Source organism: Ailuropoda melanoleuca, chromosome 2, assembly GCF_002007445.2.
Source record: "Ailuropoda melanoleuca isolate Jingjing chromosome 2, ASM200744v2, whole genome shotgun sequence".
Classification (NCBI taxonomy): Eukaryota; Metazoa; Chordata; class Mammalia; order Carnivora; family Ursidae; genus Ailuropoda; species Ailuropoda melanoleuca.
In genome coordinates, this window is record NC_048219.1 from 3,587,577 (window position 1) to 3,659,018 (window position 71,442).

General features: G+C 41.0%; 3 protein-coding genes and 1 long non-coding RNA gene across 16 annotated transcripts in view; 1 reads left to right on the forward strand and 3 right to left on the reverse strand.

The window, feature by feature from the left end:
• Positions 1-5,525: 5,525 nt before the first annotated feature.
• On the reverse strand, positions 5,526-39,647 carry HNRNPR (heterogeneous nuclear ribonucleoprotein R). 5 transcript variants are annotated; one of them, XM_034646253.1, is made up of 11 exons: positions 39,492-39,645; positions 36,120-36,285; positions 33,750-33,868; positions 33,008-33,115; positions 30,376-30,489; positions 20,483-20,659; positions 18,713-18,848; positions 15,844-16,058; positions 11,385-11,534; positions 9,173-9,294; positions 5,526-9,036 (listed from the first exon to the last, which is right to left on the reverse strand). In XM_034646253.1, exons 2-11 carry the CDS (start codon positions 36,274-36,276, stop codon positions 8,424-8,426), a joined length of 1,911 nt encoding a protein of 636 aa, XP_034502144.1. In that variant the 5' UTR covers positions 36,277-36,285; positions 39,492-39,645; the 3' UTR covers positions 5,526-8,423. The 5 variants fall into 5 exon arrangements, with proteins under 5 accessions (XP_034502144.1, XP_019658105.1, XP_019658112.1 ...); XM_019802546.2 differs by having other exon boundaries at positions 36,120-36,288; XM_019802553.2 differs by having other exon boundaries at positions 15,844-16,049; positions 36,120-36,288; positions 39,492-39,644.
• A 7,677-nt stretch (positions 39,648-47,324) lies between these two features.
• Positions 47,325-61,978, reverse strand: ZNF436 (zinc finger protein 436). 7 transcript variants are annotated; one of them, XR_002143254.2, is made up of 4 exons: positions 60,099-60,525; positions 59,198-59,324; positions 55,185-56,713; positions 47,325-47,345 (listed from the first exon to the last, which is right to left on the reverse strand). XR_002143254.2 is itself a non-coding variant. In XM_011228367.3 (4 exons), exons 2-4 carry the CDS (start codon positions 60,129-60,131, stop codon positions 55,461-55,463), a joined length of 1,413 nt encoding a protein of 470 aa, XP_011226669.1. In that variant the 5' UTR covers positions 60,132-60,191; positions 61,486-61,978; the 3' UTR covers positions 51,155-55,460. The 7 variants fall into 7 exon arrangements, 6 of the variants coding, with proteins under 6 accessions (XP_011226669.1, XP_019658126.1, XP_019658123.1 ...); XM_011228367.3 differs by lacking the exon at positions 47,325-47,345 and adding an exon at positions 61,486-61,978 and having other exon boundaries at positions 51,155-56,713; positions 60,099-60,191; XM_019802567.2 differs by lacking the exon at positions 47,325-47,345 and adding an exon at positions 60,594-61,005 and having other exon boundaries at positions 51,155-56,713; positions 60,099-60,191.
• Positions 61,979-63,325: 1,347 nt separating this feature from the next.
• On the forward strand, positions 63,326-69,876 carry LOC117796794. Its single transcript, XR_004621461.1, has 3 exons — positions 63,326-64,364; positions 69,005-69,210; positions 69,623-69,876. It is a non-coding gene; the product is annotated as an uncharacterized LOC117796794 (long non-coding RNA).
• Positions 69,877-70,059: 183 nt separating this feature from the next.
• TCEA3 (transcription elongation factor A3) overlaps positions 70,060-71,442 on the reverse strand; it is a 37,466-nt gene continuing 36,083 nt past the window's right edge. The window contains exon 11 of one of the 3 annotated variants that reach the window (XM_034646329.1): positions 70,060-70,179. In XM_034646329.1, coding sequence (XP_034502220.1) covers positions 70,171-70,179 — 9 coding nt within the window. In that variant the 3' untranslated portion in view covers positions 70,060-70,170. The remainder of the gene's footprint in view (positions 70,180-71,442) is intronic. The other 2 variants (XM_034646335.1, XM_034646322.1) reach the window with 2 other exon arrangements.

The following is a 71,442-nucleotide window of genomic DNA, read 5'->3' on the forward strand; positions in this document are numbered from 1 at the left end:
CTATGAAGGTCTACTCTGAATCCCCCAGGGAGTGTAAAGATAATCTATCACTCAAAGTGCAGCCAGGGACAGTGGCATCACCGAAAAGCATGTTAGAAATGCAAATTCTTGCCCCATCTCAAATCCAGGGACAGTGGCATCACCAAGAAGCATGTTAGAAATGCAAATTCTTGCCCCATCTCAAATCCATGGACTTAATAATCTGCATTTAAAAAAAATCCCCAGGGATTTCCACCCACACTGAAGTTTGAGAAATACTGCTGAATGATGAATTGTGACCTAAACAGTTTTTAACTAGGAAATTAAAATAATCATCAGAAGTTCTTTCAAAATCATTTTTGACAAATGCAACAAATGGTCTCATTTACCTTTTTTTCCCACATTTCTGGAAAGTCAAACAGAAACGACATTACAACTAACAAACTTACATTACTCTTAAAAGGTTGTAATAACAATATTAATAATTGGTATTAGTTTTTTAGACAGATCAAATTTCTCCACACCAACTCTATATAAATATGATTAATCTGGTAAGGTTCTGCTTCTTAACAGGAAGCATGGGAAGTTTCAATTAAGACCAGCCAATGCTAAACATGGACCATCTAACCAAAAATATTTAGTTATATCATAACTTGTCAGAAGTATACAAGTTGCTCTGACCACACCAATTCAGCAAAATATATAAACCTCTTTATAATCAATAGGTTCAAATGAAAACAATTTGTTTTGATAATATTTTGATCAACATAAACCATAAACATTTCAAAATAGTGATTTGGCTGATAAAAACAGTAATGGCTTTTTAAAACATATGAACCACTGTTTGAGCTACTTAAAAACCCAGACAACTGAAATTTGCAGTTTTAGAGGATTCCTGACTGAAGTATTCAAAGCATAGGCATGTCTTTGTCTCCAAGTTCTATTAAAAAGTGCTTGATATAGTATATGAGGTCTTCAATAATGCAATATTTTCATATTTAAGGAAATATTTTCCTTTTTACATATCTGAAAACTGAGGTTAGGGTTAGGGTTAGGGTTAAGGAGCTCCTGCCCGAACTCCCAATGTTACTATCCTTGACAATACTGATCCTCACCCTTTACTCTTTTGGAAAATAATTTTAAAGTGATCAAACCTCATGTTATTTTAAAGGCATGACTTGAGTTGTACAATTTGATGACTAACGTAACCTCCTGCTCTTGTAATAAATGGATAGCTGGGCTTAAAAATCATCTTTTGGGAATTTTAAGTAAATAGTTGAATAAAGCACTACTCTTGCTTATTAATTTTTTTCTGCATACTAGTTTTTGAGCAAATGCCTATACATGATTATGAGTTCAGCCACAAATTTCAAGTCTCAGTAAACAGAAATGTGATTTTTTTCATAGCTACAGGAAGAAAATACTCCTCTATGTGAATATAATTCACCGAAAATATCTAGTAAAACCTAATTATTTCTAAAAACAAACTAAATAAATTCAGGGCTTCGGGTAGAGCCAGAAGATACCAACAGAGCCTAAGCTTAAAATGATCATCAAAAGCAACCTGCTCTTATTTTTGGAAAAAACACATCATAAATCAGTAAGTTGCCCCACCCCATCCCCAGCTCTGTCAACACCTAAAGGGGCCCAAGTTTAGATATTTTTTTCAGTTAGAATATTCCTTCTTGTCTCTGTGAATGATCCGTTAATTTTGGACAAAAGGAAAACAACAAATAAAATCTTTCTGGAAAATACTAACCTAGAGGAATTATTTTGTCTACTCATTATCTTAAAACAGTAGGGGGGAAAAAAACCCAACCAGTAGGGTAGTCACTTTCTCTTCCCTACAGGCTCATATTTATTTAACAGTTTTCATTCAAAAGAGACAAGGCAGAATATATTGCTATTCTTTCTGAAGAGTTTCTTACTCAGTTTGTTCATAGATCATTAGGTCCCTATCACTTCCCTCCTAAGTCTTTTTTCCTATTAATAGTACAGTTTGCAGAAAAATGAGCATATTTCTTCAGGTAAATTTCCATTCTGAGTTGCAGAACTTCTATCTCTTTGACTGATAAAGAACTAAGTACACCCTCAAGGGAAAGAACTCCCAAGAAAAAGTACTGCATTAGGGCTCTCCTCAAGAGAATGGGATCAATATGAAAACAGAAACCCTTATGAAGTTTTAAGAAATCACACTCAATACGGTACTTCTTGTATACTGGAGACATTTCCCAATGATGCACCTAAACCCTCCAACACAGCCTTCCTCAAATATTCCCTCACCACTTTTTCACTTGCTGGCATGTTATGTCAAGGGGTCAAGAACATGGGGAATAAAATGCCGACTGAAAGCAAGGTTCAAGTGTTTCCCTTTGCCCACCTCTGTATGTTTTCTAGGATCATTTCCAAATGGATACGCCACGTACCATCAGAAAAAGTTTACTGGCAACCTTTTATGCCAAAAGCCAACATTCCCATCTTAAACCTATAGACCCAGATCTAACCCCCAGTAAAACTTCTTCCTGACACTTTAATAAACCCCCTCAATTTCAGCTCTTTTATTTTTACTCCTTCCCACTCCTTCACTGTCTTCCTTCAAAGCGGTACCCGATACCTAGTACTGAATTTGAAGACAGAACTCCATTTGACCACAAAAGTCTCAATTACAGAACTACTGAATCTGTTTGGCACAATCAGAACCATCACACCCCACCCAAAATCACCAACACAACATTTTGAACATGTTAGATTTTATTAAAAATATTTAACATTGTACAAATATTCCAATACAGTTATGGTACCTGAACACTGTACCAAAAGCACGATTTTTATTAAACTGCTGATTAAGTGGTCTTGCAAGTGTTCCTACTTTAATATTCTCATATTACTGTATGCATATAGCAATGAAATGTTCACAGGAGCTTTCAGCTCAATTATAGAAATAGCCTTATAACATAGTACTAAACATCTTAGTAGGATTTGTTAAAGTACAATTCTACCTATGCTACTGAACAGGCTAGAGACGTTCCTTCTGTCCAACCATTATAAACGAGAAATCAAGAAAAGCAATGTTTATGGGATCCTGACAAAGTTACTACATAAAATGAAGCCCTTGTTTGTATTTGAGGAATTTAAGCTTTCCCCCACCCTGCAATGTCTCCCTTCCTGATCCCATGAAATGCATTCCGTTGTTAGTATATCAAAGCCAGTAAGAAGACTGTGCTGCAAAGATGAGCCCCTCAGAATTACCTGAGTGTTCCTACTGCTTACTATCAAGCTTTCCAAAGAGCACATTATCAGTGCAATCTTTATAATCTTTTCTATCACTGGTAGGTACAACATAAAATGTGTCAGAAGAGAAACAAGTACCTTAACAAAATGATGCAATCACTGCAATTCTTAAAATATAATTTCATTGTAGCGATTTACAAGTAGTCCACAACAAGCTTACAGACAAGATTTCAGGATACTGACTAGCACGTTTAACACCTAAGAGATTTTTCCTAGACTGATACGTTCAACCAACAAGGAGGCATAAGAATATTGAGGGTCTTCAGGCATGAATATGCATAATTATTTTTAATCAATGATTATGTCATATTACAATTATTTTTTTATATGTTGTGGTCAGAAATGCTTAGTTATTAAATTTCATTGCCTTGATTTATACTTTACTATCATGGAATCCTATACTATGAGAGATTTTAATCTTCAATATCATCTAAATATTGAGTAATTCTACCAATACCTACTAATCCCAATAGCTGTCCTGGGTTTCAGACAAAACACAAGTTGATGACAGATTTATGGTTTTGCTATGTTCAAGGTTCTAATATTTAGCTATGTAATGTCCTCTTGACCCAAAGTCATTATATCATTGTATTTTTAAAACAAGCCCTCTCCTGTTTGTGAAACTGCTAGAACTTTTAAGTTTCATTTTCTGAAAAATTTAAAAAATAATTTCTCCTAGTGTTTAAATCCTCCATTCACCTTCAACTTTTACTACTATCAGCGTGCAATAAACATCTCTTAAGATGCATTATGTGCTCATCTACCCAATAAAAATGCAAACATAATAAAGATATTAGAGGGATTGAAACCACAGTAAAATAAAGCAAATGTATTGTCTAAAACTTTAGAATCTATCCTGTAAAGTGTCTATTTCAAATACCTAAAATACACCCTGAGTATTTTATTACTTCATACTTGCAGACCTTTCCTGCTAAACTGTAATTTGAGAATAAAAAGTATGAAGTAGTTATTATATGTTCCTATTAAGAACTAAATTATTTAATATTAAAGTCTTACTTGTCTACAAGGCCAACATAAATGCCCACTTATAAAATATGGGCATTCTCCCACACTTAATGTCCCACTACTGATAAAAAAAAAATAGGAAAAAAAAAATTTCTTACCAACAATTCCACTGGTTATCGTCCCCAGCGAACCCCACCTAGCAAGTCGACATCATGACATGTCAGGTCAGGGCAGCCTCAACCTCGCTTCCCTGATAGTCAGGTGATAAAAGGAAGGAGTTAAAACAGGAAAAGTACACTTGCAGATTTCTGGATAACATCTGAAAATGGTTAAAAAACAAAAACAAAACAAAACAAAAAACCCAGAGCTTCTGGTAACCTCTAAATAAAAAATACATAAGTATGTATATTTAAAAAGAAAAAAAAACTATTCTAGAAAGATTAACAGTAACTACTTCAAATTAAATATTTATATTAATTACTGACCAATACATTAAATATGCAGTATTTTTAAGGCTTGGTGGTTGAATTTCAAAATTCAGAACTCATTGACAAACTTCTAGTACAAAAGTAAACATGCTTGGTTAGTGGATTTGTCATTCTGAATTCTCTAGTCAGTCACCCAATCCACGGGCTTACTCAGAACTAAGTTAACAGAAGCTCCCATTCTTAGAGAAACATAAACACACTTATAAATCCAGTGCACTCTTTCTATAAGGCTTTTTCTTAGCTGCTCACTTAAGAGATGCCACACAATAAGGGACAACACTAACATTTCTTCCACATATTTTGGTTGGTTTAAGAATACTGGATAGCTCAGTATAACAAAATTCTCTTTGAAAAATCAAAACTGCAAATTTTAACATATGTAGAAGTCTTTATAACTGACAAATAATAGCCTTATAGCAAGTATTTACTGGAAGGGTTTTGGATTTTACAAATAATACACAATTAATAAAACGTAGGTATGATTATCCAAATGGGCAGGAGGCAAATGATGTAATGAGTTTCCAGAATATTATGTGGCTTTATGCTAGGAATGGAATTTTATGTTCTTTCTCTTTTGGAATTTAAAATAGAATTTATTTTGATGCATGCTTATCTTTTTAAAAAGAGGGTTCACCTCCTAAGTCAGATTTCAAATGAGAGAAAAATTGTCTACTAACAGAAAGCATTGGGCTTTCTTATGCAGAATAACCCCAGTAACTGAGAAAACTGAAAAACAATTATGCTGAACTCTTTACTTAAAAAAACTAACTACAGAACCATAGTAACTCAATTTCCATATCAATTGATCAAATAAACTTGAATTTATTAGAAATCTGGCAACTTATTAGAACTTTTTTGCTTTTAAAAAATTAAAACACCGTCATTTAAATACATACATTTAAGCAACTGCTATAAATGAGTGATCAAATAAAAATTAGCATTCCATTATGGGGAAGGGGTATATTTAGGTCAGTTAGAAGGGTACCTACAAAGAGGCTGGCCTCAATATGAAGTAAATATATTTCCCAACACACATACTGTAGCAGGCTCATAAGTAAAAACAAATGAATTAGGTTGGGGAACAAAAAAGATGGCTTAAGAGCAGGAAATGAAATTTCCCAAAACTCATTTTAAAAGAAAATTCATTAAAACACCTAATGAAAATCTAAAATAAAGACCTCTTGAATGGACATTTTTCAGGTTTATGTATTAGATTGTTAGATTTATTTCTGTGAAAAATTAAGCTCTGAATCTATTTTCTCTGAATGCTGCTACAGCAACAGTTTACAAGATGTCAACAAGGGAAAAAGCTCTAAAGTGAGACTTACTGTTCAGAAAGTTGTTTTTCTGCAAAATAAAATAGCTACAAAAAACCTACATAGCAATATTAAAGGGACATCTCTTAGACATATTTTAATAGGTGAGAGTAAAATATTATTTGCAATTAAAGGAAAGGATTTTGACATGGAATCCAAGGTTTAGTCTTATGCTTGTGCTAGGGTTTATATTTTAGGATGGGTAGGGGAAGCACAATCAATTACTTTTTCAGAATCACTTCTTTACCCATTCCTAATTTTCTTCATGATTAACTTTGTATCTGGTAACATCTAATTTTAAAGAAATACAAACAAACCAAATTTTACTTGTAGATGCTTTCTTCTTTCCAAGAAAAATCAGGATTTTTTTAAGTCTAATTTGGGCTTTTAGTTAGGATAACTACAAATTGTATTTTCAAAGTTTAAAAACAGCATTTAAAGAATGTTTGGTGTCTTTACTTGCATACATGGGCATAAGAAAAGCAACTGAATCTAAGCTTTACCTAGTAGATACCCATGTTAATTTGGAACTACTATACAACAGACTACATAATTCCTTTATGAGTTTTCAAAAACACAAAAGGAGTATTAATAAGGCCTGTTAGCTTACTGAACTATATAAGTATACTTTTAAAGAGAAATGAAATATTAATTTTCTTACTTAAAAGAGAAGCCATGAAACCCAAAATATGATCTAAGCATGCTCATAAGGAATTGCTCATAAGGAATTATTAACTGGCTTATGATTCTGAGATCTACTACTGCTATCATAAAAGACACCAAACAGGAACAAAACACAAAATAAAGGTGTGCCCATTTTAATTATTCCCTAAATGGCTTATTTTTATAATTTAATTAAAAACATTTTAGACCCACCTAGAAGTAAAATGGAAGGGAAATTTTTATGATAATTTGAATGTGATCCAGACTTTTCTGTACTGTGAAGTTTGGATTCTTTTGTTCCTCTTACTCTCAAGCAAAACTGTCACTACAATAATTCAGAATTTCTAAAGGAAACAGGGAAATAGATGTCATAACTTGGCCAACAAAAACTTTAGCCAGGAGGGTAGTTAAAACATAAAAGAGATATTAACAGAAAGTCAGAAGTATGACTAGTGGATATTTTTAAGCCTCTCTTATAAGGCACGAGTGCTTCTCAAAGAAAATTTACATAGTGATAGGAAATTATATCCCTAAACCAGTAACTGAGGTGGTAGTCACGATCATGTACACTACAACTGAAGTTTAGTCCGCAGTGCAATTGACGCCACAGTACTAACATTTTTTCCTGTTATACATTCACTTATCCAGCAAATAAGGTCTTCAGGCAGCAAATTATCCTTTATAGAAAGAATGTGGGTCAAAAATAAATTGCAGTCTGCTTCCCCAACCCCATTTTATTTAACGCAAATTATCCAATGCCTGCAAGAATGTTCAAAAGCCTTTGAACCTGTTTTTATAAAAATAAAGGATAAAATTTCAAAATTAGAAGAGACTATGAAAGAACACCAATCAATAAAGTGCTATTTGGAATAAACACTAGAATTTAGACTAATCCTCAGTCTGATAGCCACGATACATATTGGAATAGACAAGAAATTTTGCATGAATTTGATCACTCACATAGGCAGTTATAATTTGAAAACAATATTCCTTGCAAAGGATTACGAATAAAATAATGTTTTAGGACACAATTGAATTTGAAATAGGTAATGTTTTGAATAGATTTTTTAGTTTTATTGAAATCTTACATGAACAAGAAATTGGAAATACAATCACATCAAAGAACAAATTGTCACGGCTTTGACGTTTAAGCCAAACAAATTTTGTAGGGCAGATTTCAAAAAGGTGTGAAGTTATAACAATTTAAAAACACAGTTAACCTACTTCTAGGAATGCAAAACATACAATCATAGGTTATTTTCAATACAAGAAAACTTAAATTTGTTTGCTTTAATTTCTTAAAACTACTAAGACAAAGCACTAGCTTGTATTTTTATTTACAGCATACTCCATACTCCTATGTAATCTATCCCAAATCCAAAAAAATGTAACTGTCCAAAACCAAAGGTTCTGCAAAATCATGATTTAACAGTGTGCTCAGCTTGTTTTTGAAGCTAAAAATGAAGCCTGAAACGATAAAAGCATTGTAACCCCCAGAATAAGGGAACTCTGCAAGCCCAATAATGTCCAAGAGCATTTATGAAAAGAGGAAAAAAAAATAAAAAGACTTGAGTATATATACAATAGTGATTTCTTCAGCCCAATACAAATGGCAGCAAACTGCTACTTAAAGATGAAACAGTTAAGCCAATTTTTTTTTGAAGAATGTAGATCTAGAGCCAATCGATCTTGCCAATATCATTTTCAAGCCCTCACTTGTCTATTTCCACTGTTGCCCATAAGTATCCTGATAAAATTCCTGGTTGTCATTATTGTAACCATAGTTACCAGAATAGTCACCACCTTGCTGAAGCGGCTGCTGAGCGATGGGTTGGGAACCCCAGTTCTGTTGGTTGTTGGTCTGACGGCGCTTGGAATCAGGTTGGTTGTACCCATCTGCCTTTCTCTTGCCTCCTACATTGCCCCCACGATTGCCCCGAGATCCACGGGAACCACGGCCTCTCTGCTGTTGTGCAGGACCCCCTCTGCCACCCCTAGAGCCTCTTGGTGGTCCCAAAGGTGCCCCCCTTTGTGAATAGCCAGCTCTACCTCTTGGAGGTGGTGCTCCCCGCCCCCTTGGTGGTGGTGGAGCACCTCGCCCTCCCCTTCCTCCTCCTCTTCCTCTTACTGCATAGCCATCATCATAGCCGTAGTAGGGATCTTCATAGCCTCCACGATAGTCGTGATAATCGTAACCATAGTAATCGTCATAGTAATCTTCATAGCCATAGTAATCTGGAGGGTAGCCATATCCACCTCTCCCCCCACCACGACCCCGACCTCTAATTGGAGGTGGCATACGAGGAGGAGGGTGATAGTAATAATCTTCATACCTAGCAATGGAGGGAAGGGAGAAAAGAAAAAACAAGTTAGCTTACTTCAAGACTATTCCTGAATTTTTTATTAAGTTGATCTCTATTACCAACTTATTCTTTGTTCAGAGATGTATTTACTAAAATATAGACTCACGCAGTGCTTCTGGAAGCCTGTCTAGCAGCTTGGCGCTCTTTCCTTTTCTTGTCTGGTGGCTTGGCTAAGACTATTTCAATTTCTTCCCCTTCTATTTCCTTGCCATTCATTTCATCCATGGCCTATACAAAATTACAAAAATAAATTTATTTTACAGGTAAAAATAGTACTTCAAGACATTATTACATAGACATACCTGTGCCATTTAATACAATTAATAAACAATTTACCTCACAACTATTTTAATTGGCAAAAGAATCTAGCCATGAAGAAAAAAATTCAAAGTACTTATTTCCCTCAATCTTACCTTCTTACATGTAAGATTATATTGAAAATAAAACTGATGTCCTACTCTTATATTTAAAAAGACAAAAGGGCTTACAGAGCCGCCTATCACTGTTTCTTACTTCCAAATAACTAACCCCTCAAGGTTGAGCCATACCAAAGAAGCAAATCCACATCTGGGAAAAGTGCCATAATTAACACAAACTTTTCAGGACTCAAATTTTAAAATAAAAACATGGCATTCAATATGTAAATCTGAAACTGCTCTTCCATAAAAATCTTAAAGATTTGAAAAACAAATGAGGTTACTGAATGAGGTTATCAGTGAAACTGAACAAGATACCGACCAAAAAATGCCTAGGCTTCCCCAACACTTCACCTAGAACATACTTCACCTGAACAGTTAAGAGCAGAGCCCAGAACAGGACTAATGAAGACTTGAATATTCACCTGGAAAGCAGTAATCAAAAGCATCCTATGCTCTAGCCCTTTATCTGTGTTGTTCACCTAACAGCCTCTGCCATACATCCAAGTTCAAGTAACTCAGTAACAAAATATCACACCTCCTCGCCACAGCCTTTCTGCTTCCCTACACAACCTTCTCCTCTCTGGACAAACAGAATAAAATGCCCCATCCATAAAGAACATTCAGAGATTTACAAGCATGTAGACAAAGATTAAATCAGTCCTCCTCTACATGCTAACTGCTCCCCTTTACCACATTAGCTTTTGGCTACTTCACCTAAAGCAACTAAGTAAGTCCACAGAAGCTTCCCAGTTGCTGACATATTCTGTAATTTCACAGACTTCTTTGGCAACCCACCCTACCAGTTTTTATACTTCTTTTCAATTAGAGACAACCAGTTATTTAGTAACAACTGAATGAAAAGGAGTATTTTGAAGGTATGAATTAGTTATCCGTGTTTCATACCACTGGCAATTTCAGAAACCAAGCATTAAATTACGCACTAAGCTGTGAATTTTATAAGCAATGCCATCTCACCAATTAGCTTTCATCAAAAAGCAAACCAATAAATTCTAACTAGTCCAAAGATTCTATAAGGCACACTTTAAAGCAAATATCCCGAGCAAGAAACAGAAATTGCTCAAATTAGAAGGGGCACCATCCCAACAGACCATGCAAAAAAAGGACCAGGCCTGAGTGAGTCCCTGTGGATTCTGAACCCACTTTCCCAAATACATAAAAAAGCTTTTGTTAAGTGTTTTGCTTCTCTCCCCCACTCGGAAATGTGAGAGGAACAAGAAACTACAAATTTTACCCATGAAAGATCCATTCTCGGCAGAAAACACTTACCCACTAGCCACCACATGAAAATACTTTTTTCACACTTTTCAATACTATCATCAAATTGACTATTATATGCAAGATCTCTAACAACTACTGAAACCAGCAACACAGTTAATACTATTAGAATTCTGCAATGACTGAAGAAAGGCAAATCTATGAAGAACTAACCACTCTCTCAGAACCAATCTGCTGAATTCGATATGCTGTGCTGTGTGTGAAGTCATGTACGCTGCTCTGGGTCTTTCACAGGCCCACAAACCAAGGTAAACAAAGCAGTTATAATACGACTCGTTACCTGTTTACCATGTATAGCAGCTCATTACTATACCCTGCAGTGTTTCCAGGACATCATGCTATCAGATCTTAGGTTGACAAAAACAATACAGAAATTAAAAATAACTTGCCTGAAATCACAAACCCAGTTAGTAATAATCAGGCTTTGAAATATGAAATCTTACCTGTTACACTACTACCACTTCACAGATTATTAAAAGAAAGTTCCAAGTTTGGCAAAAGCTGAAAACCAATTTTATTTCAGTTTTTAAAGTCATTTTATGTGTTTAGCAAGTTTCAACAACAAAATTCAAATATCAAGAAGCAAAATTTCAAAATCTCTACCTTAACAGCTGCTCCTCTGTCTTCAAAATGAACAAATGCATAATCTTTCAACTTCTTCACTCGTTCGAGTTTTCCAAATTCAGAAAATGACTTTTCCAGTATTTCTTCTGTCACTGTAGTAGCCAAGTTTCTCACAAATAAAACTTTCACCTAATACAACAAATACACAAAATTGGCATTGGCTACTCGATGTTAGCTGAAGTCTTACGTTAAAGTATTCTTTCTATGCTCACAACAGGCTTTCCTTCTCAAAAACATTAAATAATAAAGGCGCATCATAGAAGTATAAAAATTGCCAAGAAAATTATTCTGTCAGTTACCAACTTCTATAGGTTATCGGTTCCTTCTCCTGCCCTGTCATTAAAGTAACTACCACTGGGGTGCCTGGGTGGCTCACTCAGTTAGGTGTATACCTTTGGCTCAGGTCATGATCCCGGGGTGCTGGGATCGAGCCCTACATCGGACTCCGCTCAGCGGGGAGCCTGCTTCTCCCTCTCCCTCTGCTGGTACCCCCCACTTGTGCTCTGTCAAATAAATAAATTCTTTAAAAAAAATTTTTTTTAAATAAATAAATAAAAATAAAGTACCTAACACTGTGAATAGAGCCTCCAAGGAGCCAAAAGGTAATTAGTTAATTCACAAATTTAACAGGACCCTAAGTACCAACTGAAAACAACATGTTTTGGGGTTTTGCTCCCCCCAGAACTGAGTAAGCTAATTCTAAAGTTTGTATGAAAAAATAAACAAGAATAGTCAGAAAAGAAAAAATAAAAACAAAATTCAGAGACTAGCCCTAACAGATACAACAAACTATAATGCTTAAATCACTATAGTGTTCACCTGGATAAAAATAAAACTTGGGGGGGGTGCCTGGCTGGCTCAGAGAGGCATGTGACTCTTGATCTCAGGGTCGTGAGTTCGAGACGCATGTTGGTTGTAAAGATTACTTAAAATCTTAAAAAACAAAAGTTGGATTCAGACCTCAGACTATATACCAGGATAAACTCCAAATAGAGAAAAAATTTTAAAAGGGGTGAACAGGGGTAGAGATGGGGAGAGACTGAAAAATATTAGAAGAAAATAAAGGTGGGCACCTAGGTGGCTCAGTTGGTTAAGCATCTGCCTTCGGCACAGGCCCTGATCTTGGGGCACTAGGACTGAGCCCAGCACGGGGCTCTCTACTCAGTGGGGAGCCTGCTTCTCCTCCCCCCTCTGCCTGCCACTCCCCCTGCTTATGCTCGCTCGCTTTCTGTCAAATAAATAAAATCTTAAAAAAAAAAAAAAAAGAAAAGAAAAGGTAATTCCTTTACGTAACATTGTTCCAAGGAAGGTTTTGTAATTTAAAATCTATTATATAAAGGAGTGATAAAATTCAACTACTAGAAATAAATGGCTTTCACGTGGCAAAAAATGCCAGAAGTGGAGCCAAAAGACAAATGACTTCTACCACAAAGAGTTAATCTCTATTTTTTTATATCAGAGCTCCAGAAAATAAGAAAAAGCTCAATGGAAAACTGAATAGAAAGATATGCAAAATTCATGAATACGAGGTTCATACAAAGAAACACAAATGGCCCTTCACCATATTAAAAACTTAAACCCATGTATAGTAAAAGAAGCAAATCATAATGGCTTTGAGATATATCATTTACTAGACTGGCAAAATCCAAAAATATGATCATACACTATTTTGACAAGGATGATGAAAGTGGGCCCCTTGTGTTTTGCTGGTGGGAGCGTAAAACGGTACAGGGGAATATGGCAATATCTTAATAATTACAGATGCATGTACTCTGTGGCCCACAAGTCTATCTCTGAGAATCTATCCTACAGATACACCCGCACTTTTATCAACTAACAAGATACAAGCTCATTCACCACAGTATTGTAATAATAAAAGATTAGAAACAACCCAATGCCCAGCCACGTGAATACAGTATAGTATATTCACACAACGGAATATTACGTAGCCATAAAAAAATAAGTAAGGCTCTAAGAGCGGATATGAAGAGACTGCCAAGATACACTATTGATAAGGCATTTTTTCCCTTTTTTACACCTCTGAAATAAGGATCCAACTTATAGTCAATGTCACATGCACTGTGTCATAATTTAACTGGCAACATTTAATAATTTCTTAGTGGTACACATAATAATGGTATACTACCTTAGAGCTAATGAACTAGGATAGTGAATAAAGCAAATACAGATCAGTGAACGCAATAGGTTACCTGTAACCACCATATAAAAAGTCGGGAGAGTTAAGAATAAATACTCATATTTGCCTGTATCTGCCTAAGAAAGCACCAGGAGATAAACTAGAGACTACCAAAACTGGGTGTGTATTGGGGACAAGGGAACACAGCAGATGGAGCTAGGTAGAAGTGGGACTTCTTTGTCTGTACCTTTCCAAGTAATTGTGATTTTTGAACTAAGGAACCATACTACATATTCAAAGAAAAAAATTAGCACATCCACTGAACAAACTGTTGCCTCAGATAAATGGGTATATGAATAAAAATTATTAGGGTGAAGGTATTAATTCAAGGGGGGAATCTAACACTGTCCACCACCACCCTCTTTATTTTTGCAGTGTTGGCATAGAGATCAAACTCTACAGTATGCAGGCCTGTTTATTCACTTTTTTTTTTTTTTTTAAAACTCAACACAGATCTTTTATTCTTTTTTGAGATGAAACCAAAACACACTATATAAAAATTACTTGTGGAAAGTTTATTTAAAACATTCAATAGGAAAAAAGCCCCCTTCAGAAAGATACATGCAGGCTCTTAGGTTTTGGTTGATTATAAAATTGACCCAACTTGGCAAAAAAAAATCTTCAATGAATTAGAACACTGATAATGTTAACAGCAGAAGGGTAGAACACCAACCTCCCAATTTAGAAAACAATAAAGGAATCAGTATAGTCAATCAAATTTATTGAATCAGTATTATTCAAGTTTACAGAGGCCTTCTTTTCATTCTGAAAATTGTTTATGATCCAGGAAGAATAGTCCCAAGAATAAAATGTAGAGGTCTTCTAACCCTATAAAAGTTTAGGATGCATTTCAATCTGAAAGGTTACAAGAGGTATGTGAAAAGTACTGATGAACAAATCACCAGCTATACTATACTTTAGTTTTCTGAGAATTTTATTCGCCTCTCTTAATGTGTAATATATCTATACTGATATTTTAAACATGTTTTTACAGAAAAAGCAATACAAACTCTACTCAGTTTCTTTCTACAAGGCAGTTCAAAATTATAAGGGTTCTTAAAAGATTTATCCAACTCCAATAAAATAGATGACATCCAAGTTCAATAGGTTTGCCCAAAGTCACAATTTTATTAGAAGAAACAAATGGAATTAAAATCAAGTTAGTAAAAAATAAAAATAAAGAAAATCAGAGCTATTTAAATTCCCAGTCCCTTTCTTTAACACAAATCTATTCAAGGAATATAAGAAACAGACACTGAGCAACACATCTGAGAGCCTCTCTGGTTCATCCTCAGTCATCTTCTCTAACCCAAAGATGTCTCTGCCTACAGAACTTGACCACACTGGTATAAACTGGGGCTCTCCTCCAAACTAATTAGAGTGAAGACTACCCGCTCAGAACCTGGAATAAAAAGTTTTAGAGAAAGATTTCTCAGTCTAGGAGAATTCAACCACTAATTTATGGTCATCACAGAGTTGCTGCCTTACCAAGAAGGGAAGCGACACACCAAAATACTCAAAAATTCACTAAAAACAGCAGAGATGCAACTCTGATGAGTCCCTTCAATTCCAGGAGTCACCCAAAGGAAAGCCTAACAATCAGGACTCATGGCACCATTATGTACCAGACAGAGATCACAACAATGCAAGTATAAGGCTTAGGAGAAAAGTGAGGGCCTGCCACAGGACCCGCCATGTGTATTTTGCCACCATCACGTAACAGCAAACATGATAACCCTTTGCGCCTTTCTTCATGGAGATGACAGTCTAAGGGAGCTTAATCATTAAATTAAAAAGACGAAAAAGAAAAAGAAAAATCAGCTATATATCTAGGTAAAATATTATCAATGGCAATGTAATAAAAGTCATTGTATGGTCAATGAAGATTGCAAATCATAATCTCCAAAAATCATTACTTCTGTCTTTATTCAACAAGACCCTGTCTTTTTTTATACCTCTGTATCCCTCCTAGTGCCTAACACTAAACAAATTCTCCATGTATATGGAAATACTTAAAGGAATTTCATTTCAGTTCCTTTTGCACATTTAATCTCCAAGAAAAGGGATGATTAATATAACTTCTAGATACCCAGACTGACTGTTAAGTTTGGTATTAAAGCAGATCCTAGAATTAAGATCAAGAGCTATAATCTCTATCACAAAACTTTTAAAAGTTGAGCTTTACTCTGAGTACAAAATTTAAATAATAATCTCACTCCCATCCCAAGCAACTGCATTTACCTTAGCCATGACTTCTGGATCTGGTTCTTCCACAGGGTCAGCCCATTCAACTGTAACTACATTTCCCCATACTTTTACTTTTCCACTCATCAGCCGGCGTCTGGCTTGTGCTGCTGACTTGTGATCCTCATATTCAAGGAAGCAGAACCCCCGATTCTTCTTTTTGTCATCGGGTTGATGATAGAGAATAACGTCCACCAAACCCTCTGTTAAACCAACAGCCAGATATATAAGCCAAAAGCATCCACCACACATCTAGCGATTAGGCAGACCTAAATCCATTTGCCGAAGAGCAAAAAAATATTGAAGAAGCCTCAAAATGATTCCCTAATTACCTAGTAGACAATTAAATCAGCATTGTTAGATACGGGTTGTGAAACAATATTTTATGTTCCTTTTTAATTTTGGAGGGGTCCTGAGGGTACAGCCATAAACAACAGGTCCAGTTACTGTATTCTGATGTATAACGTTCTACCATATTTTCGAGTGTTTAGATATAACATGACCTTGTAATTTATGAAAACACTACCAAGGAATTTAAAAACCAAACTATTAATATAAATTCAAAAGAACTTACATTCAACCAAGTAATCGTAACCAAAAATCATCCTTGGATCTAACTTAAAAGTTACTATTTTTACCAAGAATGAAAATGATTGCTGGGGCACCTGGGTGGCTCAGTCGGTTAAGCGTCTGCCTTCAGCTCAGGCCATGGTCCCGAGGTCCTGGGATTGAGCCCCACGTCGCTCCCTGGTCAGCGGGGAGTCTGCTTCTCTCTCTCCCTCTTCCTCTGCCCCCCACCCCCAGCTCATGCCGAATCTTTCATGCTCTCTCTCAAATAAATAAATAAAATCTTAAAAAAAAAAAAAAAAAAGATTGCTAAATATTGGTGTCCCTCTGGTCTTAGTCCTGTGCTCTCATCTTTCCACATATGTTCTAAGTAATATCAGCTAGTTGGTACTTTTAAAAGCTATCTATATCTTTAAAAATGCTTACATTTTATTTCTAGCCCACACTTGAACACATTTCAAATTCAGCATGTCCAAAATCGCAGTCACCGCTCCCCAAATCTGTCTTCTCTACTTTCATATCTAACAAATAGTACCACCTCCAGGTTCTCAAGCCAGAAATTAAAGCCTCATTCTTGGATTTCTTCCTTTACTTCCCTACCCAATTCAGAGCCCATCTACTTCTTTCCACCTTCACGACTATTACCCTAAGTCCAATCTTCTATCCAGACTACTGTGATAGCCTCAACTAATTGATTAGCTTCTACTCTTAAGCCCCTCTAAACCATTATCTATATGGCAGGAGAGATAATATTCTGTAAACATGAAACAGATGTTACTCCCTGCTTGAGACCTTTAAATACCTTCTCATTCTACAAAAATTGAATCTAAACTCCTTACAAGGTCCACAAAAGCCTTGCCTAATTCATCTAATTCTACCCTTAATTCTACAGTAATTTGAACAGTGCTGGCCTCCCTCAGTTCCTGTAAAACACCAAGCTCTTCTTGCCTCAGAGACTTGGCATGTGCTGCCCTCTTGGAACGCACACCCCTCTGCTCTTCGTATGCTACATCCTCCTCATTCTTCGCTTCTTGTGTGAAATGTCATCTTATCAGAAAAGCCTTCCATAACCATCACAACAGGGATAACAGCTATTCTTCAGCTAAGTATCCTTTATTTCCCTCTTCTCAGTGCTTACCACAAATATTTAATTTTTTTGTCTTATCTCCTTTCCCAGAATGTAAGCTCTACAAGGGCAAAAAACAGATCTTATTCACCATTGTATCCCAGCACATAGCACAATGCCACCACTTTAATAGGCACTGGATAAACACCTGCTGAAGGAATGAATAAATGGGTAAGAAGTCAGAAAGGAGCTGACAGGTAATAAAGTGATGAGGTCAAAGAACTGCACCATCTAGAGCATGTGACCGACACAACTGTAATGGGTAGTGGCAGTGGTTACGACAAAGTAGAACGCTAGAAATCAAGATTTTGGAGTGAGCAGAATTTCTGGCAGCAAGATCCAGAATGTGATCTGGATGTGGGGGAGCTGAAGTAAAGAACCAGAGATGAGGTGGTCAAAAAATTAGGAGGCTAGGGGATTGGACAGTCATCCACGTACATGTTAAAGGTACTACAAATAAGTGAATTTAGGGCAGAAGAAAAAGACTATGAGCCAAAAGCAATCTTCAATTAATGAAAGGCTGACTCCAGAAGAGCAATGGATGACAGCATCAAGGAAGGAGAAAGGACAGTTTATCTGGAGGACAAAAACATGGTTTTTATGAGAAGTAATGGTCTAAATCAGTGTTTTTTAAACCTTGGCTAGCATGAGTGTATCTCTACCCACGTTTAAAAAAAAAGAAACAGGAGAAACAGGAGACATCACACTAAATCATGTAAAATAAGTGAAAGTACAGTTTTGTTAAATTTGTTTCAGTTATAAATGTAGATAGCCCTGTGATGTAAAATGTACTTCTCCATCAATTCCAGGGATTTAGAATTGGAAATTTTGAAAAATCTGATCTAGACAAGGCAACAGGAAGGAAGAGGATAAGAACTCTCATCCTCTTGGCCCTAAAGCACACTGACTGTCGGGAAGCCTTTACTGGAGGGCTACAAGGGAAAGACTGGCAAAAGCTAAGAATCAATTAAGGCACAGAAGTAAGGGGACATTCCAAGAAATTATGAATATAAGGGAACATGCTTAGACCAAACCACTGTAAAGCAAAAAGGCAATTTATAGACACTGAAGATTTGAATTTTTAGATTAATATACACTTCTTTTTTTTTGTACTTATAAATAGTACCACAGATTTCTCAAAACTAACTTCTACTAAATACATTTTTGTTTTACCTGTGACTTTACTGAATTCTTCCAGTATGTTTTCCTTAGTCTTATTCTTCGGAATTGATCCAACAAAAAGCCTGTTGTTTGCCACAGAAATGCACACTCCAAGGTGTTTACCAGGGCGAATTTCATAGCTGTCACACTGCAAGGGAGAAAAGAACCAGATACCCCACAACCATCCCAAACTCAGGACAACTGAACTCAATCTAAAAAATTCAACGATATAAGGTCAAATACTTCCTGATTCACAAACTCACCAAGTTCCCTGATGCTTACCATTCTAAAAATGTGTATTTTAAAACTTGTTATGGCCTCTCATCTTAGTTTGGTTTTGTTAACTTTCACTGCTCTTCTGGGTATAAATGACTCAGTTATTCACTTTATTTTTTAAAATACTTTATATCATATTTCAGTGTTATCTATCTGAGAAATTTTCCAGAGAATTTCAGAAAAAGTACCCAAGACTGATCATTCAGGATCCTTGGAGATAAAATTAGATACAGATAAGCCAAAAGCAAAGTAACAACAGAGTCACAACTATCCATAATCAGTAAAAAGAAATTCAGAAGAACTTCACATTCTACACAAAACACAGTATTCTGAAGGTATACATGAAAAGTTTTAAACTGCATATCAAACACAATACCTTCAATATTATATAAAATGATAGGAAATAAAAAAGGCTTTATTTAAATCACTATGGCCATAGTTTCCTTGATAAACTTTAGCTTCTTAGGCTTTAACATTACTTACCCATTAACTTACTACAAGATATGTGATTACTAAAAAATAAAAATCATCCACACGTTGCCAAAAATGAGGAAATAAAGCTTTGAAAATTTCTCAATAAAAACAAGTTGGAAGGAAAAGTTCTTAATAAAAACTAAAATCTGGGTCAAGCTAGAAGTGGAACTAATTTAGAAGTGACTAATGAAACCAAAAGCCCTGGTGAAAGAGGTAGGTACCCATTCTATAAGGACTGGAACTAGACAAAGTGAGGCTTTTCAATGTCTGGGAAGAGTATGCAGAACAGTGCCACGGCTATTTTAAGTTACTGAGATGGCTGTACCGACACAGGCATGAAGGATATTTCTCATTTGCAGAACTGTTACAACTACAAATACTACTATTACTACTAGGAGCAGTAGTATTGTACTACGAAGTACAAAGGGTAAAAGAGAGTTACTAGATTACAGAAGATGGGCTATAGAATAGTTAAAAAGGAGAGAAAAGATTGAGGACAGAGAAGACTGAAGGGCCTGAAAACAAAATACAGAAATGAACAGGCATATACTTAGGAAATAAATTGTATGATTAGGTTGTGACAAAAATAAAAGAGTCTCAATCATTTCCCGAATTGTGTCCTAAAAGTCACTGTCCCCCAGTTATGTTCTCCGGGATCCATCCCAGCCTTCATTACACTTTTAAGAATCTTGTCCTAAAGTTTAACAGTAACAATTCACATCTTTTTGCCTAAAATCCAGAGAGAACTGCAGAAGCCAAATATTCAAATGAAGCTTTAGATACTAACCAATCTAATAAATAACTTACTAGAATTCTGGGAGACTTTCTCTAACACATTATTTCTTGGGTATTTTCATTCTTTTTTACTTTTATAATCAGAATAATAGAGGAAAAGAGCAAAGGTCACATATCAACTTTATCAACATCTAACCATGCAAAGCAAAAACTGAAGAAAATGAAACAATGTTAACTGCAAACATTTTTAAATGAGGTGATTTGCCACTAGACAATGGGTATTTGTTTATCACATACCAGTTTAACAGCTTCCTGTGCAGCTTCCTTTCCACAGAAGGTGATAAATGCATACCCTCTGTTCTGACCAGACAGTGGATCCATCATAAGACGTAGATCCCAAATGGGACCAGCCTTTTCAAAAAGGGGTACCAACTCATCCTCATATAAATCTCTTGGTATTTTACCTACAAAGACCTGAAATAAAATCTTTGTATTAGAATCCCAATGTAAGTAAGCATTTTAGAGCCATAAAGCCCAACAACCTTTCTTCGAAGGGGCTAGGGGCACAAAGATGGTTAAGGAGGAATGAGGACAATTTGAATCTTTAGGAGTTAACCCTGATGTTTATTGTAACGACCTTAGGATCACTAACAAAGAACAATATTCTATGCTGAAAAATGGAAACTGATTAATAAGAGTGTGCAAAATCTGCACAAACAACTCTAAATTCTTTAGTTTCTCTTTTTCTCACGAAAACACAGAATAAAGGATACATGTATGTAACTTTGGGAAATATGGTATCTGCATTTTTATAAAAACAATAATTGAATAAAGACGTTTTCTCAACTCTAGGGGTGCCTGAGTGGCACAGTCAGCTGAGTGCCCAAATCTTGATTTCGGCTCAGGTCATGATGTCAGTGTCGTGAGATCGGGCCCTGTGGCGGGCTCCATGCTCAGCATGGAGTCTGCTTAAGTTTCTCTTTCTCTCGCCTTCTGCCCCTCCGCCCCACATGCGCTCTCTCTCTCCCCCTCAAATATGTAACTTTTTAAAAAAGTAATTATTAAAAAAATTATGTAACAAGGATTCAATTATAATATACAATAAATTAAAATTAAACAATCAAAAATCTTCTCAGTATTTAATATCAGACCACAATTTCTTCAAGCTTCCACCATGTCAGCAACATTAAAGACAATCTTTTACGTTCAAACATTTGCAATCCGCATGCAGTCTTTATTTAAAGATTTATTAATTTATTTAAGAGAAAGGGAGACAATCTCAAGCAGACTCCCCACTGAGTAGGGAGCCAGACACAGGGCTTGATCTCACGACCCTCACTCAGATCATGACCTGAGCCAAAACCAACAGTGGGACATTTAACTGACTGAGCCACCCAGGCGCCCCCACACACAGCCTTAAAGAGTAAGTCAGTGTCTACATTACAGATGAATTTTCTTTTTTTTTTTTTAAAGAATTTTTTTTATTTATTTGTCAGAGAGAGAGAGCGTGCGCGCACAAACGGGGAGCGACAGGCAAAGGGAGAAGCAGGCTCCCTGCTGAGCAAGGAGCCCAATGTGGGACTTGATCCCAGGACACTGGGATCATGACCCGAGCCAAAGGCAGATGTTTAACCCACTGAGCCACCCAGGTGTCCCTGGAGATGAATTTTCGTGAAACTCATCTACGTCAACATTTCATATTTTGAAAAATGACCTGATAAATGAAACAGCAATTCAAAAGATGCCCAAATTATTACCGGATATTAAGTTTCTGACGTTAAGCTCTGTAACTGTGCTAAGACAATCCTTTTCAAAGTAATTAGATTTACCTTCACTGTTGTCTGGTAAAACTTCTTTTGAATCCCTAGGAGCATTCTCACACAACAGCTATTCAATCCTTCTGTCTCCTTAAAGCCTCCAATCTTCATTCACTAAGTCATTCCAAGGAGATCATGTGGAACAGTCAGTGGTTTCCTCATATTCTTTCCTCTCAGCCTTAAAACTTTCTCAGAATCTATTTCTACTTCTTCATATCTCAGAAAAAGAGATTTCTTTCCTTTCCAAGGTTAACTTCTTAACCATAATAACTAAGCCCATTTCTTCACACCACTTTCTCCTGGAAATAACTGCCAACTTTTACTTCTTCGACTCTCTTATTTTGCTAAGTACAATCCTTCCAAACATGCCAAATCTCCCACAACAAAACAATATGCAAAAAAAAAAAAAAGAAAAGAAAAGAAAGAAACATTTACCCATTTATCTTTCCTCTCACTTTCAAATGTTTTGAACACATGGCCATGTCTGTTTTATTTCACTCATGCAGTTATTCAACCCATCTACCATACCCTTAGTACTGTGCAGCTACAAAGTGTAAGACATCTAAGGCATCATTTGAGCAATATCCCTACAGAACCATATTTCTAACAAAAACTCACTCTGAAGAGCCCTTGGCATCTATGCCCTCCAACTACAACACTGGCTTCTTCCTCTAACAACACTAAGCTGCATGCCCAAATGTCACTAATGGACTTCAAATGACTTAATTCAAGTCTTTTTTCCCTCAGTCTTATCTTCCTTCTCGGTAAGCGATAACATTGGTGATGTTGCCTCCTAAAAATTCTCTTCCCTTTAATTTTTAGAATCTTCCACTAGCCTGGTCTTTTTACCTTTAATTATTTCTCTATCCTTTCCATAGTCATTCTTCTATTCACCTAATAACAGTCTGCATATTTCCCAAAATTATCACTCTATCTCATCTTCCCTGTATTTCCTTCACTTCCAAAGATCATATCCATCCCCCAAGTCCATATCTATACAGTCATCTCTCACACCTACATCCTAAAACCTCATTTTATACTTCCAACTGCATTTGGAAGCATTTCCTCTTGGTTGTCCTAATTTTACCTCAAATCATCAATAAATAGCAATGTCATTTTTTTGTTTTTTGAATATAAATGTATATATAGATATGAATGACTGTGTATGTGAATAGTGCCAACAGTGATTTATCAATGCGTGAAAAACTGTTCTAACTTATTCTTTTTCTTTAATTATATTTCCTAAATATTCTACCATAGATATAATAGATTTGTAACAAATGTTTTTTTTTTCCCAAAAATCAAAGTGAGTAAAACCAACCCTTGTCAACCAGCTCCTTTGATTTTCTTTATTTCTCTTGGAGAACATAATTTCTGCTGCTCCCTCCACCCCTCAAGATGACCAAGGAAATAATTCTTTCATAAACAAAAATCTCAGCTATTTTGAATCCCTCCCATTCCTAACCACACCCAATTAATCTTCTAAGTATCAGCCTGAAGTTGTTCCAATAAATAATACCTAGCCTACATAGCAACTGATTTCCAACCTACTCATAGAACTTGTCCTAACTTTTCATGAGACATGGAATTCCATATACCTTGATCTCATATGCCATGTATTTTCTAAGTTCTAGAGATGCAGTGATTACCACAAACAAGGTCTGAACATTCATGAGGCTTATATACTACTGATATAGACAAAAATTTTAAAAAATAAAAATGATTTCAAGAGGTATTAAAGGCTAAGACAAATAAAAGCAAGGAAAGGGAATACATGAGGAGGAAGAGGCTGTATTTTAATTAGGAGGGTGTCCCTAAAGAGGTAAATTTGAACTGAGACCTAAGGTAGAAAATTAAATTTATGAGAAAGAGCATTCCAAGGTAAAGAACAACTACAAAAAGATAGGAGCACACTTGATGTATCTGATGAACAGCGAACAGGACAGTGACTGGAAAAAAAGATCCACATAGGAGACAGTGTTGAGATAGAGAAAACAGGGGCCAGATTAAGTTAAACCATGTTAGGAGTTTGCATTTTACTCCAAATGTGTTGGGAAGATATCAGAGGGTTCTGAGCAGACAAGTGACTAGGTATGACATGTTCTAAAGGGTTGGCAGCTAAGTAGAAGATGGATGGTATGGAGAAACAGGCTGCAGTCAGGTTCCCAAGGCAATCCAGGCAAGGGACGATGGCGGCAGAGTAATAGGTTGATAGCTACAAAGGTACGGAAATTTTGAGAAATAGTTAAGTTTTAAGTTATATTGGATTCAGGTCTACATTTTAGTTACTTTGAGCAAGTTTCTTAACCAGTGAGTCTCAGTATCTTCATATGGGAATAACACCATCCAAACAGTTCAACTTCCATGTGAGCAGACAGCCCACATCTTGTTCCTCATTTTACTCCCAGTTTAAACACAGTGCCTGGAACAGAACAGCTGCTCATCTTTGATGAATGTTCAAATGAACATCTACCTCATGCGGTTAACTTATACACTAGATCCCATTCCTTCTCTTCCACTCACAGACACATGGTCCAGCAACAATTTGATCATCAGCACACAAGTGATTATAATTTCTCACTTAAAAAAAATTTTTTTCAAGGGGCCCCTGGACAGCTCTGTTGGTTGGGCACCGGACTTCAAATTTAAATGAAAACAAAAATATATCTTGACTACGACATACCTTCCAGTTATTGTCCCATTTCTCTGCTACCCTTTTTAGCAAAATTGCTCAAAAGAGCTGTATGTACTTGCTATCGCAAATCCCTTGCCTCTCACTCTCTTGAATCCTCTCCAAATATGCCTTTCACCACCATTCTTGTCAAAGTCACTGATGACATTCATGTTGCCAGAATCAGATGTCAATTCACGGTCCTTGTCTTACTCGCAAAGTTTGTTGTAACCGACCACCTTCGTTCTGTGAAAACTCTCTTCACTAGACTTCTAGGATACCACATCCCTGATTTTTCTCTTACCTCATTGGTTCTTTCTGCTCAGTTCCTTATCTCCCCAATCTCTAAATATGGAGGGCTGCAGGGATCAGGTTTTAGACCTTTAGTCTAGCTACACACACTTCCTTGGTGATCACAACCAAACTCACGGTTTTTAAATACCATGTAGATGCTTATGCCTCCCACATTTATAAACTCCAGCCAAAACTCTTCCCTCATTCAACAGATCCACTTGGAGGTCTAAGAGACATCTAACTCTTAACATGTCCAGAACAGAACTACGATCTTTCAATCCTGCTAATCTGCCCTTTTCTACAGCATTCTTCATTTCAATTAACGGCAACTCCATCCTTCTAGCTGCTCAGATCATAAGCCTTGAAGTCATCCTTGGCCCCCTTCTCTCACACCCTCATCAATAAATCCTGTTAGATGTGCCTTCAAAATATCCAGAATCTGACCACTTCTCACTAGCCTCAGCTTATCAATCCTATAAATAAGCATTCATAACAGAGCACAGCACTAAAAAAACTACAGATAAAAAATGTCCTGAGACAAAAAAATATATATATACAAGGATACTTGGTATTCATTTTGAAATGTATTTTTTGGTGTGGCTACGCTCTCAAGCCCAGTCGGACAGTGTTTTTGTATTTGAGGGTATTTGTATTTGAACATTTTAAAACTGTTCTGGGAACCAAATTCTGCTTCATATTACTGCCATTAACATAATGCAATGGTGCTTCATAATTACATTATTCACTATCCCTAATTCTTCCATACCCCTTACAAAAACACATAAAGCAAAGAAAGAGCACATAAAGTGGCACTGTGAAAATACACCTGACACACAGCTAAGTGAGGAAGCTAAGTGTCAGGTTAATACACTACTTATGTAATACTTGTGCCTATATTTTTAGAACAGACAAGTTTGCCTCATTAAGCAAATCTAAAGTGAAAAACCTGTATTTTCAGAAAAAGGAATTTAATGATTAATCACTTTATATAAAGGAGTCGTAAGAGCCAAGTTCCTTGTACTCTGAAGTATCATTTGAATGTTAGAAGTCCAAATTACAGATTTTCCATAAGAATACTGTTTTACTTTAGAAGAAAAGTCAATACATCTGTGGTCAACAAAGTGCCCAATATTATAATCACTGGGATCCAAGAAGAAACAGGTTAAAAATACTGATTTACTGAGAAGCAGGAGATGGCTTCACTTCCAGATCAGTTTAATATAGGACATTTAAATAACTTAAAAAGTCTAAAAATAGGGGCGCCTGGGTGGCACAGCGGTTAGGCGTCTGCCTTCGGCTCGGGGCGTGATCCCGGCGTTATGGGATCGAGCCCCACGTCAGGCTCCTCTGCTGTGAGCCTGCTTCTTCCTCTCCCACTCCCCATGCTTGTGTTCTCTCTCTCGCTGGCTGTCTCTATCTCTGTCGAATAAATAAATAAAATCTTTAAAAAAAAAAAAAAGTCTAAAAATAAACAGTATTCAAAACTAAGCATCTTTCCCTTAAAAGTTTCCAAGCTCAATTTTTAATTAACTAAAATGAAATAGAAATGTTTTCTTTTTATTAACTTGTTGGTCCCTGAGCCATTCTGGCTCCATATGAACTGTTCAGAGTAAGCACTCAGGCATATGCAGGTAAGCCTCCCCCACCCCCTGCCCCTATTAGAACCAATAGAATCTAATGAATACTGTAACAACAGTTCTTCCTTTACTCACTAAGCATCAAGGCTCGAAAACAGTTTGGGCTGTCTACTATCTAACCATCAAGTACTTCAACATTAATAGAGAAAGCCTTTTGAGGCTCTGGAAGGATAAGAGTTAATAGGCAGTGGAACAGTCTTTTGAGTATCTACTAGGGCTCTTCCACTTCCCCCTCCTACGTGCTATTTTGCAAATACAGCAGCTTTTCCTTCTACATAATTCAAATCAGGTACTACTAAGTCATATACTTTTACATCTCTGTTAAATACACCGCTTCTCTAACACTTCCATTAGTTAAAATACCAAAGAATTAAATTTCAATCTACCACGTCCTTTGAATTCCTCTACAAACTCCAGTGCCATGCTCTTTAAAAAGGTAAGTGCTTATTATAATAGAAACAAATAAAAACAGAGGCTGCTTCCCAAAACAGTTTTACAATGCCAGGTGAAAAACACAAAGATGCTATAACTGGACTAGATCTGAGGGCCCACACACGCTAAAAAACACACTTCAAAATTAATATCTATCTTTTATATTTCTTATCTCAGGACAATGCTTAAAAACAATGCAAAGGAGTGCTCTTTTATAGGGTTAATTTACAGTAGATTTTACCAAGATGAAACCTCAGTCTTCTCATAACTTAATTTTGATATTGTCAGACTCAGGCACTGACCCTAATTTCAACTTCCTCAATCAAGAGCTAAAAATTTTTAATGACCACAGTGAATCATAAAAGAACAAAAACCTAAACCTCACAGCACCAAAAATGACACCAACTAAAACGAATTTATTTATTAAATCAGCAACCCAATATACTAAAAACCTCCTATTTTTCCAATTTTTAAAAAACTTTAGGGGTGCCTGGGTGGCTCAGTCGTTAAGCGTCTGCCTTCAGCTCAGGTCATGATCCCAGGGTCCTCAGATTGAGTCCCGTGTCGGGCTCCTTGCTCACCAGGAAGCCCGCTTCTCCCTCCCCCGTTCCCCCCTGCTTGCGTTCCTTCTCTGGCTCTAACAAAGAAATAAAATCTTTAAGAAAATAATAATAACAAATAATTTTAGGGGCGCCTGGGTGGCTCAGTTGATCAAGCGTCTGTCCGACTCTTGTTTTCGGCTCAAGTCATCATCTCATGGGTCGTGGAGTGGGCTTGAAGATTCTCTCCCTCTGCCCCTCCCCCACGTGCTCTCTCTCTAAAACACATAAATCCTTAAAAAAACAAAACAATACTTTAATTTTCAACAAGTATAGGCCGAATCTCATGGAATTTAACTTTATGGGAAGAATCCAAACCTTTACACTGAGATTTTGTTGTAAAAAACTGCTTGGCAGGAGTAGGAGTGGCTTAGGCTCATACAGGGATTTCACCGCAGAGTTATTTGCTGTATGCAACGGTATCTAATATATAGGAAAATGCATTTTTCTCCTAAAGACACAATGCAATTAAGAGAATACGCATATTTTACAAGTAGGATACCAACTTTGTTTCTAACTGGATACTCAAAATAGTTGATCCTATTAAACTGTTTAAATGCTTTCAGTGAAATCTTAAAGAGTACTAACAAACTGCTTTTTTATCTATATAAAACAAAGATAAGTCCCCATTAATGAGCTCATTAATAAAACCAATCTAATGGGCTAAAGTTCATTTTTATAATTTTGAAATAGATACAACCAACTAATTTTATACCAAGCTATACTGGGCATTGGAAAGAACATTAACAATATTGTATACACTTAATTTTTATTCCTAAGGATTTTATAACTAAAGAAACAAGACTAAGATAAATGTAATAACTGGTAAATACTAACGAGGATATCACATGCTGAATGGTATACTACAGATAACTTTTTCAAACTGTATTCCCCTCCTGAAGGTGTTTTAGGGTGCCTCTAAATAAGGAAGAAGCAAAAGAGCAATTCCATTTTTTTTTAATTTTATATGAGGGTTTAGGGAAGAAAACAAAATTTAAAACCATTAGGAAAAAAATACCTACGATGCAGCAGTTCAAGTAAGAAAGTTGAACTATATTTTTATAGTGTTTAAAAGTTAATAAAATGTAAATGTAGATTTGAAAGGGTTCACAATCTAAGTAGAACATTAAAAATGAAGGATGGCTTGAGGCACCTGGGTAGCTAAGTCAGTAGAGTGCAATTCCTGATCTCAGGGTTGTGAGTCTGAGCCCCACTCTGGTACAGACTACTTAAAAATAAAAAATCTTTTTTTTTTTTCCCTAAGATTTTATTTATTTGAGAGAGAGTGTGCACAACCAGGGTGAGCAGCAGGCAGAGGGAGGGAGAAGCAGGCCCCTCCTGAGCAGGGAGCCCGATGTGGGGCTCAATCCCAGGACCCTGCGATCATGACCCGAGCCAAAGGCAGACGCTTAACCGACTGAGTCACCCAGGTGCCCCATTAATAAATAATCTTAAAAATAAAACAAAACAAAAACAAAACACTTAAAAAAAAAAAAAAAAGACCAAAATACTTGTATACTATGTTTCAATGACATTTGCTCCTGTAACAAACTTACATGGCTCACAGACCAATTCCAACTCTGTAATAATTATGGAACATGAAATAATTTAGTTTTTTAAGAGACTCAAAACAATAATATGTAGCTGATTTAGGTATCATGGAAAGTAAAAATGTTTAGAGTCCCCTTTAACACTACTAAATATTAAGAAATAGATTATTAACCGTATTAATGCTTGAGGGTAGTTCAGGGAACAGACCAATGAATGTAAACTCTATTCTATATACAGTGAACACACTGGAATTACTTCCGATATAAATCTAAAAAGTTATGTTAACTGCTGATGTCTCTATTCACAAACCAGAAATAATAATCTTTGCTTTTGGCTACCTGAAAGACACCAGAAAGAAAGGACCCTGCCGTAACCTTATATTTTGGCACACGGTTTTTACCATTTGAAGGATCAGAATTGGTGGGGCACCTGGGTGGTGCAGTGGGTTAGGAGCCTGGTTTGGTTTTGGCTCAGGTCAAAATCTCAGGGTTGTGACATCAAGCCCTGCATTAGGCTCCACACTAGCACAGAAGTGTGCTTAGGATTTTCCCTCTCTCTACCTGCCCCCACACCGCCCCCGTACTGCATGTGAGCATATATTCTCTCTCTAAAATAAATCTTTAAAAAAAATAAAAATAAAGGATTAAGAATTGTCTAACATAAAGGTATATGAAGAAAACTTTATGAAGGCACAGATGGAGCAGAAACGGCTTCTTCGTTCAATGACAGATCAATGTGCTCAACCTTTCATCTGATTCTCTAACCTTCCCTTATGTGACCCACTCCCATCAATAAATCTCTCAGCAAATACTGAGTACCCTTTATGTGGTGGGGGGAGGGTCAAGGAGGGAGGACAAGCACTGTTCAGAATTACTGACATAAAACAAAAACAGAATAAAGCAACTGTTTCTCCTTAGTAACCGCAATCCAAGCACCTAAAATGGTGTGTTGCTGGTTGCATGGTTTTAGCAACCAGTTCCAAGAAATCTATATTCCTTTACAGAGTGTTTGGGTATCTAATAGTCACATGGTTCTCCTTGCTTATGACTACAGTAAAATACAAATGGATATCCAAAGAAAATAATTATAGCTACACTACAAAAAGAATCAACTAGTCTTCCCCATCACACAATAGACAGAATAATTTACAAACTGGACAGGTTTCGGCAAACAGCTGAAGAACACTTACTTCTGTTCCAATTCCAGGTTGTACTCCAGAGTACACACTGTCTGGAGGAGGACCACCATACTTCCTCTGTCCTGTGGTTACATCCAGAGTATAGCCAGTCCTCTCAAGCAATGCCTAAAGATAATTATACATCTGTTTATACTTGAATATTATATCACACATCAGTATATTAATCTTTTCCAAAAGATACCCCAATATCCTAGGCTATGTTTAGGTAAATTAATGTCAAAATTCACACTGTTACCACACACACGTGTTGCTCCCATTTCATTTTACTGCTCCTTTCCATGCATTTAATGGAAAGAACTGTAGACAAATCGCTAAGCACACAACGATTTTTTTATATGAATGAGAACAGGAAAACGGGGCAAGGATTATTACAAATGTGACATAAGCTGACCCCAGGCTGCCTATTCATACTTCTATACGGAAGTAGTCCTCATTTTGCAGTCTCCTCTACCTCAGTGAGAGCTCTCCTTAACTTGTTCCCTTTAGGTACCATCTACCTCCCTGTGATTCTTTTCAAATAAAATGTTCTCTAATCAGAAATCCTACCTCCTTCATGCAGCTTCTCTCATTCACTATTCCTCACATCTTCCTACTGAGACTTTCTATTATAGTCAGGTAATTTAACCTTTATTTTAATACTTTTGTACTTCTGCTATATCATAAGCTCTTTAAAAACCAGACTATTTCTCATACAACGCAAATTCAAAGTATTTGGCCAAATAAGTATACTCAGGTTTCAGGAAAAAAAAAAAAAAAACAACAAAAAAAACAAAAAACCTTACGTTTCCTGATTACCAACCTTCTTCACAACATTGTATTAGGTATTAAAGAGGGACTGTAGAAAAGTTAATGTTCTTGCCCTTAAGGGTTTGTATTTATATCAGAGCCCAAAAGCGCAGACACAATGGAAAAAAAAAGAAATGCAATCTACCTAAAAAGGGGAGAATTTTACACTTCACGTTTTAAAAATTAGATGGTCCCCAAATTGCAATGACTCAACTTACGATTTTTCGTCTTCAGGACGGTATAAAAGTGATACACATTCAGTAGAAACCACACTTCAAATTTTGATTTTTGATCTTTTCCAGGGCTAGCAATATGCAAGACGATACTCTTGTGATGCTGGGCTGCGACAGGGAGGCTCAGCTCCCAGTCTACCACTCAATCACATGGGTAAACAACCAATACACTTACAACCATTCTGTTTCCATACCAACCACTGTTTTTCCTGTCAGTACAGAACTCTATAAATTACAGGAGATACCCAACACTTTGTTACAAAACGTGCTTTGTGTTAGAGGTGATTTTACCCAACTATAGGCTAAGATAAGTTTTCTAAGCACATTTAAGATAGGCTAGGTTATAATGTTGGCAGGTTAAGTGTCATAAGGTATATTTTTGACTAAGGATATTTTCATCAATGTCCAGATAAACCCATCCTAAGTTGAAGATCTATACACAATGTCAAAGCAACAGGAGATTTTAGACATCATCAAGTTTAGTGGCTTTCAAAAGTATCATTGGAGGAACCCTGGGATTCCAGAGTTACCTTAGGGTCTCTATTTTTCTACCTTTGACTCAAAAAGAGCTGCTCTAATTTCAAGCACGGAAATACGTGTAACATATAATATACACACAATTTATATACTACATAAACATTACTTGTCTAATATGTAATATACACGTATCACATATACAATATATACCTTACCAAAAGCAAATACCCAGTTCTGGGGAAATAACATAGGCCTATTCAATACACACTAATAAGTTTTTTTTAAAAAAACAACTATTACGTCAAATGGAATTTTCATGTATTTATCTTAAAAATATAAGAACAGGTTATGCCATTTTACAGATGAAGGAAAAAAGTACAAAGGAGCTCTATGTAAACTATTATATGACAGAAAATGCAAGTTCTATTTCCTGTCTAAAACAAAACTATGCAAACAACTTCAGTAAATAAAATAACTAATTCAATTTGAAAAGTCTATCACTATGGCAAAACGTCAATATCCCCTTAACTAAGGAATGAGGTTCACTGGTCTTTCACCGAAAGCCCTATATTTATCTTGCAGAGCAGTTCATCTAAACAATTATAATAATAATAATAATAATAGGTCTGGTTACACAGTTCTTGCCACATTCCAGGCATTACTCTAAGCACCTTACATATCTTAATTAATCCTTTAATCCTCACAACTCTACGGGAACAGGTACCATTACTATGCCCAGTTTACAAATAATGAAACTTAGGTAAATAAAAATTCAGGAGTAAAGCAGTTATAAAACACCTCTTTACCAGCGCTTAGAAAGAAACCAAACCAAGAGACATGGCTGAGTCGATCTAAAAAGCTGTTACCGGAAGCATCAATAGACATGTATCACTCATAGCCAGAACAAGTAATGAGGCAAGGGTCTGAATTCGAGTTTTTCACCAAACATGCAACTGAATGTTTGCCCCCCAAATTCTTCTTGTGTAACTTTCCTTAAATTATCTCATTTCTAAACACTAGCTTAAAAAGGGGGGGGGGAGACAATGAAAGCTGTTTCTAGGAAACATGAAACATTCAATCTCATCATTAAACTTATTATCATTTCAGTGACCTGATTTAAATTTTACCTTGATCTTTGCTTCATCAGGCCCCTTTGTGGACTCTTGCACCTTGCTCCCCTGTTTCTCCCTTTGCCTGTAGGTCTTCATAACTCCACATAAAAATGCACTTTTGTTCTAGAATAGACAAGTAATTCAATGAAAAAGAACCACCAGGAATCACTGAAGGGTCAAATACATAATTAATTTACAATTTCAAAAGACCAGAATATTAACGAAATATTTACTCATTTATTCACTCTACAAATATTTGCTGAATGGTTACTATGTGCCAAAGACTGGAACAGACAGCAATAAGACAGCCAAGACCTCAGGGAGCTTACCTTCCACACTGGCAAAAGAGTCTTCCATTTGTTGATATTCAAATGCATCTGGACTATCTTTACTAGACATTCCAGAACTATTCCTCCTACCTACATTACTTTCCTCCAAAATAATAAAACAGGATCAGATAACCCAAATGTTCAAAACCTGAGTAATTTAAGCCCATAAAAGCCTACTAATAACAATCAGCAAAACCTGACTTTAAGTTTTTAAAGTAACTTACAGCAAAGAAGTAGGGAGAGATTTTACTTTACACTTGTGTTTCTGAGAACTCTGCCATAAAAGGTCTTTTTTTTCTTTAAACTATTTTTTTTTTAACAGAAGCAGAGGTAGTCAAAAACTATCACTTCGATTCAGAAAATAAAGTAATGGTAAAGTAATTTCAGATCATTAGTTGTTCAAAGGCATTTCTAGTAAATGGCCTTACCTGAACATGTGATAAGTCACTTTCCTTGAACTGTTGTAGTACAGAGAGTGCTCCTTCTTCATTAAATTCCCTGAGAGCATCAATTGCTCTTTCATCAAGATCGACATAAGCTACCAATCCTAAAAATTAAATTGAAAAGGGGTAATGTTATTGCAACAAAAGGGATAACCTAAACTGTGCTATCAATGTTTAATCAAGTTATGTTCAGTACTATTACTAACAAACTACATTTTCATTTAATATGCATATAGACAGCTATACAAATACTATACAAAAAGGTCAAGAGTACAAAAATGAAAACAAAAGATAAAATGTCAAACATGAATTTCAATCCCCACATCCCACAAAAAAACCCACAAAAATCCTAGCCCCATTTCCCCTCCCCTCCTTAAGGCTTGGAAGTTAAATCTGATGTACACAGTATACTACAGATTAAGCATTAATATAACAAATTCTGATTTACGTTAGAGTAGTAAGCATACACTGTATTCCCCAAGGACCAATCTTCAAATTATATGGACTGTTATAGTTGTTGCTAACCACACAAGAGGTGGGAGAAAAAAAGAGAAACCATTTTTACTAAATAATTCTTTCCACTCTTCAAAAGGTATCAAAGGCTCTTCCTCCTTGGCACCAAAGAGAAAATGAAATGCGGTTGTTTATCTGAGCATCTACTTTGCTGCAATCAGAATGTGGAAAGGCATAATTTTAAACTCTTCTACAAATGCAAGTGCAGCTTGATTAATCAATTCTGAAAGTCATATTTTAAGGCATTTTTCGGTTCTTCTGATGTGTCAAGCTGAGGTTTAAAAGATGCTGTGGCATTCACAACACTGTCAATAATGACTATTTTTTTTCAAATGGCATTAGGGACTTTACTATGGACTTACAAGTAAACTATACAGAAAATATTTGCACTGCATTCTATACACATAGTATATTAACTGCACACAGAACATCTACTCAGTTTGAAATGTAATTCTTAAGTCTGTTAAGTTTGTGTTGTAGTTCTCTCTCTATAAGGAATATATTTCAGAATTGATCCAATGTAAAAAGGAAATATTTGGCAGGTTAAAACCCCAAGTCCATATGAACTAACATCAAAAGTGACTCCATTTTGATAAAGCGAAAAAGAACTTTATTCCATACAGTAAATATATTTTAAATAAATGTAATGCCATTTGTAAAGTTACTTTAAGAAAATGTTGCCATGATTTGTTTTAAAAGCTCAAAATGAGCATGCCTAAATATTTGGACTTTCCTTACTTCAAAATTCCATACCACCACCCAAAGCCACAACTCAGGACACCCATCGATCCATTCTGTCAATCCAACCCTACACCCAAACCATCAGCCTCTTATCAATAACAAAACACTCTACAAGAGAGCATCTCTGAGCAAATCACTGCCAATTCTCTATGGCAGAATGTCAACAGAAAGTTCCTGAGGACTGATTTTCAAATGGAACCATCACCCAGGAGTCATTTTTAGGAAGTCATTTTAACGTCTAAAATTATCCTAAGCTTCTCAGATTTGAAAAAAATTTTAAGGACAAAAAAACAGATATTTGTTACTACAGTACTTAAGACACATTTGTGAGACAATTCAATTCTCTCTCCCAGAATCTGGATAGGCACACAAAACGCAGCGGAAGAAAATTTCCATCTATGGCCCCAAAGGGGGAGGACACATTTATTTATGAACAACACTCCCTAAGAGTAAATATTTCTCTCCCTCTTTAAAACTTCAAACCGCTTGCAACCAACCATATTAAGATATTCAGATTTGCTTAAGCACTTATCCATGGGACTTCTAGATTTTTTTTAAAAAGCAGCTGTTACAAACCAAACACTTCCAAATTACTGAGAGATGTGGATTTTTGTCTATTAGAAACTAGACAGGCCACAAACTCTCAAGGAGTCTGACATTTATTATCGTTTCAGACAATACAGTCTAACCAGTCCTCTTATTATGCCACCTAATCAGACCTAAGCTAATTTAACAATCACTTTAAGAAGCTAAAAGTAGAAAAGTAAAAGCAAAATGATGACTGATTTAGATTAAGAAAAAAATGTAAAATTTGGTATGCTGAAACATACATTTTAATTGGTGGTAAATCTAAGACAAATTGATGTACTGTTCTGAAACAACTAAGACTGCATATTCAACACTAAGAAGGCTTCAAAATAATGAAATAAGAATATCAAAGTCAAACCCAATATGCCTTCAATGAAGGGAAAGTAACAAACATTCAGCTCTACATAGATCAGAAACAGTATTATTTAACCTTAAAAAAAAAAAATCTATAAAATTCAAAGTGGTTTGCCCTCACTTTCATAACCAGTCAGAAACAAGAAATGCATATTATACCTGTCTGAAATATTTCATCAAGTCTTTCTGCCACCTTCTGTGGGAGGCCTGCCTCTATCAGTGTCTTGTAGTGTTCTGTGTGAGTTACACTGGAAGTATCCATTGGTTCTTCCTCTTCTTTTAACTGTACCGCATTACCATTCACCTGATTAGCCATTTTATTATGCTGCTGGAAAAAATTCAGGAGCTATATTACATTAAGCCAGAAATAACTAGTTTGTAGGACAATGCATGATTTATCTAAACTAATTTGTATACATGCTGCTAATAAACTCTATCAAAATAATATTATATGCCTTTTGTGATGTATCTGACCTAAGTTTGCAACAATAATCCTGTAAAACCATAGAAAATGTACATGGAAGCATTCGGTCTTTAAGGAACTTCATGTACACAGGGTTAAAAAAAGGCTTGAATTTACTGAAGGTAGAATTGCTGATTAACAAAAGTAGCTGTTGTGTCCTGACAAGCATATCAACAAATCACCACAAAATCCTAAAAAGCCCATCAGCTCTCGATTCTTACACAGTTTTTTAAAAGTTTGATTTAGAAACAGAATGAACACCCACAGACCACTTAATCAAGGTTTAAGGACTTTCAAATTTTCCTAGTTCTGCTTCAAATCTAGGATAGGTGTGAAATAAATGCACTGCTGTCTCTAGTTCAACATGCTGGTGGCTTGGGTTTTCTCCGCCTCACTTAAAAAAAAAAAAAACACAACTTGACATTAATTTTTGTTCTAAAATTAATTTGCTATTCCCATTCACAGATTTAAAAGAAAAAATGACCAAGTTTAAAAGCTAAACGATTGTTTTAAGTCCACGTAAAATAAAAAGTGAGCTATAATTGAGGTTGCGTCTTTTAAAAAAAAAAACCATGAGTACATATTGAATTTTTCATATCAGTAAAATAAAGCTGCAACATATCGAAGGATGGACAGCTAACTCCTTCCAAATAGTTTCAACAAACATTACCTAATGAGGGTAAACTTAGGTCAGATGTCCCAGATTAACCTACCCAAATTATTTTGAATGTTCAACCTGCATATAATACTGAAATGGAACAACTCCCTGAAGAGAGAGATTAGATAATAAAACCATACAAGACCAGTCTCTATACTGCCTCAAAAGACAGGGAATTAAAGTGCACTTGTCTGTGGTGAATGTGATGAAGATAATAAGCAGCAGAATAAAGATATTGCAACAAATACTGAAACAGAGGACATGAAGGTGGATCTCAAGAAGCCTACTTTACTTGATGAACCCCGAGGCACCTAGTCAGCTATAAAGAGAATACAAGCTTCCTAAAAAGCACTAAAACCCGCAAGATAACCACACTTCCAGATTGCTTACAACCACTGTGCAAACGCACCAGGTGCAGTGTTCTGACCTCAAACAACTTCTCTTCATTTCAAAGTCCACTGATACTTAGTTGAAATTAATGAAAAAGGGAGGAAGACCGAGGGGAACAAGGTAACATAGAGGAGGAAGAGAGGAAAATTCAGAAAGGGTTCTTCTAAAAATAAGATAAATATCATGACTTCTTATGATTACAAAACATTAAGACCTGATGGCCCACTAAGGTCTACACAGACGCAGACTCTCCTTAAACTTTGGGTGGAGAAATGCTTCTCAAGGCAAGCCTCAAATTCTGATGAACTGGCAAAAAAGAAAACATTCAAAACTGGCACACTCTTCATCAAGAAACTACTTACAGTGTAAGATGAATACGTTTACTGATTAATACAACCTATTTCTATAAAGATGCATCCTAAAGTCCAAAATCTCTTTGTGAACATATAGTTCTGTTTTCCCACGCTCCCCCACCCCCAAATACAACCATAAGATCATCAGAACTCAGAAGTTCTCAGTACCACAAGACCCTTAACAGTATTGCACTTGGGAATACTATTAGTCACAGAAAGAAAGCAAATTTTTAACAGGAAAGTTCAATGAACATCTGCTAAGGTGGTTTTTTTTTTTTTTTTTTAAGTACGTGTAAAGCAAAAAGACAAGTTGTGTATTAAGGACAAGATAGAAATATTTATGACTACCATTTCATTGCAAAGGCTCTCCTACAAGTTGATTCTGAAATTGGTTGATATTGTCAAAAAGTTTGTACACTTTAACAAAAAAAGTAAAATAATTAGATTCCAGAAAATAAAACCTTTCAGATCAAGGAAAACCTCTCTCTTCAAGCCAAATACAATGTGCTCATTTAAAAAAGTATTTTATGTCACGTGAGACTGTTTAAAACTTGTGTCAATTCAACACAATGCCACACAGCCAAACCATATTTCTGGATGCAGCAAATGTACTGTGACTGGAGTCATTTGATTTAAGCGTTTCTGCAAAAAGTAAACGTTTAAATAAGATTTTAAAGGGCTGCTGGGAGATTTGGGAAGTCAGCACTAGCCCCTCCCTGACTTTTTCTGAATATCTCTGTGTAAATTCTTCATATTAAGAGACGGGCTTTAAAAGAACCAACGAAATGAAAACTAACGGTTATCTCATGGGTTAGGACCGTCAAGCCCTTATCCTACGACTGACTCATGAGACATAAATCCAGTCTCTTAAGGACAGCAAAAATCTCAGAGGTCAGTGTGAAAGGACTGAACCTTTCAAGAACCCCCTGGCCTTAAGTTTTACATTTTGGCAACACGGTTACTACCGTATAAGAAAAATCGCCTTTCCAATTTAGTACGCCTAAGACATTCTTAGAATTATGTATCTCAGGCGCCGCTTGAAGCCTAAGTTTCACGGCCTCTAGTAGTCATTTTTTCCTTCAAATCTCGGCTCGCAGCATGCAGAATGGGGGAGGGGAGGGAGGCTTCCTACATAAATGGGCCCTCGGGCTCCAGCTCGCACAGAAGTTTTCTCCCGGTTCAGGTAACCCCGGGTGTGCATCCCGCCCTCTGCCCACCCCACCCCTTCATGCCCGTCCCGATCAGCAACACATCCCACTCGTGGCTAGGCCGGCCGAGACGAGAGCGAAGCGGCTCCGGAGGAGAGAAGCGAAGGTGCCGCGGGCGTCTGAAGCCTCCGGCCGGGCCAGCCGCGTGGAGCAGCGGGCGGAGGCGGGAAAAACACGGCCTTCGCCGGCAGGCCGCGCGGAGAGTGTCCCGCGGGCCGGACCGCGGGCCGGGGGCTGGAGGGTTGGGGGGAGGATGAGCAAGGGCGAGGAGGCGCCACGGCGGAGCTGGGCCCTCCGCTGCGCGGCCGGACGAGGCCGAAGCCGCCCCCAGCCCATCCCCACCCCCACCCTGGGGCCTCGGAGCGAAAACGAAACTGGGGCCAAGGCGCCAAGCCCGGGCTGGGCCGGGTCGGATCGGGGCTCCCGGCCCCTCCCCCCACGGGCCGGCGCGAGACTCACCAGGGCAGAGCTGGGGCCGCCGGCCGGGCCCGTGAGAATCAGCGCGAGGCGCTTTGAAAACGACTAGAAATGGCGCGCGCGCCACCCCCTCCCCCCCTCATGGACAGAGACGCGATCCCGGCAGCACGCGGGGTTTCCCGGAACTGCTTCCAGGGACTCCGAGCGGCCGGGCAATCACCTCGCGCGGCGGCCTGAAAGGCAGCTTGGGCGTCCAATAGTAGCTAAAAGAAGCGGCTCACGCTGGACGACGAACGAGCCAATCGATGAAGCCTTCGGCTGAGCCAATGAGGGAACTCAGCGCCGCCGGCTGGGGCGCCTCCGGGGCGGGGGCAGGAACACAAAGGGGTCTGTGGTGGAGACCTGGGTAGAGGCGAGGCTGCGGGGCACCAGGCCCTGAGTGGTCGAGACTCTTCGCTGCTCGTCCGCTGCCGGTACGAGACCGAAAAGCTAGGCCTCACGCCGCGTGGCCGCCTCCGGAACCCCGCCCCCTACTGTCCGCCCCGGCCTCGCTCCTCCGCGGCCCTCCCGCCCCTTCGCCGGCGCCGCGGCGTCCCTAATCCCCTTTCGTGCCGCAGCCGCCGGCGTTCGCCCCAGACACGCCCACCGCTACGCGGTCGGGCCTCCTTCTGGGTCATCTTTTGGGCTTTGGTTGGACCACGATTTAAGAATGATCTGGCTGGCCGTCTGGCTGGAGAATTTTCACGGAGAAAACCCCTTGGAGCGATCGGAAAACTGCCCCCTGGCTCAGAACGTGAGGGAAATTGCTAAAGTTGGCACCATTCAAGAGCACTGTTTACTCGCAAATTCTACAGCAGGGACCTTTTCCCACTGGGTCTGAGGCTAATTATGAAGTAAGACAGACATATGTATCCGCGAAGCCAAAAGAGCCGTGCAGGGAGAAGGGTTAAGTCCCAAAGGAGGCGAATTCCTGTTACTCCTAAATCCATTTTTCACCCTCCACCCTTACTGGTTTGTTTCCTGTCTTTGCCTTAGTCCGAACCTCTCTCCTCCCACAGTCTTCCCAGCTCACTTATGTAGAGCCAGCTCTTCCCTACCCCAACGTCCAATGGCCTACCCCTCTTAGGAACTGGAGAAGGTCAAGCAGTGGTCTACAGGATTTCCAGATAACACTGGAGGATCATTTACGTTTCCCAGAACCTATCAGCCCCAAATTAACTATTAAAAACGTACTATGGGGGCGCCTGGGTCAAGTATTTGGTTAGGCATCTTGGTTTTGGCTCAGGTGGTGATCTGGGTGGTGGGATAGAACCCTGCCTTGGGCTCTGTGCTCAGTGGGGAGTCTGCTTGAGATGCTCTGTCTTACTCTCCCTCTGCCCCACCCATTTCCTGTTCTCTCTCTCTAAAATAAATAAATTTTTAAAAGCACACACACGCACAACCTACTATGTACCCAGTACTGAACTAAATGTCTCAGTGGATCCAAATTTTGTATCACAGATTGTGAAACTTAAACAAATGCTGGGATCTTTTCTAGAAGTAATATAAAATGATAAATACAAATTGAGAAACAGAATCTTGGACGGGCATGGTAAAAGTGAGAGACCTCAAGTGAGAGACCTCAAACTTATTAATGTCTAACTCAAGGGTTCGTAACATTTTTAGTGCTATATGGTAAGGGCTATGGATCTCTTATAGATTTCAAAATAAAATACATAGCATTATAAAAGAAACTTTATATTGAAATACAATTAGGAAATATACATATATTTTTTTTTTGACAGAACAAGCACGGGGAGTGGCAGGCAGGCGTTCCAGGAAAAAAAAAAATATATATATATATATATATATATATATATATATATATAAAGATTTTATTTATTTGAGAGAAAGATTGAGAGAATAAATGGGAAGAGGGGTAGAGGGAGAAGCAGACTCCTTGCAGGGCAGGGAGCCTGGGATCATGACCTGAGCCAAAGGCAGATGCTTAACTGACTGAGCCACCCATGAGCCCCAGGAAATATATTTTAAGAACAAATTTGTGATGTAAATCTGTTTCTCTTTATTAAGACAAATATCAAGATCTTGCAGCAGGTCAAATAACTACTGAAATTTTAAAGTGATGATGAGAAGATATTTAAAAAGTCCATAATAACTATAATGTGATACGAAAATGCCTTTGATTTCTTTTGGTGAGAGAGTGAAAGGTGCTGCGAATTCTACTGTGGTTTGTTGCCTGCATTCACAATGGGGGGAAATGCTAAGTTTCAGCTGGACATTTGTGAAAATAAAGATTGGGGGGGGGGCGCTCCTGGATGGCTAAGTCAGTTAAGCCTCTGACTTCAGCTCAGGTCATGATCTTGGGGTCCTGGGATGGAGCCTTGCCTCAGTCTCCTCCCTCTCCCTCTGCCCCTTCCCCCCCCTTGCTCGTGAGTGCTCGCACACTCTCTCTCTCTCCCAAATAAATAAATAAAATCTTTAAAAAATGTTATTTTTTTCCATCCAACTTGAAGGGTCATGCACTTTCATCTGGAGACTCCTTTAAGTCCACTGACAGCGGAATAAGAACCCCTAGGCTGGATACCGTAATTAAAGAGATTCTATCACCTGATATTTTCTGGGATAACATTTCAAGTATTTTGGCCATATAGTCCTTAGAAGTGTACCCCACCTTTTCAAACCATTTATCGTGATTTTTTTTTATTTTAGAAAATATGGTCATTGGAGCTTTGCATTTCAAAAAAAAAAGAGAGTGTGTGTGTGTGTGTGTGTGTGTGTGTGTGTATTTGATATTCCACAAATAGGTATTGTGTGCCCTCTGCAGACAAATCACTGTGTTAAAAGTAGGGAATATAAAATAAATGAAACTCAATCTCTGTCCTCTAAGAGTTTACATTCAAGCTAACATCGCAGGCCAAATATATAAATAAACATAATAAAAGTGAGCTGTTAGGGAGCATTTCAGCTATATTCCTAATCTTTTGAGATAAGGTAACACAGGGCAGCCAGGCCATTTGAGAGGCACAACCCTTACCCACCACAGACCAAACGTGGGGTCTGAGCTGATATGTTAATGAACGTGCTTTTGCTTCTTAAAACAATTACAGGGCACCAGAATATTCAAATTGAAGCACTGACTTTTACTACTTACAACCTGAAGTTAACAGAATTTTTAAAATTACCAACCCTTCTTACTGGATCCATAGATCAATCTTCATCATGCTTTTCCCTTTTATAACATTTAGTCTGTCCTTCAGACTTCGAACATGATGACATCAATTCAGCCTCTTCGAAGTGTCTTCACTTGCCACTAACAAGGACAAGCTAGCCCAGCCACAGTTCAAAGGCACAGGCAGCGGAAAGGAAGAAAGAAACAATATGGAAAGGAAGAAAGAGAAGAGAAAAATGGAAAGTAAATACCACGTGTAGCATGTTGGGGAAAGGACATCGCCAGCCAACCCTTGCTAACATTAGGGGCCAAGAGTCCTGTACTCAACTTTACTTGAAAACCTCAAACTTCATTTTCTTAATCAAACTTTAATTTTTATGTATTATTTTAAGGTGCTTTCCCAAACTGTGGTGCTCCAATCAAACTGACCAGAGCTGAAGGTTGTCTAGGGTTATGCTCCTTTTAAAAAAGAAATGTGCCAGGGGTGTCTGGGTGGGTCAGTCGGTTAAGCATCTAACTTGATTTCCACTCAGGTCATGATCTCAGCGTCGTGAGATTGAGCCCCGCTCTCTCTAAAATAAATATATCAACCTTTAAAAAGAGAGAGAGGGAGGGGCACCTGGGTGGCTCAGGCGGTTAACTGTCTGCCTTTGGCTCAGGTCATGATCCCAGAGTCCTGGGATCAAGTCCTGCTTGGGGCTCCCTGCTTAGCAGGGAGCCTGCTTCTCCCTCTGCTTGCCTCTCTCTCTCTCTCTGTCTCTCTCAAATAAATAAAATCTTTTTAAAAAATAAAAAAAGAGGGGCGCCTGGGTGGCTCAGTTTTTAGGCATCTGCCTTCAGCTCAGGGCGTGGTCCCGGTGTTCTGGGATCGAGCCCCACATCCGGCTCCTCCACTGGAAGCCTGCTTCTTCCTCTCCCACTCCCCCTGCTTGTGTTCCCTCTCTCGCCAGCTGTCTCTATCTCTGTCAAATAAATAAATAAATAAATAAATATCTTTAAAAAAATAAATTAAAAAAGAGAGAGAAAAAATTAATGTGTCATATGGCTGACTTGCAATAGCTTGTAGTCAATTTACCCCAAGAGCTTCTCACTTGTCACCTTCTGCATTATTTTTGTAGCATTTTTTTTTTTAGATTTTATTCATTTATTCGACAGAGATAGAGACAGCCAGCGAGAGAGGGAACACAAGCAGGGGGAGTAGGAGAGGAAGAAGCAGGCTCCCAGCGGAGGAGCCTGATGTGGGGCTCGATCCCAGGAAGCGGGGATCACGCCCTGAGCCGAAGGCAGACGCTTAACGACTGCGCCACCCAGGCGCCCCTATTTCTGTAGCATTTTTTGTCTTTTGAAGATTATCCTTGCACTGGCCTGTTGAATTCTCTTGTAATTGTCAAATTCATCAAAGCCACTTTAAATTGGACGGCATATCTCCACCTCAGCAGCGAAACATCTTACTGTGAGTTGAGCTCCTACTGTATATTGGGAGTTTTACAGACGCTACTGCTGATCCTTAAATGAAACCTTAAAGATAAGTAGTATTTTCCCACTTTATTGAGGAAACAAGTCTCAGAGAGGTTAAAACATTTGCTCAGAGCCACACAGCTGAAACCAAGACTGAAACACAGCTCCGTGTGGCTCCAGAAGCTACCTCAGCAAGCTACTTTTCAATTAAAGTCTCAGCATCGGCAAGTTCTTCGCTGGTAGAGGTCCATGTTTTAACCAGTCAAAAAATCGTCAATGTCAATCTGATAAGTTAGAAGATACTATTTAGAGTCCCAAGCAAACTGTAATATAAGATAATGACTTTTTCTTACGTGGTTTGCACATTGGCTTCACAATACAATTGGAACTTGTTCTGAGAAATGACAGTATCTAAGAACACGACTGTGGCCTCACAAGGTCTCAACATTGGGAAGCAGCAGTCCTTTGGGTAGGTTTGTTAGAAAAGAAAATGACTCATGAAGATTATGCCTAGATGGACTTCGTCATGCTCGTTAACATTTGTTAAGCACTTACCAGGTTATCTTATTAAGTGCATGCAGTATATAAGGCAAGTACCAAAGCGTATCCTCTCCTTTTTGCAGATGAAGAAACTAAGGCTCAAGCTAGAGCTGAGACTCAAACTCTGATGTGACTCCAAATTCTAGTCTCTCTCGCTATCTTTTTTTTTTAAGTAGACTCCATACCCAGCGTGGAGCCATGTGCGGCTTGAGTTCACGACCCTGAGATCAAGACCTGAGCTGAGATCAAGAGTCGGATGCTTAACTGGCTGAGCCACCCAGGTGCCCCCCAAATTCTAGTCTCCTTATCATTATGTTACACAGCCAGAAGAGACGAATCAAAACCAATAAAGTTAAACTTCCCTCTTTTTAAGCCTTCATATTCCCAAACTTTATGTTGGAAGTCTCTGATTTTGAAGTTCTTTTTGTCCTTAATACTTTTTTTCATGGGTTCTCTCTTCTCTTGGGTTCTGTTGAGGGAATATGGAAAAGCTGGAAAAAGTGGGCTCTCCTTTCCAATCCCCCACTCCAACCCGGGAGAGCAAGAATCAACATTCAAGTCTAATTAGGATTATTAGATCCAACTTGAGAGTGATGGACGCTTAGACGGCCTCCTGGAAGAATTTAACAGACTCAGCAACAACAAGATTCCTTGGCGACTCACCACCAGGAACTCCATGCATCTACCCGCTGACACTGAAGTCCGCAGCCATTTAAAGAGAGAGGCACTGGCGCAGCAGCTACTGCCAGCCACCCAAAGTCCAGAAATCAGATTCTAGGAGACCGTTGAACATAGCATTTGTCCACTGAGGTCTAATTATTTTAAGGCTTCTCTGTAGGCAGGCAGAAGATCTCTATCTGCAAATCTTTTATGAAAATGTTACTAGAAGTTTTTAACCCAAACCCAGGGAATTCAAAAATTGTAAGAATTATTATCCATATTAAAATGTACAAGTTAAACACACTGTTAGCCAAATCAGATTCAACTGATGAATCTGCTCCTTCAGTATAACTTGTCTTGCTTTTAAAACCCAATAAGGGGCGCCTGGGTGGCTCAGTCGTTAAGCGTCTGCCTTCGGCTCAGGGAGTGACCCCAGCGTTCTCGGATCGAGCCCCACATCAGGCTCCTCCGCTGGGAGCCTGCTTCTTCCTCTCCTACTCCCCCTGCTTGTGTTCCCTCTCTCGCTGGCCGTCTCTGTCAAATAAATAAATAAAATCTTTTAAAAAATAAAAAATAAATAAAACCCAATAAAACAGTAAGAATTGATTATAAATAGATGATGTGTTTATAACTAAATTCTCATTACCCTTAAATCAAAATATCCATTAGAAGGGGACAAGTTCGGGGCGCCTGGGTGGCACAGCGGTTAAGCGTCTGCCTTCGGCTCAGGGCGTGATCCCGGCGTTATGGGATCGAGCCCCACATCAGGCTCCTCTGCTATGAGCCTGCTTCTTCCTCTCCCACTCCCCCTGCTTGTGTTCCCTCTCTCGCTAGCTGTCTCTATCTCTGTCAAATAAATAAATAAAATATTTTTAAAAAAAGAAGGGGACAAGTTCTCTCTAACTATCATTAATAGTAACCAGGCTGTAATACCTTGTACTCACATAGAGTTTTTCCATTTACAAAGCGTTTCAAATACAGTATTTCACTGGACATCCTCACTGTCTGGACATCTTGAAATGTGCCCCATACTTCGCCCGGTGACTCTCCTCTCCTGATTTTCTGGGTTCTGTAATACTTCCTTCTTGGTCTCCTCTGCCCATCATTATCTACTGTTCCCAGGATTTCATCCTTGAGGCTGTTCCCACGCTTTGTGAGGGCCACCCATTCACACGCATGGTTTACACTGTCATCTCTATTTCTTTCTGTTCTATTCTTCTTTCTATTCGCATTTCTTTATCTATAGCCCCGCTTTTGGTCCTGGGCTCCGACTCATATTTTCAATGCTGCGCATATGAATATATGTTTGATTGTAACAGGTTCTTTGAACTCGACACCTAGTCTCTAAAGATGGTTTTTATCTCCCACCTTTTGCCCCCTTCCTCAATGAGCTCCACCCCCACCAACCTGGTGGTGGTTCCTCAATGAGCTCCACCCCCACCAACCTGGTGGTGGTTCCTCCAGGACGCCAACCACAGCCTCACTGCCTTACATTTGCATTTCAGTAAATGAAGTATTTAGAACATTTTCCGCAGATATCCTGATGACTCATTCAGGGCTCTGCTCTAATGTCACCTCTTTAGAGGGGCTTTCCTTGACCACTCTGTCTAAAATAGCAGTCCCCTTCGCTTTCCTTCCCTTACTTCTGTTTTTCGTGTTATCCCCTGGTGTTATAGATGTCTTTGTTAATTGTCCATCCTCCCACCAGAATATAAATTCTACAAAGGCAGAGTCTGTATCTTTCAGTCTTATGCCAGGTACATAAACTGGCGCTCAGCAGATGTTTGTTGAATGACTTAACTTGTAATCTGGATACCCATCCCAGTCTCCTCTTTTGTGTGTTCCGGCTCCATTCATAGCATACTCATCCATTCAACAAATCACTTACCTCAGAAATCTGCATTTCGGGGCGCCTGGGTGGCACAGCGGTTAAGCGTCTGCCTTCGGCTCAGGGCGTGATCCCGGCGTTGTGGGATCGAGCCCCACATCAGGCTCCTCTGCTGGGAGCATGCTTCTTCCTCTCCCACTCCCCCTGCTTGTGTTCCCTCTCTCGCCGGCTGTCTCTATCTCTGTCAAATAAATAAATAAAATCTTTAAAAAAAATAAATAAATCTGCATTTCATAGGTTCTAACTCCTCCTCACAAGTCACTCATGGAAAAAAATTTTTTAAGTAAGCTCTACATCCAATGTGGGGCCTGAACTCACAACCCCAATTTCAAGAGTTGCATGCTCCACTGACTGAGCCAGCCAGGCACCCCCCCAATTAAATAATTTATGTATTTATTTTAGTAATCTCTACACCCAACATGGGGCTCAAACTCATGACCCGGAGCTCAAGAGTCACACGCTCTTCCTACTCAGCCAGCCAGGTGCCCCAGAAATGTTTGATTGCACACCTGGAGCCAGGACAGGACAATCATACAAACAGAGGCCTGCCCCCTTCTTTTCCCATCTGTCTCTGTCCCATTCTAGGAGGGCCCTAATGTCCACATGTGTGAGGATACCCAACCTTCAGGTATAAGGTCTATCCTCCCAAACCTAGGCCTAGGGGTACACACATGAATGTTGATTTGCCCTCAAAAAAACAACCTGGGGGAGAAGCTTGGAAGTGGGCTGTTTGGGCAAAGAATTCCAAGGTCCTAGGTACTTGGAGTTTGTGATCTAGAGAAGGGGGGAGGGGTGTAAGCTCTCTATGGGCATGTCCCCTTAGCCTCATGAGGAAATGTGCAACCGGAGAAGAGTCAGATCAGGCCGTTTCAAGAGCAGGGCTCAAGGGGGTGGCCCTGTTGTCCTGGTCTAATGGCAGTATTACCTAGGCTAAAACCCAAACTCCGCTAGAGTGGATATAACTAAACAACAATGAAGTCCGGAAAGCATGCTTCTGCCTTCCCTTGCTAAAAACCAAAGATTTAAGTGCTATGATTCAAGAGCTATCGGTGTGGAGATCCAGAGAAGGAAACCTTGGGTAAAAATCCTATCAGAAAATGAACATCAGGGGCGCCTGGGTGGCACAGCGGTTTAGTGTCTGCCTTTGGCTCAGGGCGTGATCCCGGCGTTATGGGATCGAGCCCCACATCAGGCTCCTCTGCTGGGAGCCTGCTTCTTCCTCTCCCACTCCCCCTGCTTGTGTTCCCTCTCTCGCTGGCTGTCTCTATCTCTGTCGAATAAATAAATAAAATCTTTTTAAAAAAAAAAGAAAATGAACATCAAAATTTAAAACTGGTTCGTTGAAAGACACTATTAAGAGAATGAAAAGACAAGCCAAAGACTGGGAGAAATATTTGCAAATCGTGTGTCTGATAAAGGACTTGTGTCCAAAACATATAAAGAATTCTCGAAACTCAATAAAAGCAAATGTTGCAAAACTTTCATTAGATTCTCAAAGGGATCTGGATTCTCCCTATAAAAAATTAATCACCATTGGTTTATGTGCTCTGCTTGGAGAATTCAGAGATTGACCAAATACCAAACTTAGAGCAGGGAGCTTAAAATCCTGCTCATGCTCCCTGTACTGACAGCCCGCCACGCAACACAGTTCTTGCCATAAAGAGTCTATACCTAGATAACCCTCCAAAAATGACAATGTCTCATTAAACACAGGAACCATCAGGGGTGGGTGTCTTTATGATCCCAGCTTTATCTGGGGGAGGGGGGAGGGGGTGTCTTAGATGGGTCACAGCACCTGGGGGAGCCTTCATCCTCCTGCATAAGGCCCCACCAGGTAAGCAATTACGGAATTTCCACAGTTCTTTCATGAGTACCTTGTGTGATGACAAATCAGAACTGAAGTCACCGGCCTTGCTGAGGGGAAGGAAGTTTACACATATTCTCTCATTTAGCCAACAAATATCTGTTGCCTGCCTACTCCATACCTGAAGTCAAACATTTGCTAGCAGCTGAAGATACAATGGTGAGCAAGAAACAATGACTTCTTCAAGGGTAACAAAGTCTAATGGAGGAGATGAAAAAGTAAACAGGCAATTATGAAACAGGGATAAAGTGCTTTGATTGGAATAAACCCATGGAACACTGACAAGGAACATCTGCTCCAGTCTTGTGGGATCAGGAAAGGATTCCTAGAACAAGCGAGGTATGAGACCTGAAGGATGAGGAGGAGCTGACCAGAGGAGTGGAGAGAAAGATAGTGCAGACAACTGAAGCTGAGGGCAGTGGAGGGCAGCGAGGCCAGAGCAAGGATGACCTCCTCAAAACTTACACCAAAGGAGTTTCACTGTATGCAGATGGCAATGGGAAGCATGAGAAAGTTTTACACAGAACAGTGGCAAGAAAGGATTTGCCCTTCAGAAAGATCTAGCTCCAGCAAGACAGAATAGACCTAAGGGGACTGAAAACAGCAAAGAGACTGGGGGCGCCTGGGTGGTTCAGTCAGTTAAATTTCTTGACCTCGACTCAGGTCATGATCTCAGGGCTGTGAGATTGAGCCCTGCGTCGGGCTCTGAGCTGGGGACGGGGCCTGCTTAAGATTCTCTCTCTCCCTCTCTTAAAAAAAAAAAATGAAAAGGGCGCCTGGGTGGCTCAGTCAGTTGAGTATCTGCCTTCAGCTCAGGTCATGATCCCAGGATCCTGGGATCGAGTCCCACATCGGGCTCCCTGCTCAGCAGGGAGTTTGCTTCTCCCTCTGCCCCTTTCCCTGCTTGTGCGTTGTGTGTGTGTGTGTGTATGTGTGTGTGTCTCCCGCAAAAATAAATAAAATCTTTTTTTAAAAATGAAAACTCATTAGGAGATGGTTTCAGTAAGCAAGATGTGGGGTTCTAGCTGGCTCAGTCAGATGAGCTTGCAACTCTTGATCTTGGGGTTGTGAGTTTGAGCCCCAAGTTGGGTGTAAAGATTACTTAAAAATGAAATCTTTAGGAGCCCATGGATGGCTCAGGTTAAGCGCCATCTCGATTTCAGCTCAGGTCATGATCTCAGGGTCTTGGGATTGAGCCCTCATTGGGCTCTGTGCTCAGTAGGCAGTCTGCTTCAAGATTCTCTCTCTCCCTCTGCCCCACCCCCTGCTTGCTCGCTCTCTCTCTTTTCAATAAATCTTAAAAAATAAAATATTTTTTAAAAAGATTTTATTTATTTGAGAGAGAGCAGAGCAAGAGAGAAAGAGCATGCACAAGCTAGGGGGAGGAACTGGAGAAGCAGACTCCCTGCTGAGCAGGGAGCCTGACATGGGGCTCGACTCCAGGACCCTGGGACCACGACCTGAGCTGAAAGCAGACACCTAACTGACTGAGCCACCCATGCGCCGCCGCCCCCTCAGTAAAATCTTTAAAAGTATTTGCAATGACGTGGATGGAGCTAGAGTGTATTGATGCTGAATGAAATAAGTCAGAGAAAGACAAATACTATATGATCCATGATCTCACTCATATGTGGAATTTGGGAAAGAAAACAGATGAACATATGGGAAGGGGGAAAAGAAAAAAAAAAGGAGAGAGGGGAAAAAAGCCATAGGAAACTCTAAACGATAGAAAACAGACTGAGGGTTGATGGAGGGAGGTGGGCAGGGGATGGGTTAAATGGGTGATGGGTTTTAAGGAGGGCATTTGTTGTGAAGAGCACTGGGGGTTGTATGTAAGTGAAGAATTGCTGAATTCTACTCCAGAAACTAATATTGCACTGTACGGTAACTAGGTAAAATTTAAAAGAAAAAAAAAACTGCAAGCAGGGTGTGGCCTGATGATGATAGGAGTAACTGCAGCTAGTATTTCAAGCCCATTAGCTCACTTCGATCCTTGCAACTCTATGAGGCAGATACGATTACCCCCATTTTATGGATGGGAAAGCCAAGGAACAGGAAAATAACTTGCCCAAGGTCGCAGGGTAAGTAGTGAGAGAGCAAGTAGAGAAAGCAAGGTTGGTCATGACTCAATGACTATTCCACTAATATTTATTGGTTTGCGGAGGGTGCCAAAAGGAACGGGAGCTGTTGAGTATGATATACAAGTTTCTAGCTTGGATAACTAGGCAATGACTGAGTTAAGAAATACAGGAGGGGTGCCTGGTTGGTTTAGTCAGTTAAGCATTGGACTCTTGGTTTCCGCTCAGGTTGTGATCTCATGGGTGGTAAGGTGGTCCCGGTCCCGGGGTTCCCCCCTCAGCAGAGAGTCTGCTTGAAGGTTTTCTCCCTCTGTCTGCCCCTCCCCCACTCTCTCATGCTCGCCCTCTCTTTCTCAAATAAATAAATCTAAAAAGAAAGAAAGAAAGAAAGAAAGAAAGAAAGAAAGAAAGAAAGAAAGAAAGAAAGAAAGAAATACAAGAGAAGCAGCTGGGAGGTGGCGGAAGAAAGTGGTAAGGTCAGTTTGGGGTTTGATTTTAAGGTGCCTGGGTAATTTCCAAACGGAGGTGTCTGTGAGACAGCTAGGTGCAGGGGCTGTTGTGAAACTCAAAGTGAGATTTTGAGGTTATCAGCCTCAATCTCTCCCAGAAAGGAAAAACAAAACCACCTTCGGAAAAGCTGAAAATGATACAAACTTTGAACATGAAGCATTTAGGAAAACAGATTTAAAAATGGGATTAACTATGAAACAATTTTGGGTCATGACGAGGTAATTTTCTTCTATTAGTTTCATTCCTCAATTGTTTTTCACTAATGACCTTTGATCTTGAAGTCTCCCGTAGATAAGCCGTAGCCCAGGCTACACCGTAGAGATGGGTATCTAACCAATGCTTCAAAAAGCCCATTTCTCCCAGGGCATAGGAACTCCCTTTCAAATAATACCAACTTTTGAAACAGTAGGGAACCCCTTAACAAATTATCATTTCAGTGCATTCATCCGTATCCTAGTGGCCTGGAAGCAAAGCCCTAACCTAGCCTCTTAGAGAACACAGCACACAGAAGGAAGTCTGCTCCATTATAATAATGGCGACGTATTAACATATCAAATACGCTTAGAGAGGAGGCTCCAGGTGAGCCCGCGTTTTCCTTTAACTTTTCCTCCCAGAAATAAAAGTTGTTGAACATGTAGAAAGGAAAAATTGAATTTTTAAAAAGATTTTGATAAAATCTCTTTTCAAGTCCTGGCTATAGGGTTGTAGTTTTCTTCCCTATGTTTGTTTTCCCCCAATTTAAAGCACTTCTACTCCCTACCTCTGCCCAGACTGGCCTTCCCTTTAAAGAAAGGTTTCATAAGAGAAAATTGCTTGTAAGTAATTTGAAAATTGTGGCCCCACCCTAGTAATACATAATCACTACCTTAGGCAAACTGTAACTCTGTCATGAACAGAGGGCCTTTGACTGTTTCTAAGAGGTATCTGTTCTGGGATCCCAATACTGGTTCAGTAGAAATTGTTTTAGCATTCTCAACAGATACCCAAAAATATCTCCTTAAAGCAACAAGGCCTCCTCTCATTTCTGCTTTTGGACGTGTTTGTTTTTTCCTTCTCCAAAGCTAATGAGGCACTCATAACCAAATATTTCCATGCTGTTCTGCCACCAGCCCAATCTTCATAGGAAACTATCCAGATTTTTGCATCTTCCCAAAGTATGGCAATATCCAGAGGGCTCACCAATGTGTGAAAACAATATACTCCCAAATTTCCACAAGAACATTTGTACAAATGCATTAATGTCAACACAATCGTGCCCCATTTTAATGAATCTGATGAAATGCCATTTTAGGAATCGGTGCTGGATTACTAAAATAATTCTCAGTGTTTTGATTTTTAAAAATTACACTTTTAATTATAGAATATTGTTAGAATACAGATGTAGATAGACACTAGCATAACTGCGACCAATACCATACGAAAAACTGCTCTACACGCTTACTTGTTCACTCACTCTCCACAACCATAGAAAACAGGCACAAAGTGTTCAGGGCGTGTGCAGAGGCAGCCAGAGACTTGGGAGCAGAAGACATGCAAAAAGCATTAGCAAGGAGAGTCTGATGCATAAGTTCCACACAAAGTTCAACACAGCAAATGGGCAGCAGTTGGGTAAAAGAGGAAACAGCTGGTCTGGCCCTTGCCCTTTTAACTTCCCAGCTGAAGTGTACACATATGGAGAGATGGCTGGGGCACTTAGAAGCCTCTTCTTGGGCCACTCACCTCTAAGAAGCCAAAAGCAGCAGCAGGAACAGGTTGGGGTGGGGCAGGAGAGTGGGGAAGAAAAAGGGAGTGATATACACTTGGGTCATGAGGATACTGTCTTCTGTGGCCACTCCAAAGCTGATGCCCATTGTGGCTCACAGACACAACAGGAGAACCTCGATATTCATTTAAAACATTAGCAACACTGATACAGGAAAAGACATATTCGAGTTTAGTCATCAAGAACATGTAAGTCATTCAACAATTAAAATATGAATACCCACAGTCAGCTAGATTCTGTATAGAACACAAAACATGCTCCCTGCCCATGTTTGCATTTCAGTAGGAGGGGCAACATAATAAAGAAACCTCCTTGATGGAGTGGTGTTTCATTTTGTTACTTTCAGGGCTGTGTCACTGCAAAGGATGCAGTCCCACACAGTTGTGGGTCCTGATGACTCATTTTAGTAGACTACCCGAGAGACCACTGGCTCCTTAACACACCAAGTCCAAAAGAGCTATGGCAGAAGTGTTTTTCAAATGTTACAACACTCACAATAAAGCACAGTAGAAAGAATTTGGGGGCACTCTCAAAAATATATATTCCTTACTCTAGTCCCCTCACACTGCCACCCCCAAATACCTGGGTGAGCATCAATATCTGGGGTATTTCCTAATTCCTATGGTGGGCTGGGATAAGGAGAACTGACACTAACAGGCTTAAATTGGGTCAACTCTCATTTTAACCACATGTATCTGTAGACTGAGAGGATGGAAATACATTCCTACCTAGGTTTATTAATTCCTTGTGACTAGCCCAAAGAGAAGATAATTCAGTCTGAGAACAGGACAATCAACCTCTCTGTCTGGTCATTATCTCCCACAATTGACTGATACACATAAACAAGTGCTTAGTTCTGTACAAAGACAGATCTTACAGGAGAGTGCACACTAGAGCACTAGTGTTTAAATTTTTTCCTTAGAAAAAATGAAACCAAAAGGACATTTCTCACATTGGAGTTGTCTGTAGTTCTGTCACATGATCAACATCACCCAAGAACATGCTAATTCTGTGTGAATTCAGCTTCCACTACTGGAAAAATTACAGGAATACACGTTTTACTGTACATTACACATGCCCTTATGCAAGCCAAGATAAACAGTGGGATGTGGCCCTTAGCAAATGCTAGAGTTAGCAGTATAAGGAGAGTTGATCTTAAAGGGTAGAGGGGGAAGAACACAGAAAGGACCGGTGGTGTTCCTTGGGGAGGAATTCTGTGTTTCCTTCCCTGAAGTGGTCAATCCCACTTGCTCCTTATACTCCACCATCAGTATGGTCCTAGCTTTCCTTGAAGATATTTTCCCTACAATGTTCCCTACAGTGATCCCCAAAGAAAATGAATACATTTTGATTAATGGCAATAACAACAGTGGGCATCTCTTGCTAAAGTCACCACCACTGATGAGTCCTTGGTCCCCAAACCTGTGTCTCATTTTTCCTTTCAATCTGTATCTTCAGTTAGCTTTTGCAAAGATGCAAGCTTTAATAAAGTTAAATTAGAAACAATGAGGAAAAAAGTTTTGATCATTGCCTTCATCGTGCAGAGTCCTGCTCTCAGGAAGATGGAAAGATACAAATGCAGGAGCAACTCAAGAAAAAAGCCTTTTGAAGGGGAAGATGTGTGTGCCCAACTACTATGGAGAGTGAATAGGTGTGGCAATTCATGCGGTCTCTGGTTGTCTTTTTCTGAAGCAGCTGTGACCACCCTATTACAGTCCAACATTTCCCCCTAGCATAGTTCTTTGGGCCAAGGATGAGAGAAATAGCTTTTAAAGATTTACTCCATTTCCAGGCCTGAGTATTTACCAGCATTTATTCCCTGGGCTTCAGATTCCCAGTTATTTGTGGGGCTGATTTTGATGAAGTACTTCATTAATCTCGAATGAATAAAAATCACTACTTTGGAGGAGGGGATAACATTCCCAGAGTTGTGGGTCAGAATTGCAAATGGCTTATCTTCTTTGATGCTTTTAACCGTGGCCCACAAGGAAATTCAGTATGGTAAAAGAAGCTCAGTGTTGAGAGAGCTCTTTGATGTCAAAATTGTACCTTCAAATGAATCATTTCTTGTAATTACAGGACTTAGTCAGTGTGAACCCTCTTATGTTTAATAAGAGCTGAGCTCCGGCTGAAACTCTTCTCACATTCGGTACATTCATAAGGCTTCTCTCCCGTATGAACTCTTTGATGTGTGATGAGGTTGGAGCTCTGAGTGAAACCTTTTCCACACTGTACACATTCGTAGGGCTTCTCTCCTGTGTGGGTTCTCTGGTGTTTAATTAGATCTGACCTTTCACCAAAGCTTCGCCAACACTCGTTGCACTCATACGGCTTCTCTCCAGTGTGAATTTTCTGGTGTGTGATGAGATGAGAGCTCCGGCTGAAGCTTTTCCCACAAGCATTACATTCGTATGGCTTTTCCCCAGTGTGGGTTCTCTGGTGCTGAACCAAGTGCGAGATGCGGCTGAAATTCTCCCCACATTCATTACAGTGGTACGGCTTTTCTCCTGTGTGGGCTCTGCGATGGCGCACTAGGTCGGAGTTCTGACTGAAATTCTTCCCACACTCATCACACTTGTAGGGCCTCTCCCCAGTATGGACTCGATAGTGTTTGATGAGATCAGATCTCTCGCTGAAGCCTCGTCCACATTCATTACACTCGTAAGGCTTCTCACCTGTGTGGGTCCTCTGGTGCTGAGCTAGGTGAGAGCTCCGGCTGAAGCTTTTCCCACATTCCTCACACTCATAGGGCTTTTCCCCACTGTGTGTCCTTTGGTGCTGGATTAGGTGAGACAGCCGGCAGAAACTTTTCCCACACTCGTTACATTTGTGGGGCTTTTCTCCAGTGTGGATTGTCTGGTGCTGAATGAGGTGAGAGCTTCTTCCAAAACTTTTCCCGCACTCATTACAGTCATAGGGCCTTTCCCCAGTGTGCGTTCTTTGGTGCTGAATAAGGTGTGAGCTTCGACTGAAGCCCTTTCCACATTCATAACACTTATAGGGTCTGTCTCCAGTGTGGGTTTTCTGATGTCGATTAAGGTCTGAGATCTGACTGAAGGCCTTTCCACAGTGAGAGCATATGTGATATCGGATGCCTGTGTGGACTTCCTTGTGAACAAGCAGATCAGTTACTTGTTGAAGAGGATAGCTTACCCATTCTTCTGCTGTTAAATCTCCCCACTGTCTTTCTGGTCTATCCCCACTTTCAAAAGTCTCTTCATTTTCAGGATTTTCCTCAGTATTCCCAACAGGTCTCTCAGAGGCAGTCCCAAATTCTACATCTTCACTAATCTCTTGCTTCGGATTCACCTCGTTCTCACTCCTGATCTCAAAATCTGTAATAAAGGATAAATAATAATAATAATAATAATAATAATAATAATAATAATAATAATAATTATGGCAAATACACACAAAAAATTTACTTACTGTGTACCAGACATTGTGCTAAGTTCTTTACCTGAATTATCTCAACCACCCTGAAAGTCGAGCATTATGATGATTTCTACTCTATGAATGATTTAAATCCAAGACCCAGAGAAGTGGGACACCTGGGTGGCTCAGTCTGTTAAGTGTCTGCCTTCAGCTCAGGTCATGATCCCAGGGTCCTGGGATGGAGTCCCACATCAGGCTCCTTGCTCAGAGGGGAGCGTGCTTCTCCCTCTGCCTGCTGCTCCCCCTGCTTGTGTGCTCACGCTCTCTCTCTCTCTCTCTGACAAATAATAAATAAAATCTTTAAAAAAAAAAAAAAAGGCCCAGAGAAGTGACTTGTGCAGGCTCATAGAGTAGTAAATGGTGGAGCCAAGATTTAAATCTAGGTCTGTCTGATAATAGTTCTTGCTCTGTACCACTATAGTTAATGGTTCTTTATGGAAATTGTATATATTCCTGGTGTTTTGAAAGAAAAGAGCCAGAAACAGAAAATATAAGAGACTCTATATTAGAATCTCTAAAAGCCAAGGGCCTAGATATTTTATGTGTGAATGTGTTGTGTGTTATGTTCTTAACTTTTCAAGTCTTTATTATTACCATTATATAATAGTTACTAAGAATCTACTGGGTTACTATAGAAAAAACAAATTTTTGTCTAGCTGTATCAAGTTTTAGTTGACAGGAAAGGTGACTGCCAAACACTACCTGCTACTTTCCAGTGGCCTTTTAATATGAATAGAAGAGGGAAGCTTGGAGGATGAAAAAACAATGCTTGGGTCAGAACGTTCCTGATATTATAACTAAATACAGTCTTCAAATGAAAATGAAAATATACAACCACTGTCCATAAGAAACTTTCTACCAGACACTGTATTTTCCAAGTTGTATTTCTTGGCATACTCTTCAACAAAGAGGTTACTAGGTATGCTGGGAGAAAAGGGTCCTTGGATAAATTCATTTGGTAAATGGTGCATCCAACATCTTTTTCTTAGAATTCACATACCATTTAACACATTAAAGGTTCCAAAGAGTCTGGAGATAAAGAAACCTTGTAAATATTATTATCCCAGTCCCAAATTTATTTGGGAAAGGAACTTATTTTTCTGTGTGTGTGTGTGCACGTGCACATGCATGTGTTCTTCCATACTTCCATCCTTCTAACAAGGGCTTCTTGGGCTGGACTACAGCCATGTAAATTCACATTTCTTTAAGATTCTCATTTCTTGCTTTTGTTGGATTGAGTGGAATATTTGGATCAGACACTGCAATACATCTAGGTAAATAACTTCATTTCTAGTTACTTTTCTTTTTTCTTTCTTTTTTTTTTTTTTTAAAGATTTTATTTATTTATTTGACAGAGACAGCCAGCGAGAGAGGGAACACAAGCAGGGGGAGTGGGAGAGGAAGAAGCAGGCTCCCAGTGGAGAAGCCTGATGTGGGGCTCGATCCCAGAACGCTGGGATGACGCCCTGAGCCAAAGGCAGACGCTTAATGACTGCGCCACCCAGGCGCCCCTGAAGTTACTTTTCTAAAGGAAAGATCCAAGAATCTTGGAACATCAGGAAGAGCCCAAGTTTAAAAGGAAACCCTTCATAGTTGACTTTTGTTCTGGAAAAGGCTACAGAAATAAAGATTTTCAAAAACGAATTAGTCCTAATGACTGGCAGATGACCTAGTGAACCAAACACAGTTGCTAACTTCTGTCAAGTCTTACTGGGAGACAAAGTGAGTCAAAAGACTGTTCAGCTCAAGAATATTCTGTTTATTCTAGTTACACCCAGACCAGAGGATAGCTAAGAGAAGACAGGTTTGCAGACCATCAAAAAATTTAGCTTCCCTTCCTACTTGAATCTGTGATCTCATTTAGTTCATGATTGTCCTGAACAATATTTGACACCCTTAAAACCTACAATCGACTCTGAAACATCTCTAGACAAGTACCTGCTCCAGATAAATAAAGGACCTCAGGCAAAGCTAGGGCTCTGAAGCCAACACAAACACAAAAATGTGGCTTTTTGCCCTCCCATGAACCTGGGTCAGAACTCCCCTCATCTTCCAGTAAAACCACCATTTACAGGGGCATTTACATCCTGGCACGCACCATTATGTCAGACCTGTTTGGTCAGTGATCTGTACAAACAGGCTGGAGAATGGTAGATGACTCAGGGCACAAGAAAACTGAATGTTTCTAAAATGGGCAGAAACAGATTTTCTTTTTAGACAATATGACCTTGATATTCCTACAAAGATTTGCCTGAGGACTCAACTCAAGCCAAGAGCCAATTAAAGGCTTTAAAAATCAAACAACTAGATTGCGTTGAAAGAGTTAAGCCATTTTTGAGAGTCTTGAAAACGTGGGGGTGAAGAAAGAGAGAATCCTTACTTACCTAAGGAGACAACGTTTCCATAATTCTCCTGCATAACATCCCTGTAAAGGTCCCTTTGTGTAGGGTCCAGAGGTCTCCATTCTTCCCGAGTGAGGTACATGGCCATATCTTCAAATGTCACAGGTGCCTGAAATCACACAATGCTTCCTCATTACTTGGTATCCGGAGGTTACTACCAGTTTTTCTTCTTGAAATTAGAGACATGGTCAGAATTGTTGAGAAGGCAAAAGGAATTAACTCTGAAGAGTCGAGAGAATAAATAAGCAGGCAAAAAAAGAAAAGGGAGCCATTTACCAGCTTACTGCTCTGGTTGCATGCCCAGATATCCCTGCCCACCCCAGAATTTTATCCTCTAGCGGCACTTTTTCAGAACACATGCAGCACCTACATCTTTCCATACCTTTACTCACAGCGTTCCTCTTTTCTCTTTCTCAGACTAGTTAAATCTTACAATTCTTTAAGGCCCTATTCCAGTGCCAACTGTTCTTCAGTGCCCCCTATCCTCCTGCTCTGCTCCATTCCTCCCTCTGACTCTCGAGAATTAATCACTCCCACTTCTTGGTTCCCACACCACGGCACTATGTTCCTACGACAAATAAAGCTGTTATCACGTTGTATCACGGTTAACCGGATGCGTCTGTCTCCCTGTAGATTGTGAGCAGGCGGGGAGGGCCCGTTTCATCCAGCTTTTGTCTCCCCAGTATTTAAAGGCATACAGCAGGTGTTCAATAAACGCTTGTTTGTGGCTATACTGGCCTGGTACTGAGGTTCCTGGAGGCAGAATACCGAGGCGAGCGAATTACTAATCCCAGGAAATTTCCAACAGGGATTTGCAGAGCAAAGAAACGCAAGGACAGGTGGGTAAGCAGAGGCAGGGTCCGAGAAGCCACCCCCGGCTTACCTGGGACCCAGCCATGAGCAGGGTGGCTGCCATCTCGGACTCAAGGATTCGCCTCCCAGAAGAGAGAGCAGGAAAAGCAGCTAGCAGACAGCGCTAAAGGAGGCGAAAAGCAGGGCGTGAGGCACAGAAAACAGGCCCTGCCCACTCCCCAGGGCTGGAGTTCTGGCCGCAAGGCGGGTGGGGAGGGCCCTGGACCCGGGCCGGGTCACTCTCCTCCCTGACCCTCGAGCACGACCCGCCCTCTGTGTCTCTGCCACCGTAGGGTGGAGGCACTGCAGGAATTTACTAAGACAGACCCCTGGCTCGGGCCCTCCCGGGCCGGGGGTCAAGTCGATGCTGTCTCGGGGAGGAGGCTCTCAGCCCAGCCCACAGAACGCCTCCGCTCTCCCATCTCGAGGCCGGGCCCTTTCCGGCAGCTACCTCAACCAATCAGCGAGCGAAGCTCGCAAAACGCTCTGCCAATTAGATGCCGAACACTAGGCCCGCCTCTTGTACCGTGGCTGAGCTCCTCTACCACGCCTGCGCCTGTCCCCGTGGCCTGTCGGGAGTTGGAGTTCCATTCTGGCGTACAAAGGCCAGAGGCCAAAAACCAAGGAGGGAAAAGAACAAAAGGGTGAAGAAAGAAGCACGTCCTCCTAGCCAGGGCGTAGTATCTTCCGCTTTCTTCCCTTGGAGACCACAGCCCAATTAAGGCAGAGAGGTTGCCCTGCATCTCCTCACGACCTTAGAAGCTTATCTTGAGTCGGGCCTTAACTTCGACGTCGGGCCTAATTTAGACGTTGGCCTGTGTTGGGTTCTTCTGGGATTAGTCCTCATTTGACAGCAGGGGCCTGAGAGGAAAGCAGCAGCCGCCCACTCCCCAGGGGAGACTCAGCGGCCGCGCTGTAACTTTGAGCTCCGCCCACGTACTACGTCTCCCAGCAGTGCCTGCGGCACTCTCACCCGGCCACTCAAACTACAACTCCCAAGAGGCCCCGCGCCGCCGGTACGGGGCTGGTGCAGTCCGGGGCTTGGCCAGGCGGCGTCCCGGCCCCATCGCTATTAACCCTATAGGGGCATCCAACCTTGTCCTTCTAAAGAGGGCTCCCCTTGAGGGGCGGGTTGAGTTGCGCCCAGCCGAGGGGAAGCGAAAACCCTGAGGGAATACAGAAGCGAGGGTGAGGGATAGGGCGCCTAAGGAGGAGCGAGTCAGGCCCCGGGGCTGAGAAGAGTCGTCCTTATCATCCCTGAGGGCTTGTCTCCGATAAGGATTTCTGACGGTTTTCTGCACGGATGGGCTCTTGGGCCTCTGAGGGCCTGAGCCGGGCGGACCCTCAGGATGCTAGCGGTCCCTGCCCGGCTGAAGGTGGGAAGCCGAAAAACCCAGCTGGGAAAAGAACAGACTTACCTTCTGACCCGCAGAAGATCCACTAGATCGCCCGCTCTGAGATATGAGAGGCCTCAAACAGATTCCAAATACGCAGGCAGAGTCCTCTGAGACTTAGGGTGTTTGGAAAGATTCTGGAGATCACTGGCAGATCCCGGATACCTCAGCCCCGCAGGTAGCTTTCAAATCCTTAGACTTGCAGGCAGAGCCCAAAGATCCGTAGGCGGATCCCAAAGACTCACAGACTCTCAGGCAGCTCAGGGAAACCACAGACTCATAGGCAGCTCTCTGAGACCACAGCAGCTAGTCAAGAAACACCAGCAGCAGCTAAGCTGCATTCAACTGGAGTTCTTCCGAACGGAAGGACTTGCAGCCTTCCCTTTCCCCAGCCAGGATGAGAAAATTAGACAATGGCAGCGGAGCGCTAGGGAAAGCAGGCATTCTGCGTGGGGAAGAGCCCTGAGCTCGCTGTAGCCTTGGAGAGGGAAGTGATGGAAAAAGAATATAGCAGCTTATTAGGGACTCCCACCCTCTTCAAGTTATAAATATCCCCAGAACCTTGGCTACGTGCCCAGAAGCCTGTTGTCTCTAACTTTACAGGAGACTTCTCTGCCTGGGCTGGGAAAGGGGCTTTTCTTTTGTTTTGCAGATACATCCACCCACTGAGTGACTTGAATTCCCCCCCCACCCCCAACATGACTCCAGGCTATGCTTTTATTAGTGAGTGTCCTGTTCCCAGTGCCCAGTTATTTATGGTTAAATTACTCAAGTGTCTAAAAAGAACTAGGACCCTACCCAGCCATGAGGCAGACTCTCCCACTCCCACTCCACTTCTCATCCCCAGCTGTGAGGCTAGGAATTCTTTAGATAGCTCAGAATCGTACCATCCTACCCCATCTGAAATTTATTTGGGTACCACAAAAAAGAAAACAAAAGGGGGGGAGGAATTGTAGAGGGTCCCCGAGAGACAGTGTCCATAGTGGGAAGAGTGTGGGGTATCAAGGTCGGACAGACCTGAATTGAAGTCTAGGCTGTTTGTTCTTTTGATCGTCATTCAATCTCTCCAGGCGCATTTCCCTTTCTGTAAAACAGGGCAATCAGACCTCAGGCGGTGGTGAGCACTAAGTGAGGTGACATAAAGCACTCCACCCAGAATGGACACTCATATGATAGCTGTTATTATTATTAATCCTGCCTTTGGTGGCAGGGGAGCCTTCAGAAAGGTCTGCGGATATTTTCAATGGCTCAGAAAATCTGGGAAGTCGGAGTGGCCCAAGAGCTGTGAGAATCTGCTGGTGACCTTCAACTCACATAGTGTTACTGCTGGAAATCCAGAGGGAATTGGAAGTTGGGCCAGTTGGGCAGACTCAAGCAAATTGGTAGATTGAGCCCAGTAGAGCAGAGGTATTTGAGGCTGCCAAAACCCAGCAAGTTGAGGCCTCACGCTCAGGGAAACTTCTGGGGTACAAGGAGGAGGCGCGTCAGTTCAGACTTTGGTCGAGTAATTGCACATTTCTAATTGGGCCTAAGGTGAGTTGAGCGCCTGAGCCTCTCAGCCCAGCAGGGCTCCCTTTTCAGTCCTTCTCTGACAGATTGCTTTGTAAACTTCCTTAGGCCTTTCTCCTCCTTGCTCCAGTGCTTTAAGTCCTTCTTTGTCCTCTCGCTGTTTCTTTCATTTCTTAGGCTTGCCTGGGGGCAGGATGGCTCTCCGAGCCCAGCATGGCTGCCGGCCTCCTTCTCTGAGTAAGTGCTTTTCTCTCCCTTCACTTGGGTCCCTCAAGAGGGTGGAGAAGAAAAGCTGAGAGCAAAAGGAAAGCCTGACTGCCTTTGGTGTCCTTGGGGAAGAAGGGGAGGAAAGACAGTGGGTGAGGGGCTTCCTGCTGCAGCCTTCAGCGGGACTCTGAGGGTTGGGGGTCACTGGAGAAGGAGGTGGCTTCCTGCCCCATTGTTCAGGACTTCATTGTTTCTCAGGAATACTTATTGTATGTGAATTTTCAATAATTAACTTGGAAAGCTGCACGTGTTCCCGTCATTCAGCAAACACTGAGCACTTACTGGGTACAGAGGTGGCAGCAGAGCCTCTCTTCACGGAAAGGGGCCAGAAAACCCACTGGGCCAGGGTCTCCAAGTTAGCTTTTGACATTATCTCTGAATGGGGTTATACATTATGTCAGATCCACTAACGAATTTGATGAAAGACCCTCATTCTTTGTCCTTAAGCTTGTTTCTTATTAACAAAGACTGCTATGCCTGTGGAGCACTATGCATGATTGTATTTTAATAAATCCTATAATCATCTTGTGAGCAGCACAATTATGGTGTAATTTTTTGAATTAGAAGCATTAAAGTATTAAACATGGAAAAACATGCCTCAGTATTTATTTGTGAACTTGTTTTGTCGTTTCTTCATTTTCAAATATACTAGGAGCCTGAAAAAAAGTCGAAGTGCCCTGGGCTCCCCTTGACCCCCGCGCGGAGCAGAGATGAAGCGTCATTCTGGCACGAGTTGGGGACACGGGGGACACACCGACGCGCAGTCGGTGCAGGCCAAGTGCTGTAGTATGCGATGAGCAAGTCTGTGCAGAGAAGGGGGCGGACTGACAGCAGAGGGGAGGAGGCTTCCCAGAGGAGGTGACATCTGAGCTGGCTCGCAGAGACTGTAGGAGTCTCGGAGGTGGAGAATGAGGGGAGGGAAAGCATTCCAGTCTTCCAGAACAGCATGTGCGAAGTCAGGGAGGCGTGAAAGGACAGAGCTTGTTCCAGGATGGCCAGGATTGTGCAGGGCTAGAGGGAAGCGTGTGGGGGTGGAGTGGCAGGGGGAGGAAGCCGAGCAGGGACAGTCTCTCAGGTCCCCTGGCCTGCCTGCCTCAGCCTTTGGCCGTGGATCAGCTGCGGATGAGGTACAGATGGGGGGTAGGGGGGCGGCCTGGGGGCTGGCCTGGGGTGTGACGAGCAGATTGACTCTGCAGGAGGAGGGGGAGTGGAGAGGATTGGGAAGTTCTTTACGAGCTCCTGAATTTCAGCTGCTTTTCTCCTGAGAGGATCAACCTTTTCCCAAAAATGTAAACAATTGCATTAAAATCGTACAACAAGCTTATTTAGTATGAGTTGGCCTACTTAAAGGCATCGGATAGGCCCATAGACTGAACACGCTTACTGTGTCTTACTTCTGTATCAGTGTGCGGGGAGATAGGACACGGCCCCTCACAATGACCTCGGGGCGGCTGTGAGGATTAAATGTGAGAATGGCGGCAAAACACAGGCACAGAGGAGGGCCTGGGCACACGGGCGCCATCACTATTACGAGGGAAGTAAAACACATCACAGATGCCCTGTGAGAGGAAGCCACGTTTCAAAGTGGCTTAGAGCATGCATGGGGGCCTGGGTTCAAGTCCAGATTCCGTCTCCTAGAAGCAAATTATTCTCTGAACTTTGGTATCCTCAGTGTGTGAAAAGGGTATGATAATATGGGGCCCCTGGGTGGCTTGGTCGGTGAAGCGTCTGACTTTGGCTCAGGTCATGATCTCAGGGTCCCTGGGATCGGGTCTTGCGTCAGGCTCCTCACTCATTGGGGAGTCTGCTTCTCCCTCTGCCCCTCACCTTGCTCGTGCTCTCTCTCTCTCTCTCAAATAAAGAAAATCTTTTTTAAAAGAGTATAATAATACAATTCACAGAGACAGAAAGCAGAATAGTGCTTGCCTAGGGCTCGGGTCGGCCTCAGATGGTCTCTCTCCTTCTGCTTCTGCCCCTCCCCCTCTGTGTGTGCGCACAGGCATGCTCTCTCTAAGTAAATAATAAAATCTTTTTTTTTTAAAAGGATGCACCTGGTTGGCTCAGTCGGCAAAGAATGTGACTCTTGATCTCGGGGTTGTGAGTTCAAGCCCCATGTTTAGTGTAGAGATTACTTAAAAATAAAATATTTGAAAACCAAACCAAAACAAAGAGTATAATAATAGTAACCCAGTTCATGGGGTCTGAGGGTTAGTGGGGACAATAGAAAGTAAGCCCCTATACTCACAATAATGACTCACATTCACTAATCAAGTACTTTGTGTCAGGTATGATTGTAACGAATCCTTACAACCCTTTGAGCCAGGCGCCATTACTACCACCATTTTACAGACGAAAAACAGAGGCCCGGACAAGTTACGTATCGTACCTAAGATACCTGGCTAGTGAATGCTCGATAATGAATAGATGTTATTGACACTGTGATACAAAGAAATCATCATCATCATGGTAGAATGCAGTGTAATTATTAAAGTGTCACAGCACTGTGGGAGTTCTGTGGAACATCTCTTGTGGCCAGGGGATTAGAGAAGACGACACAGAAGATGTGCATCTGGGGAGGAAGGCAGGGGGAGGAGTGAACTAAGTGAAGAAGATTAAGAGATATAAACTTCGGTTATAAAATAAATAAGTCACAGAGATGAAAAGTACAGCATAGGGAATACAGTCCGTAATACTGTAATAATGTTGTACGGTGACAAAGGGTGACTATACTCCCTGCGGTGAGCCCTGGGTCATGTGTAGAATTGTGAATCACTATGCTGTACACCTGAAACTACGAATGTACGTCCACAGGGACGCCTGGTGGCTCAGTCGGTTCAGCGTCTGCCTTCAGCTCAGGTCATGATCCCAGGGTCCTGGGATCGAGTCCTGCATCGGGCTCCCTGCTCAGTGAGGAGTCTGCTTCTCCATCTGCCTCTGTTGCTCTCCCTCTCTCTCTCTCTCTCTGTGTCAAATAAATAAATAAAATCTTTAAAAAAAAAAGATGGTGAGTGATAAAAAAAAAAAAAGGATGTATGTCAACTGTACTTCAATTAAAAAAAATGAAAGACAGGCACCTGAGGTGAGCCTTGAAGAATGGGCAAGATTAGGATGGGGGGGGGGGGGGGGAGGGGAATCAGAATAGGCAGTCACAGTTGGGAAGGTCCATCAGGTTTTCTTTCCTTATTTATTTATTTGAGAGAGAGGGAGAGAGCACAAGCAGGCAGAGGGGCAGGAGGAGGGAGAAGAAGACTCCCTATTGAGCAGGGCCCGATGTGGAACTCAATCCCAGGACCCTGGGATCATGACCTGAGCCGAAGGCAGCCACTTAACTGACTTAGCCACCCAGGCGCCCAGGTATCGGGTTTTCAAGGACAGGGCAAATACCTCCCATAGGCTGGAGCAAAGGGGCAGGAGGGGTGGAAGATAAGCCACCCAAGACAGGAGAGGAGCTTTGAAAGTCAAACCAAGGAGTTCGAGTTTTGTTCGCCAGCTGGAGGAAATCCAGTGGAGGAGACTGGGGGTACAATGCTCAGGGCCATGCAGGGCAGATGCAGGTAAGGTAGGGATGCTCTGATCTGGGAGGCCAGTAGAAGGTCTTGGTATCAGTGCAGGTAAAAAGGAACCCTGAAAGAATGTTGCTAGTGTTGGGGAACAGCAGGGTTGGACAAGGGAAGGACAATAGAATCGGTAACTGACAAAGAGAAGAGGGCAAGGGGAGGGTCAGAGATGGTTCTAGGTAGCGATCTAGCTGACAGATATAAAAGACAGAAGAGGGCACTTAAGAAAGAGACGTGAGTTCAGTTTCAGATAAATTGTATGGACAGGGCCTGCGTATTGAGAGGAGAAATCCAGATAGACACTTGGTGACGTAAGTCTTAAGCTCAAGGAATCTCAGGGCTAAAGACAGAGATTTGGTATTCTGAATGAGCCTACTAGGAAAGACTTCTCACTCGATATAGTCTTTCAGGTTCCTGTGATCTTTAGAAAATATCTTCTAAGTTGGTCATAAGATCTTGAATGTATTTTGTTTTCAAGGGCTTTTGGCCATGACATTGCGGGTGAGAAGTCCTCTCCTCCATCCCAAGCACGGCCTCTGTGTTTCACCTTCCCTGATCTTGTCTTTTTCCTCCTGGAAGGTAGCAGTCTCCCCTCCCCTGGGAAGACTTCCGGGTGGCAGAAGTTCATGCGAACTCCCTTGCAGCTCGGCCCGTCTTTGTCTTTGCCATGAAGGAGGAGATGGGGTTAAATCACGAGTCCCAGCCAACAGGCTGTGTGCAAGGGCTGTGTGACGAGGAGGAGCACAGCATGGCCAGCGTACGGGCGGCAGGGCAGGGGCCAGCCCCCCACCGCCTGTGGATCCTGCCAGACACAGTGGGGGGAAATGGAAGGCCTGAAACTCGGGGTGGTAGAGTGGGGGCTCTAGAACATGGTCAGATTCGCAATTTTGAAAAGCCTGTTGCGGTCAGTGCGGGGACAGCATGGACTGGAGCGGGTCCAGAGTGGAGACAGGAAGACCAGCGGGGAGGGTACTGACGTCGGCTGATGAACACAGTCTGAGGCCTATTCAAGCTCTTCTGTGTCCTGTTGTGAACGTAGACGCGTACTGTATAGACGTGCGGACTGGAGCCGACTTGTTCTTGTGCTGTTTGATCTGACTCATCTCCTTTGTAAACAGTAAGGTTATTGAGGGCGGAGATTCAGTGTTTGTATTTTTTCCTGCGCTGTAACTCCCCCTGACACCAGGAGCACAATGGGTATTGAGTCTGTGACCACGGAAAGTCACCCCACGGGGCCGCCTGAAGCAGCCCGAAGTCGCACTTCTCGACACAGTGATATCGATAATTAGTGCTTTTGGTTTCTAGACATTTGGATGGAGGATTTGATCATGGCAAAGAAAAAGCTGGGTAGCTAAACGCTTACTACTCAAAGCGTGGTCTGTGGACCAGCAGCATCAGCATCACCTGGAAGCTTGTAAGAAATGAAAAATCTCAAATAAATAAATAAATAAATAAATAAATAAATAAATAAATGTTTTTTTAAAAAAGCAGGGGCGGGGGGGGGCACCGGGGTGGCTCAGTGGGTTAAGCGTCTGCCTCTTGATTTCCGCTCAGGGCATGATCTCAGGGTCGTGAGATTGAGCCCCATGTGGGGCTCCAGGCTGGGCCCGAGTCCCCTTGAGATGCTCTCTCTCCCTTTCCCGCTGCCCCTCCCCCTGCTCATATATGAATTTTCTCTCTCTCTCTGTGTGTGTCTGTCTCTTTCTCTTAAAAATAAATAAATAAGTAAAAGTTAATAAAAAAAAAAAAAGGAAAGAAAAATCTCAGACCGCCCTCCCCCAGCCCAGACCCACTGAATCTGAATCCACATTTCTAACCTGATCCCCAGGGGATTCCGGCCCAGTGTCAGAAGCACCGGGCTGTGTAAAGGACGCTGCCCCACTCTGCTGGGGGGGACAGTCGTACCTCGGGTGTGGCACTCCTCACTCCTGTCCGGTGTGGAAGACTGTATACAGGCTCTCTCCCTGCCTGGCCGGGCATTCCTGGAAGGTGGGGGCTGAGCGCTGGGCACAGCTCCGGGGCTCGCAGAGCATCGAGCACAATGACAGGAAGCAGAAGACCAAGGTGTGGGTCCTGGTTCTGCCACAGACAAGCTCTGTGTGTTTTATCTCCTGAGAGAAGATTTTCCGTCCTTCCAGAGGACCCACCCCACATCTGACCACGGCAAGGCTGAAGCCGGTGGCCGGTTTCTACGCACGGTCTCCTTACAGGTCTCGTCTATAGGGGGAGGCACGTGATGGGTGAAGGAGGAAGGCAGTCGTCAGTCCCAGAGTGGAGGAGGCCCGGGCGTAGCAGGAACTTGGGTGGAAGTGACCCCCAACAGCTGCCCGAAGAGGGAACCAAGGCAGACGGAGACCAGCCGCCTCTGCACCATCACCCCGTGAAGGAGGCACTCACACCGCTCCTATGTTTACAGGTGAGAGGCTCAGGGAGATGAAGTGTCAGGAGTTCACAGACTCCTGTACTTGGGCCATTTTAGGAAACACAGAGTCCAGGAGGCTCAGCCTGGGGCCATCAGAAGGCTAGGGACAATCAGAGACTGAGACCCAGGACATGCCCACCAGACCAGCTCACGAGGCTTTTCCAGAAGGTTCTAGATTTGCCTAAAGTTCCTATCAGCTTCAAAAGCAAGCCAGTGTCATTGCAGGAGGTGCACGACAAGGCCCCTTGTGCCCTGCAGACTTCCTCTGGAGCTCGGGCCACAGAGGGAACTGTGAAGAGGGGACCGCCAGGGCCTGGGTTCGGAGCCTCAGGATCTGCAGGACTCGGGCATCTCTGTGCCCTTTGCTCAGAAAGCTCGAGTTCAAGATGATCTGTTCTCTGCCTAGAGGGACCAGGTCTGGAGTCCTTAAAGGCCCCCGAAGTCAGCTCTGAACAGGGGATAGCAGCGTCTGGGAAGAGATCTTTCTATACGGCGTGGGAGCCCCATCTGCCTATGCGGAGCTGTGCGCCAGCTGTCCCACACGTGAGACTCTGGGGTGGGGCTGGGGTAAGAATTGCGTCTGGCTGGTCTTTTTCAATTCAGAAAAAGCTGAGAGCTTGGGATGTGCGGGAAGGGACTCAAAGCAAAGGACTATAACTATGTCCAAGACATAACACCTCAGCCATGAGGCTCTGAAGTCTCTGAGCTTCTGCAAGAGGTTTGATGACACAGACTCTTAGCTTAGACCCCAATTTGGCTTCCCCGTAAGCGAATCAATATTAACCATAGACTATTAATTTGCGAAAGAATTCTCCCTCTGATCCCTAAGACCCCATTCAGAGTTCAGCATTTTTCTTCATCTTAATTTTTATTTTTTTATCCAGCTACAATGGCTTAGTGCTTTCTCTTTGTTCTTCCTCACCTTGTTCACTGAAGTCCTGGCTGGCGGTTCTATCAGCAGAACTACAAAACCAAAAAGGCAATACAATTTTAGAGCTCTCCCTGTGTCACCCAGGGGTGGGGTGGGGTGGGGGGGTTGAAAAAAAGGTAGTATCCGCAGCCACAGAAACCAGAGTCCAAATCCCAGCTCTGCCCTTCTTAGCTGTGTGGCCTTGAACAAATCACTCAACTGTAAAATGGGATCGTAATGCTGGCCAGTGCAAGAGGCTGGCAGGTAATAAATGATAGGAAATTTGATTCCGGGCATGTGGTGGGATTTTAATTCATGGTCAAATATATCACTGTGGGGGGGCGCCTGGGTGGCTCAGTCGTTAAGCGTCTGCCTTCGGCTCAGGGCGTGATCCTGGTGTTCCAGGATCGAGCCCTATGTCAGGCTCTTCTGCTGGGAGCCTGCTTCTTCCTCTCCCACTCCCCCTGCTTGTGTTCCCTCTCTCGCTGGCTGTCTCTCTCTCTGTCAAATAAATAAATAAAATCTTTAAAACAAGAAAAAAAAATCACTGTGATTATTACTAATCAGTTGGTTAGACTTTAGGCCTCCCACATGGCAATGGACACTACCGGAAAATGTTGTCAGAAGTCATGTAGCTGCCATGTCTAGTGGGCCCTGTCGCTCCTACTAATAGGAATGAAGGAAGAGGAGTGGATTCGGAGCATGCAGAATGTCCTTTTCCCAACAGTAATAATCATAAGAGCTACCATTTGTGAGCACTTACTCTGGGCTAAGCAGCATTACATCCTCACGGTCACCACATGAGCTAGGCACTATATATCATTCCCGTTTCCACAGGTAAAGAAGCAATTCAGACAGGTTAAGTGACTTGCCCAAACTCCCATAATACTAACAGGTCACAAACTCAGAATAATAAGAATGGTGGTTTCTATGGGCCACCTCATAGGTGCTCAGGGCTTTTTTTTTTTTTTTTTTTTTTGGTTTTNACAGGTTGTGCACTGCACAAGAGAGCCTGGCTCCAGCAAGTTGGGGTTGAAACTTAGCTCCTGCCCTGTTTGCCTAGCTCTGTACCCTGGTGCAAGGCTATGTCTACTTGGAGGCAGGAAGATCTTTTTTCGATTTGATTAAGATACCATACGAGCTATCAGCTGTTAACAACAGAGCTGTTAATGTTTTGTTTATATTACCTTCTCTAATTCCTCAAAACAGCTCTGTAGACTAGATATTAATATTCCCTTTTTATAGATGAGGAAATTCAGGCCTAGAGAGATCAGGTCACTTAGCAAAGTCACTTTGTAAGTGATAAAGCTAGAATC

Coding starts and splice junctions, on each gene's coding strand:
- HNRNPR (XM_034646253.1), bottom strand. CDS start 36,276: ATGGCTAATCAGGTGAATGGTAATGCGGTACAGTTAAAAGAAGAGGAA. Junction 30,490..33,007: donor CTGATGAAGCAAAGATCAAG/GTAAAATTTAAA, acceptor AATTATCTTTAG/GCATTGCTTGAGAGGACTGG. Junction 11,535..15,843: donor ATCCAGAAGTCATGGCTAAG/GTAAATGCAGTT, acceptor TTGTTGTATTAG/GTGAAAGTTTTATTTGTGAG.
- ZNF436 (XM_011228367.3), bottom strand. CDS start 60,131: ATGGCAGCCACCCTGCTCATGGCTGGGTCCCAG. Junction 59,325..60,098: donor TGCTCATGGCTGGGTCCCAG/GTAAGCCGGGGG, acceptor GTGTGATTTCAG/GCACCTGTGACATTTGAAGA. Junction 56,714..59,197: donor TGGAAACGTTGTCTCCTTAG/GTAAGTAAGGAT, acceptor CCTTTATTACAG/ATTTTGAGATCAGGAGTGAG.